Source organism: Solanum lycopersicum, chromosome 10 (assembly GCF_036512215.1).
Source record: "Solanum lycopersicum chromosome 10, SLM_r2.1".
Classification (NCBI taxonomy): domain Eukaryota; kingdom Viridiplantae; phylum Streptophyta; class Magnoliopsida; order Solanales; family Solanaceae; genus Solanum; species Solanum lycopersicum.
In genome coordinates, this window is record NC_090809.1 from 55470431 (window position 1) to 55542519 (window position 72089).

General features: G+C 31.3%; 3 protein-coding genes, 1 long non-coding RNA gene and 1 pseudogene across 6 annotated transcripts; 4 read left to right on the forward strand and 1 right to left on the reverse strand.

Annotated features, from left to right (window-relative positions):
- Positions 1–4959: 4959 nt before the first annotated feature.
- On the forward strand, positions 4960–6164 carry LOC138338939 (uncharacterized). The gene is made up of 2 exons (XM_069290028.1): positions 4960–5382; positions 6051–6164. Exons 1-2 carry the CDS (start codon positions 4960–4962, stop codon positions 6162–6164), a joined length of 537 nt encoding a protein of 178 aa, XP_069146129.1.
- Positions 6165–13505: 7341 nt separating this feature from the next.
- On the reverse strand, positions 13506–14402 carry LOC104649710 (uncharacterized). The gene is made up of 2 exons (XM_010329236.3): positions 13896–14402; positions 13506–13820 (listed from the first exon to the last, which is right to left on the reverse strand). The coding sequence occupies exons 1-2, from the start codon at positions 14400–14402 to the stop codon at positions 13506–13508; spliced, it is 822 nt and encodes a 273-aa protein (XP_010327538.3).
- A 4288-nt stretch (positions 14403–18690) lies between these two features.
- LOC104649610 (rac-like GTP-binding protein RAC1) lies at positions 18691–31264 on the forward strand (annotated as a pseudogene).
- A 4092-nt stretch (positions 31265–35356) lies between these two features.
- On the forward strand, positions 35357–37934 carry LOC104649609 (basic leucine zipper 23-like). Of its 2 annotated transcripts, none has more exons than XM_010329109.4 (3): positions 35357–35496; positions 36266–37027; positions 37695–37934. In XM_010329109.4, the coding sequence occupies exons 2-3, from the start codon at positions 36280–36282 to the stop codon at positions 37733–37735; spliced, it is 789 nt and encodes a 262-aa protein (XP_010327411.1). In that variant the 5' UTR covers positions 35357–35496; positions 36266–36279; the 3' UTR covers positions 37736–37934. The 2 variants fall into 2 exon arrangements, with proteins under 2 accessions (XP_010327411.1, XP_069146214.1); XM_069290113.1 differs by lacking the exon at positions 35357–35496 and adding an exon at positions 35665–35765.
- Positions 37935–63321: 25387 nt separating this feature from the next.
- Positions 63322–65671, forward strand: LOC109121316 (uncharacterized). Of its 2 annotated transcripts, none has more exons than XR_002028716.3 (4): positions 63322–63879; positions 64142–64194; positions 64637–64725; positions 65465–65671. It is a non-coding gene; the product is annotated as an uncharacterized lncRNA (long non-coding RNA). The 2 variants fall into 2 exon arrangements; XR_011212036.1 differs by having other exon boundaries at positions 63322–63870.
- Positions 65672–72089: the final 6418 nt, after the last annotated feature.

The following is a 72089-nucleotide window of genomic DNA, read 5'->3' on the forward strand; positions in this document are numbered from 1 at the left end:
TATTATTATACCACAAAAAAATCATATTTATTTTTCACAAAAACAGGATATGACACATAGGCCACATCTTTTAGTCACCATAATATATTTGTCACAGAAAGCGGGAAAGGGCTTGGTGACAGTAATTAATTACTTCCCATTAATTTGTTTTAATAAAGAATTGCAAAATTTTAGGGAAGTTAAGAAACTTGATTAAATGGTGTGTATATTTGTATGCTATATATTTAAAATCTTGTAGCAACATTCTTTTTAGGAAAAACTATTTAGTTGGACATACGTCACCACTATATATATTATTACTATTTATATTTTTAATATACTACGTATCTTATCACTAAGTAAGAGTTTCATATCATATATTAAGGAAGATATATTTGTGTTTGTTTGTATTTTTGCTATCAGATGCACTAAAATAGGGAGAGAAGCACGTGAGATGAGGAGGAAGGTAAACGAAATTCGTTATGTTTCTCAGATACATGTGAATCATGTATAGATGTATTTGGTGTGATTGGTAGGTACATGAGATATCAGATACATGCGAGAGTGTCGAGTGAGATGAGAGAGAGGCGTTTGAGATTTTGTCATGTATCCCTGAATATATGCGAATCCACTTGGATATAATGTATCGAAAATAAATTACACTGAATTTTAACTTCATACATCATGATCGATACAATTAACTAGACGTATCTGGACGCATCTAAAAGCATCAAAATTTGATAAGATACCTAATATTATAAATTAAAGTTTATCTAAAAAAGAAATTCTTAAGCTAGTGAGACTTATGTAAATTTTCCTTTTTTTAATACTTTGGTTACTGGACTTGGAATCCAAGAATGATACTGATTTATAGGTTTTGATGGCAATTTGTCCAATAATTTTCATTAAATAAATTAAGATTTTTTTGTAAGACTTTTCTTATAAGGGTAACTTAGGAACTTCTCCCCACTTATAATCATAAGGTCCAAAATCACAATGAAGCTCATTTTCATATGGCATGACAATACCCAGTGTTTTAATTTTTATAGTTTCAGTTTTAAAAATTTGTTTTACGTTCTAATTTTTCAATTCATAACATTTGTTTGAAAAAAAGAATAAAAAAGTTCCCTTTCCTTATTTCTAGTTAATCACAAAAGGTTAAAGTATTTTAATCGAAAAAATATATCAGTGTAAAAATTGAAAAACAATAAGGGAGGTGTGTGAGAAGGTCAAAGACCCTTTTACTAAATTTTGCAAATAGGATAAGCTCGTTATATTGAATTACTCTTTATTTTTAAAACCATATAAATTAAACTTCATATATGAGAGATACACACATATACACAAATCTATGGAACAAGCTAATCTAATAGTAGTATAAATTTATAAATAAATAAATAAAAGATGGATAAAATAAAACTATATCAGTCAAAAATATTTTAAGTCCACTTAGACAAAAAATGGAAACCTTGAGAATTCAAACTCGATTTTGATTATTTATACTAATCATTTGATCAAGTGAAAAATACTTTAAGAAGAACTTTAGAGCTAGGAATTTTTTACTTGAATCAAAGACAGCTCATTAAATTAGATGTTAAAATTTAAAAAAATGGAAAGCATTAAAGTGCTAAATTTAATTACTGTCTCACCTTTATACTAAATCGAAATTATATAAAGAATATTGATTAAGTAATATAGTAATCATATCATAATATACTAATAATATTACATTATTGTTTGATTCAATTGCCATCAAGATAATTGGAATATCATAACTAGATTTTTAATTTTCCTACAAAAATAATTTCATTGAGAGAATTTTCTTATGTTCGTTGATAATTGATAAATTCTTAGACAATATCAATGCAATTGATTTGATAGAGCTATGCTACAATAATACAATATACTTAATCAATATAATATGCGTTTGGAAGTATGTAACAAATTATTTAGATAAAAACCAACAAAAAGCTGAGAAAATCGAACAGTCAATTTGATGAAAAAGTAACTTTATTGATTTTATTCAATTCTAATATTTATAGAAAAACAGAATCAAATCAAATCAAATCATAAACATTCCAAGTAACAATTCATGAATGTGAGTTTGATTGTAATTCATGACGATAACGCATATAATTACTCGATAAATCAAAAGCTAAGACAATGTATTTAAGAAGAAGGAGGAGGTCCACAATAAAAAACACAGACACAACTAAGTGGTTCTAGACCAGCACAAACTCCAGTGAAACTATCAGCCCCATATTTTTTATTGCATTCATCCAAACAGCTTTTGGGATCACATTGATTACGATGTAACAAGAAACTGCATCTCTTTCTTTTTGGTTGTTGTTGAGCATCGACAAATACACCTGCAAGTTATACAAGTATTTTAGAAATCAATTAAATTGAACGTACAACTCAACGTATAAAGTATTCTACATTTTTGTAGAAAGAGTCAGAATTATAAAGAGTGTGATTTAGAGAGTCTACACTAATGTACATTAGTAACTACTTTCATAACGTGAATAAAAAACAATAGAAATGTAAATGTGACATATAATTATTAATACTAACCTGATAACAATAAAGCAACCAAACAAAGATGGAGGAAAGAAAACTTGGCCATGGTAATAAATAGCTAAATAATGTTTATGTAAAGATGTTTTTCAATTTCTTAAGTTCTCAAACAAACTTTGAGGCTATATAAATAGGAGAATGGAGGACTTGATTTATAAATATTTTTCAATAAAAGTTTTCCATGTATCAACAAAATTTAATTAATTATAAATATTTTTCCATAAAAGTACTTTCCTTTTAGCATAATAGACCGTATCATTTTTTTTTCCATAAAAGTTCTCCTTGTATCAACATAATATTATTAATCATACATATTATTCCATAAAGAGTACTTCCTTTAGCAAAATAGACTGTTTGATTTTTTTTCCACAAAAATTCTCCTTGAATCAACAAAATATTATTAATCATAAATGATTTTCCGTAAAAAGTACTTCTTTCTTAGCAAAATAGACAGTGTGATTATTTTTTTTCCATAAAAGTTCTCCTTGTATTAACACAAATAATATAATAAATTATAAATTTGCATTAAAATTAAAGTACTTCCTTTTTAGCATAATAAACCGTCTGATTCCTTTTTAACCTTCTTGCCTTTTATTCGAATAGACTTTAGTTCCTGTATCATTGTAAAATTTCAGTTTTAGTATTTTTATTATTTGACTATATACATTTTACCTTTAATTATTTGAAGTGAGCAGTTTTGGTCTTCAAAGTTTAACAAAAATTAACTATTTAATAAAATAATTATTTGAAAATTTATAAAATAAAGGGATTGGTGATTCTAAATGCTTGAATACGTTATTCCTCTCTTTTTCAATGGTTAATGATCAAAGTTAAATACAATTACAATTAAAAGAATAAATAGTAAGTGAGCATGCTCCTTAAGGTTACCAATAGTGTCCTAACAATTTTAAGTCTTAGAAAAAAATTAACGCATAACATCTCAAGCATTACAATCACCAATCCTTCAATCTATTTTATATTATATATTTCAAATAACCATCTGTTAATAGTTAACTTTAAGGACTAAAACACACACTTACAATAATTGAAAATTAAATATATTTTGTCTTTTAGTAATTATTGTCCGTGTTAATTGTTCAGAATTCGTCTCCAAGTTCCTTTGCATGTTTTGAGTATACTAGTTATAAAGGAGAAATTTTACTTTGAAGAGAAATTGAACAGCGAAAACACTTCTTAACTTGATGTTAAATTATTAGGTTTGTTCATAAATTATTGACAAATTTAGAACACTTTTTTATTTGATTGATTAAATTTAAATATATCTTCAATGTACTCCTAATTTGTCACATGACATAGCAAGCAGATTTCAAACTTTTATACAAAAATAAACTCTCAATAAAAAGTTGAGAGAAGTGTTAAAAATACTCCTCAATTTAACGAAAATTTAAAAATGTATTTTACTCATATTACAAGATCGAAATATTTAAATTCAGTTAATTAGTCAAGTAATGTAAATTTGGAGGTGTTTCTAATACTAATCTTTTATCTTTTGTGAATCCCATAACTAATATTTTCTATTGTTATTTTCTGTGACACCCTTTTCTTTTTAATCCATCTTACAAAAAATAATCATTTTGTATAATTAGAAATAATTTAACTTCAATTTTTTCTTGCTTTTTATGTTTATATTCACACAAATTTAAGGATTATTTTAAATCATAATTTTTTTAAATAATAAAATATTGTGTCAAATCAAACAATATCAGATATCACTTATATTAGATAGTTTACTAATTAACACGTAGACTTAAAAATCCCACAATTTTATTTATAAAAATAACACTACACACACATTTAAGATGTTAAATATCAAGTTATAAACAAACTTTTTAATAATAAACTACTTATAGCATATTATTATCAAGTTATAGCATATCAAGAAATAAAATATTATTCTCATTAATTTTTTAAAATAATAATTAACTTATTTAAATAATTCAATTACCATATTTAAACCAATGTAATTAATTACACTTATTATTTTAAGTTACATTTTTTAAACAAAACTCTTAAATAAAGTAATTTAAATTAAATATTATTTAGTTACCTTTTTTAAGATAACTACAAAATTATAGGGATTTTATCAAAATCTAAAACAATTACAGTTTTATGTTTAAAACTGTAAAACGTTATCTTAAAAAAAAATTTATATTCCCCAAATTTTTGTTCTTCCCCGTCTCTTTTCAAAATCATTACATCTGCACGCCTATCAAAACTTTTCACCATTTTCGCACGCCTAAACTTTTCTCCATTTTTGCACTACTAACTTTTCACCATTTTCATCTCTCTTAACAGTCTTCTTCAAGAATTCTCAAATATTTGCATTCAAATCTTCATTTTTAGCACTCAAATTTTCAAATCTTGCGATAAACAAACCGCACAATGTCTAAAAGAGGCAACGAAACCCCGAGAAAAAGTAGAAGATTGAATGAAGAAGCAAGTTCAGACGATTTTCATGCTCCATCTTTCAAAATTTTATCACAAACACAATCTCAACCTTCATCTGTTAAAGTTAAATCTAGATCAGTGAAATCAACAACAAGAAAAAAAACAAACAACCATCCAAAGGAAAATGAGAAGAAGAGAAAAGGGAAAGAAAAGAAAAAAGAAGATGAATCTGAGAAAACGACGAAAGAAAGAGGAATGAAAAGGAAAGGAAAAGAAATCGAGGAATCATCAGAGTCTGAATCTGATTTTGTGGAAGAATTGATAAAATCAAAATTCAAAAAACCAAGAGCATCTGAAATCGATACTTCACATTTACAAGAAGAAGAAGAAACAGTTAAACCCAAAAAAAGTTCAAAGGTTAGTAAAAGTTAATTTTTTAATTTTTTTTATGTTATGTTATTTTTATTTTCTGTTATTTGGGTATAAAATAGTTAAAATACAATTTTTGTGTAAAATAAATAATGTATAAATTGTGTATGATTCCATGTATGAAATTTCTGTTTAAATAAATAATGTATTTTTTATGTATGATTCACTGTATGAATTGTGTATGATAACTGTATGAATTGTGTATGATTCACTGTATGAATTTTGTATGACTCACTGTATGATTCACTATATATATAAAATGTGTATGAATTTTTTTTATCAAGTTTTTGGGTACTGTTTACTAGTAATATCCATAATTAGTTATACTTTATATTTTGATTTGTATTTTTTGGTGTTCAATATATTGTGTATGAAAGAATGTTGTAAGTTTGTTTGAAATGTGTATGATTATATTGTATTATGTTTTGTATACTATGTGTATGAATTATGTATTTTTCAACATTATGTTGTAAGTTTGTTTGAATTGTGTATCATACACAACATTATGTTTTGCATACAATGTGTATGAATTATGTATTTTTCAATATTATGTTGTAAGTTTATTTGAATTGTGTATGATTCACTGCATTAGTTTTGTATTACATGTGTATGAATATGTGTATGATTAATGTATTTAATTTTTACAATTTTTTTAGGAGAAGAAGACACAAACACATCTGTCTTCATGTATTAACATAAATGTGTTTGCGGATTTGTTGACATTTTTAGGTCAAGATAAGTCTCAACAATTCCTAGATGAAACACCTTAAGGATTTTTTGTTACGACCCAAAAATGGGCGTGATGACACTCGTCTTATCCCACCAAGACAAGTCAGCCTAAAACTCAATCATTACAATAAAGTGCGGAAGTAAAATATAAGTAACTTAATAAAAACCCCAAAACCTGGTAGTCACGTGTACAAGCCTCTAAAGTATTAGAATTGATTCAAAAGAAAACTCAAGTCTCAAATGAACTTGTTTCTAGAATAGAACAAGATCATAATTAAGGAGAAGAAAGTCTGCTGCGATGGAAACAGCTAGCTGACAAATCTCCAAGAAGCCTCGGAAAACAAGCGAATGACAAGTACAACAAAAATCCAGGCTCATAACCTACAAAAAAAAATTTGTAGTAGCAAGGGTTGAGTACCAAACCACACGGTACTCAGCAAGTAAACGTCTAAACACAAGCTAAGGGGATGAAATACGGGTACTCCTACCACTCCCAACCAAACCTCCACAACTACAACCTGCATTAAAATCAACCCAACCTAACAGCTCACTGTTTACATAGCACGTAGCTCAACAACAACACTTAGAAAAATTACATATCCTCAACAACAACACTTAGACAAATTACATATCCTCAACAACAACACTTCAACAAATTACGTATCCTCAACAAGAATACTTCAACAAATTACATATCCACAATAACAAGCTCAATATTAATCAATCACAAGTTCCGCAGAAAGGCAATCAGAAGATCAACAAAAAACGATATCAATTTCACTAATGATAAGTGTGTGCAATGCAATGGAATGCAATGTCAAGAATAATCATGCATGTCTGACCTAGTAATACACACCCGCTGTCTCTCAGTCCGGGACCCATGGGGGGACATATCTGTCCATGCATCTGTCGCGGCGCACGACACGACCCTCGATAATAGTAACCATCGCGGCGCGCGATACGTCCCTCGAAATATAGTATCTATCGCGGCGCGCGATACGTCCCTCGAAATGGTACATCCTCTTAAGTACCCATTCTTTCTCAATGCACATAACACTTGTCACAATCAATGCCTCAGAATAATGCAGATGACAAGTTCACACATATAATGAGAAGATGACCATTTTCATAACATCGCACAGTTCACAACCACACAAACATGAAGTTACATCAACGATGATTCAACAAGCCTTCAACCCTTTCTCAACACAACACCCATAAACAATTAATCACATTGCCTTTTGTTATCCCCATTCTTTTCATCATTAGAATTAATCAATGTGGACAAGTCAACCCATCACCTATCCCGTTACTCCCAACATATACCACAAGGACATACACACATTTCATACACTTAACAAGAGTTTAGAAATCCACTTGCCTTAAATAGTCGAACTATGACTCCAAAACTTGAGCCTTCCTCTTTTGGTTGACTTTCAAACCAATAAAATCTATTCAAATAAATAACCACGATATGATTTCGAAACTAACAACATTCATATTGCTATATCTCTAGCTTACACCCAAAACTCATCCAAATTTATAATAAAATTTCTAAATCTTTATTCCAACCAATTGATCAAATCTCATATTTTCTGAATTTCAAGTTTAGGGTTAAATCTTAATTCTCCGAATAACATAATTATAATGATTTTTATATATCATAATGCACCCACTATTTAAAACATATCTCAATATATCAAAACTTGAATCCTAATATGATGATCAAATGAAAATAATTAAAGCCGAAACTAACTGCCCAACACATCAATGGCGGACTACAAAACTATTGGCTGAAACCACTTATTTTCAATGTTCAAATTCATATTTATCGTTCCACTATTAATAATCCTAATCTTGGAATAATCATTGTTCAATGATTGAACCATAATACTTATACACATTTATAACCCCAAGTTCACAAGTTCATATATTAGTATAAATTATACACGTTTTAACCTAAAACTCTATTCCTAGTTACACAAAAATTTAATAGAAAGGATAAGAATAATTACCTTGATATCTCGAGATAAAAATATCGTTGTTTCTCCTCCTTTTTCCTTTTCTTTTCTCCCTTTCTTTTCTTTTCTTATCTGCGTTTTTTTTTTCCACAGATCGTTCCTTTGTTTCTTTCTCATAAGCCGTGTGCGGCTTTAATCTATTTAGGGCACTTTGCCCCTTTTTTAATTATTTTTTTATTTATTTTATTTATTTGATTTTCTTTCTTTTTTTTCATTATTCTTAGCAACAAAATAATCCTTTATTAAATCTAAAAATTATGTCACTCATTCTTATAAGTCATATAAGTTATTTACAAAATCTACTAAAAAAGTTAATATAATAATGCTGGTTAAAATTTCTAAAACGACTAAGAGGATCATTACATTTTTTTATAATTTGCATCACATTAAAATCCAATGTCAATTGTTGAGACACTTATTTATAATGGGGAATGAAAATGTTAGGGATGACATGTTTGTCATTAAAGTAAATGGTAAAGAGTTAAATTTTGGGCTAAAAGAGTTTGTTGCTATAACTTGTTTGAAATGTGGACCTGTTTTTGATTTTGTATCAGATCCACATGTTCAAAACACACTCATTGCTGAAAATTTTGGAGATTTTAATAAAGTATCCATGTCTGATTTTTATTACAAGTTTAAATTGCAAAATTTTTGGGAAGAAGATGATAAACTAAAAATCGGTATCCTGTACTTTATTTCTTCATTTCTGACTGCATCAGACCCTTCAAAGACAACAATTCCAAAATTGTATTTTGATTTGGTAGAATCTGGACAGTATGCCACTTTCCCTTGGGCAAGTGAGTGTTTTAATTTAACACTCAAAGTTTGCAATAAAAAATTCAAAAAAAATTCATCGTCATTCAAATTCAGCCAGTTCCACATAGCACTGCAGATATGGTTTTATGAGTGTTGTCATCCATTTGACAACACAATTGCTATACGTGTTTCAAATCGCACACCGAGAATCCTGAACTGGAAGACACCGAATGACGTTATTTTTTTGACGATTTGAAGAAAACAATTTTCAGAACACTTGGGAATCAGGTATTTTTCTTACAATGTTATTACATTCAATATAATTCATTATACATTATACATTTGTTTTTTATGCAGCATATATTCAGAAATATTGTCTTCTCGGAAGAAGAGTTAAATCTAATGGAAGAAACCATTATAAATCAGTCCAGCAGCCACCATGAATCAGAAAATCCAAGATCATCGAAAAATCGTGTTGTTGACAGTGAACATAAAGTTCAAGAATTGAGAGCTGATATTGTAGAGGTACAAGTAAAATATTCAAATAAACATAATTTTTTTTGAAATTACAGTACACATATCAAATACTTATTTTTTTAATTAACAGGTTAAGGCAGAGTTGAAAGAACTCAAAATCAGTGTAAGTTCCAACATATTTTTATATAATTAATATAATGACTTTAAAAACTATTAATGTATAAATTTTTTTATGTTCACCGATAAGGTTCACAAGCACATGGCTGATATAAAGATGTATGTTGATAACTCCACCAAAATGATAATCGATGAGTTTCGATTGTCAAGAGGAGAACAAATACCTGAATAACAACCAGAGGTATATATATCTGTGTATACTTTATGTATGAATTTTTTTTGAAAAATATATAAATTCTGTTATTTTTATTTTCTGTTATTTGAGTATAAAATATTTAATATATAAATTTTGTGTAATTAAATATTGTATGAATTGTGTTTGATTCACTGTATGAAATTACAGATTTCTTCATATTACAATATCAATTGCTAAAACATGTATTTTTTATGTATGATTCACTGTATGAATTGTGTATGATTAACTGTATGAAATGTGTATGATCCACTGTATGAATTGTGTATGATAAGTTGGCCCTTGCGAACAGCTTGATGCACTATCTCCTTTCAACCCTTTGAGCGAAATGCGGCAAAAGAAAAGGAAGGAAAATCCATGGACCGGTAGTATACTATCACTGTATATATAAAATATGTATGAAATGTGTATGCATTATGTATAAAAAATTTTGTATCAAGTTTTCTAATTCTGGTGAATAGTAATATCCATAATTAGTTATACTTTATGTTTTGATTTGTATATTTGGTATTGAATATATTGTGTATGAAAGATTGTTGTAAGTTTGTTTGAAATGTGTATGATTATATTGTATTATGTTTTGTATAATATCTGTATGTATTATGTATTTTTCAATAATATGTTGTAAGTTTATTAGAATTGTGTATGATTCACTGCATTAGTTTTGTATTACATGTGTATGAATACATGTTTCAGGAAAACGTCAACCATCATGCTGCACAATCTGATCCAACAGATATGCCTACAGAGACAATTCCACAACAAGTCCAAAGTTCAAACACAGCTGGTACGATATATTCATTTTTATCACATAAATTCAAATTTTAGAATTTTTTTTTATTTAACATTTTTTCATGTATATGCAGCTCAAAAATCAACGGATGATTGTTTAAATGTTGATGCATCTACAACGTCAAAATCAAAACCACTAACATTGGACGATTATCCTGATTTTACCATGACACAAATAATTGCCCTTGATCCGATTCTTAATGCCACCACGACTCCTAATCTAAGAACAAGAACCAAGAATGTGGGTAAATACGATTCTTCTCCTTATATCAGAATGTCGGAAGGAGAAAGCAGTTCAAATAGAGTACCTACATTCTTTCAAATCAAACATCCATTCCAAAATCACAATGGGTTTGATGTACCAGATGAAATGATTGAGGAGTTCAATAAATGGATTTTCAAAGATGTGTCGAGCAGACGTGGCAGGTAATTTGTACGATGATAAAAATTATTTTATTTAATTTCTAAACTACTAAATTAATATAACACTTTTTTAAACATATACAGAAAAGCAGCATATTCCAAGATTAAAAACACATTTCATCCTCAAATGGACTTTGGCGTTGTCAAAATCGGAGAGAAAGATTTTTTTCACATAATGAGTCAACTGGGCAGACCTTGGGAGGACGGGGTAAGACCTTTTTTCAACTAAATATTATGTTATTGAGTTGCAGTGATATATGTATGTTTTCTGTATGTATATTTTCTGTATGAAATATGTGTGAACAGTGAATGAATTAGATATGTATTTTTTTTTGTTAAAACAACATATTAATACAATAATGTATTATATCTGAAAGAAGGCAAAATACTCACAAACTTCTTACAGTACTGCTGCAGTGATATATGTATGTTTTCTGTATGTATATTTTTTGTATGAAATATGTGATATATGTATGTTTTCTGTATGTATGTTTTCTGTATGAAATATGTGATATATGTATGTTTTTTGTATGTATATTTTCTGTATGAAATATGTGTGATATCTGTATGTTTTCTGTATGCATATTTTCTGTATGAAATATGTGTGAATAGTGAATGAATCAGATATGTATTTTTTTTTGTTAAAACAACATATTAATATAATAATGTATTATCTCCGAAAGAAGGTAAAATACTCCCAAACAGTCACTTCTTACAGTATTGTTGATTGTTGGTTTATAGCATGAGTTGATAACATTGAGAAACAGTGGAGACAATCACAATGTGACATGAGATGCATATCACCGGACCATGATGTTGGACAATGCATTAGAGGATATAAGTTGCTTGCTAACATTCCGTGGGATAGGGTTGATGAAGTAATCATCCCAGTCAACATCAATGACAAATTGCATTGGTTTCTTGTTGTATTCCGAATCAAAAGTAGATGTCTATATATATGATTCGATGATGGGAGGATCTGTTCATTCAAGGAAAGTCAAAGAAGCCGTTGATAAGCTTGCAACCATGATTCCTTTATTTCTGACGAGCACAGTGTTTTATGGCAAAAGACTTGATTTGTATGCGAATAATCTCCCTGATTATCAACAGAAGTCTCACTCTGAACCTCTAAGCATCAAGAATGTTACACATGCTCCTCAACAAGAAGAAAGTTCAAAGTATGTATATTTCTTACATTATTTTTTATTCATTTTAAATTGAAATTGTTATATATTCATTACTATTTTTTTTTTCAATTTGATTACAGTGATTGTGGTTTATACACATCTCTATTTGTCGAATACATGAGCAATGGTGTTTTTGATATGTCACATATTGATATTGATTCAACATATCATCGTCAAAGATATGCTACATTACTTTGGCATTATGGAAAATCAAAGAATGATGAAGGCGCAATCAGTGAAAGTGAAGTTACAGGAACAATTGCTAGCAAGAAGGGTGGACCTCGAACTCATAAAGAACAAGTTATGGACACCACCAATTATCCTACTCCAAAATTTCGTATTAGGAAGTAGAAATCTTCATGGCACATAGTACATTTATTTGAAAGACTTTTTTTTAACTTATGAACAATTTATGTATTTTCTCAGTTTTTTTATTATGAATACTCTGATGGTTTTATATAAATTATTACTGATTATTACTAAATGTGTCTCAATTTAACATATATGAACACTGTATGAATCATGTATGAAAATCATATGAATTATGAATGTCATATGAAAATTTGATATATAGTACATAGTAATGTTGAAATTTGTTTTGCTTGAATACTATACACTTTCAAAATACAAACAGAAACATATATTAATTATATTACTGGTATGAATACTGTATGAAAAATGTATGAATTATATCATACAATTATACATTAATAAATGTGTATCACCATCTTGCATACATTATTCATACCAGTAATATACATACAATTTGTTTCTGTTTGTATTTTTATTATGACTACTGATGGTTTTATATAAATTATTACTGATTATTACTAAATGTGTATCAATTTAACATATATGAAACTGTATGAATCATGTATGAAAATCATATGAATTATGAATGTCATATTAAAATTTGATATATAGTACATATTAATGTTAAATTATTTCATAAATTTGTTTTGCATGAATACTATACACTTTCAAATACAAACAGAAACAGATATTAATTATATTACAGGTATGAATACTGTATTAAAAAATATATGAATTATGACAAATTATAAAATATATTTTTCAAAATACAAACAGAAACAAATTGTATGTATAATACTGGTATGAATAATGTATGAAAACTGTATGAATACTGTATGACATTTGTATGAATAGTAATATTATTCAATAAAAAAACATTTTATAACAATGTAATGCCTCAAAAACACAGATTTAACATTACGACATCATTGTTTTTGTACAGGATAATTTGAACAAGTCTTCCTATTGTGTCCAACCTGATGGCATTTACTGCATGTGCTTTTTGTCTTCTTGAATTTCACATCTGCGAATTCTTTCCACCGTTCAAGTTTGGGTCTTCCTGCTGCTCTTTTTGGACCAGGCGGGATCTGAAATATAACTTGGTATATCCCATGTACTCTCGCACGGGATAGGCTCGACAGGAATGGCATAAGCATCTTTGAAATTCTTGAGGCTATAAAAAGCAGAACAGAAATCTGCTTCATGTAACTTCCTGTACCGGAGAACAGCAATTGCATGACCACGTGGTATCTCATAATGTTGAAATCTTCCGCAACTACACATCCTTGTGTTCAAATTTACTATGTATTTCTTTGCTCCTTCAGCTACAGCATGCAGATCAACAGTTGAAGGTATCACCTGTGTAAAAAAAAATTATTTTGTACATGCTGAAGATTAGTATGAATTAAAAACACAATACAATGAAAAACATACCCTCATATTGCACGATAACGTAATACTTTTCTGTAGATAAACATCATATTTTTTTGTCAGATTAGATGTAGTCTTATCAACCTCCTCATTATGCTTGTGAATCCACCTCTGAATTGTCACCCTCATAAACTCAAGAAGTGAAATCACCGGTAACCTCCGTGCTAATCTGTTAACATTATTCAATGACTCCGCGATGTTTGAAGTCATGGTCCATGTGCTCTTACAATTCGAGTAAGCTCTTGACCATTTGCTATAACCAATATCAAACAAGTATGGTCGTATTCGTGTATCTATCTGATCTATTCTTTCCATAATTGTCTCAAACTGTTGTTTTGTATAAGCTTTTGCCAATGAAAAGAACAACATCCTCAAATCTTCAGTATTTCTATTGAAATTCTTCAAAACATTGACTGATAAATGACATATGCATGCATAATATTCTGATTCAGGATATACATTTGTTGTCCCTTTCCATATGCTTTCATTTTTGTCTGACATAAAACACATATTTTGTCTAACTCCATATGCTTCTCTAAATTGCTCAAAGAACCATGTCCATGAAGCATCATTTTCAGAATCTACTATCGCATATGCCAACGGAAGTATATGACCTGCTCATTAATTTTTTTTAAAAATATCACACAAATCAAAAATATAATTCATATATTTTTTCATTATATTATATAATTAGAAAATTATATAGGCTAATATTTTACCTCCCGGATCCAATGTGCTTGCAGTTAACATTGTACCACCATATGAACATGTTAATGCAGCACCATCAACAACTACAATTGGCCTACAATATTCCCAGCCCCTAATACATGCTTCTAAAGCAACAAATGCATATAAGAATGTATCATCTTCATTCCTTTTTATTTTCAAAACAGATCCTGGATATGTTTGCTCCAAAATGTAAAAATAACCTGAAAATAACATAACAGCCCAATTCATACATAAAAAATACATAGTTTATATATAAAAAATACACATAACTGTTACTGTATAAATTTATCATTATTTTCCAAATTACCTGAAAATAACAGTCCAATTCATACATAAAGAATACATATTTTATACATAAATAATATACGAAACTGTTAATACACAATAAAATAAACAAATGTTTAAATTTATCATTATATTCGAAATTACCAGGTAATCTTGCATAAGATTCTGTTGGATCTCCTCGCACCAACTTTACTGCTTTTTCTTTAGCTCTCCATGTCTGTATGTATGTCAACGAAACACCATGCAATTTCAACATATCATCAGCTACATCTTTTGGAGTATATACCTTAGATGGATCAATATAATTATCCATTATCAAGACAGCTACAACGTCAGTTATCCCTTGACGTCTGGCATAAACTCTTTCTCTAACACAACATGTATGCTGAGCAATATACTTCCGAACATTCAATAAACTAGATTTATTCAAACTAGATGCCCTCATCATCCAAGAACAACTCTTAGAAATATAATTCAGATGATAACTGTTACAAATTTAATAAAATATACATTACAATATATATACATTGTAACAAAACAAAAAAAATATAAAATAAATTTAAACTTACTTAGATTCATTACAACGTGCAACCCGAAAGCTGAACTTCTCAACAAGTCCAACATGCCTCATAACCTCCTTAAGGGTTTCTTTATTATTATAAATCTGATTTTCAGCTACAAATAAATTAGAATGATCACATATTATATCATTATCTACTTCACTATTATCATTGACAACTCCGTCTAAATCCATTCCGATCAAACGGATAGAATTGTTGGAGTATAGATCTATGTTATTCTGTGATAATCTAACATCAGAATTTATTATATCATTAACTATAACTCTATGACATTCGTTATACTTCCCACAATCTTTCAAAGTAATGCATAATGGATATTTTGTAAAAAAAATTCAAATTCACCCTCATCTGATCTAGATAAACCTTTACCCCAACATCATTATGAATTTTTATAGGTGGACACATTTCGCTAACTATATACTTTATCTCAACAGAATTTAGATTTTCTTCTATGTTTAGCTGAGTTACTATAGAATTAACTAAACCAGTATAAAGAGTAGAAGTATCGTATAGGATGCCCTCCATTTCAAAGTCGACGTATTTCCCTGTTTCACAACATTAAAATTACATTCAGTGCATCCCATTATAAAATTAAAAATTTATTCATACATAATTAACACACATTTCATACACAATTTATATACAAGTCACTGTTTACCACACAATTCATACACTTTGTACAACAATAATACACACTTCATACAAAATTAATACACAAATCATACACTTTTTACCACACATTTCATATAGTTTGTACAAAAAATAATACACACTTTTTACATATTTTAATACACAATTACCACACTGTTTATATACTATTATAATTAATACACAATTAATACATTGTTTACTACAAAAATCAATACACAAATCACACAAAATTATATACAAGTCACTTATATATATACAATAATAGAATTTTAAATTAATACAAAATTAAAACAATTTTTATACATACTGCATACTACACAACTAAATACTACATACAATCTAAAATACAATTTCATACTCAATTTATTCAATTTAATATAAAAAATAATATACAGTTAATTCAATTTTTATACAGAATTCATATATATATATATATATATATATATATATATATATATATATATATATATTACAAATCAATAATAGCTATGTACAACTATAAACATTGATTTTCATATATATTGTTCATACACTATTTATATACATTAAAATACATAATGTATACATTATTAATACAAAATATCAGATATTTGTTCTAATGTTTCAAAAATAAAAAATTTGCTAAATTTATCAAAAACTTTAAAATTTTAAATTTTAACCAGTAATCACATTTACCATCATTCTTCGTTTTAATTACACATAAAAATACATTTAATATTACGAAATTTTTATTAGTAGAAACACTGAATTAATGTTTCACAAAAAAAATTATATCAATTTAACATATGAAATATAACAAGGGAAAAAAAACATTACTAAAATATTAAAAAAAAACTAACCTGATGAATTTCATTTGCCACCATGTTTAATTAAAATTGACACAATTTTCTCCATCAAATCAAATATAAACCTTTTCAACCTTCAATTTTAATTGTTTTTTCAAAAAAAAAAACGATACAATATGACAAAATTCGAATATATGAATATAGTCCAATTTCTGGAAAAAAAATGAAACACGTTTATGGAAAGATAGATAACAGAATAGAATTTTTTTAGGATAAAAAATCAATAAAAATTACCATTAAAAACGGATTGAGATAATTAAGGAGCATATCTATAATTAATATATTTTAAATTCCCTTAAAAGGTGCACATTTGGTTATCAGTTAAAAACAGTAACTACATTCACGGATTATCCAATTTTAATTACTCATTTTTTAATTTTTTTTCTTCCTAATTTAACTGAATAAATATTTACAATATTTTTAATTTAAAGAAATGCTATAAGTTGATATATTATATGTTATAGAATGAAAATCAAAATCTTGTGCTATAACTTGAGAATATTACTACATAATATGTTATATACCTAATTTACACAATTTTATTTTAGAAAGGCAAAGAGGGTCATATTTGCTCATGTACTCTTAGGAAAAAGTTATATTTATTGCTCATCATGATTTCTTGATATTTTACCCTTGTCATCCTACTTTTGGGTTAAATCTGCAATTACTGCATATCTGTTGGTTGTGAAACTGAAGTATCGATCCCCACGACCATGCAGAATTAATCCAATTTGCAGATATAAAAGGTGTTGCGATTCAACATGAGAATGTAGACTGACAAAACAATACTCAATTACTCTTTGATACCATTACCGTCTCTCTCTCTCTCTCTCTCTCTCTCTATATATATATATATATATATATATATATATATTACCGCTTCATAGCATTATAGTTTATATATACTCTGATAGTATCAAAGAGGTAATAATTCAGTGAAAATTAGCTAAATTGATAGTGCATATCATCAAAGTATATGCATATATATTTTGATTGTATCAAAGAAGAAAAAATAGTATTTCAATGAAAACATTATTCAGTTACTCTTTGATATCATTAATACTCCGATTATATCAAAGGTAATTTGTATTTTAATGCGTCCAAAAAAGTAGATCGCAAATAATTTGGGTCATGGGTCCATACGTGTAAATAGTTTGGTTGAACCACTCAGAATAAATAATTGAGAAATTTGTATATAATAGTAAATTAATAATTAAAATTAAATGTTATAAATATAATTTGATTTAATTGTATCCTATAACAAACTATAACATTCTTTCATTCACTTTTAATTGTTATAATTTATATTTTTAAAGTCAACTATACGAATATTAACTAATAATTTAAGGTGCATTTTTTAATCATAGATATGCAAAAAATTGCATTTTATATTACTTCCACTTTTAATTGTTATGATTTATACTTTTATAATCAAATTATAAAAATTTTGACTTATAATTTAAGGTGCATTTTTTAATTATATTAATATATAAAAAATTATAATTTATATTACTTTTCATATAGTTTTAGTCAAACAAACTTTCAAAAAATGTAACATTAAAAATAAAAATAGACGAAGAAAATATATAATATCTATTTTACTCTTAATAAAATAATTTATAATATTTATTTTAGAAGTCTTCCTTTCTTATTAAACTGTGTACCTCAAACTTGTCTTGTAAAAATGAGGTGAAAGGGAAAATGAATTTAAAGTGGGTGTTGAGTTAGGTGGTCTCTGTATCTGCATTCTATCGATACTTTAGTAATATTTATTTTGTTGTCAGTAGTTGCAGATAGAGAAATTTCAAAGAAGAATTTGAAGGGGTTTGCCGGAAAACTCGAGAATGAGTGGTTCCCGGTTCATAAAGTGTGTGACCGTCGGCGACGGAGCATTTGGTAAAACTTGTTTACTCATTTGATATATCAGCAATACTTTCCCAACTGTAAGTTCTTCCTTTCTCAGACCAACGAACAATTGGGGTTTATGAGAAAAGTTCGACTTTGTACTTCACGAATGTGTAAGTTACCATAAATGAAATTCTTATTTTGGGTAGTGTAGTTGTAGTTCTGTACACCTTTATTTGTTTGATTACTGGGAATTTATTGATTTTTAGGGAGCGAGAGAATCATTGTAGCATAAGCCATTTCATAGACTAATGTTCCTGTCTTTCTTAGTCCCGTTGATGATTGAAACAAGATACTCCTTCTGTTGTATTTTTCCGTTGTCTTTTCCGATAGTGTTTGAAGTAGTATATGATTGTGAAGTTTTCTTACGATTATCTCATTGATGTTCTTTATTGACAGAAGGGCAGTGGCTTTGCCTATTTGTAATTGAATGGAAGTTTGAGTCATAGCTGTATTTGGTTCTTTATACGAGAGCCCAAGAACCTGCTCTATGTTATTTTTCATGTGTCCGTAGAATTCCTCACCGGAAAACACCTGCTTTTGTTATTGTTTTGCGTGTGTAGGTGGAGGAGGGAGATGAGGTGAAAGCTATTCTACATGTTGTTTTTTAGCATTTGGTGTTAATTAGTTGAAATGTGTTTAGCTGATGAAAAGATGATGCTTTGTTGATGATCCTGCCTCTGAACTAAAAAGTGTAGTTTCTAAGATAGAAGCATGAGTGTTCTCTTCAAAGTCATAAATGAGTGGAAAACATTGAGCTTTAAATATATGCACTTCCGTTTAGTAAGTTCATTTGTAACAGTGGTGGTTGTGAATCCCTCAAATGGAACTTTCTGGTTCATCACACTCTAAATTTGCTTGCTTTGTTGTAAACAGGATTATGTCCCAACTATGTTTGACAAATTTAGTGCAAATGTAGTTGTGGAATCTTGGTTTGTGGGATACTGCAGGTAAAATTGATATTAGTTACCATGTTCTTTACATCATTGTGGCACTCATGCTGACTCCTCCTCTTGTTTGATTGGATAGGTCAGGAGGATTACAACAGATTAAGACCCTTGAGCTATCGTGGGGCTGATGTTTTTATACTAGCATTTTCGCTCGTCAGCAAGGCCAGCCATGAAAATGTCTTTAAAAAGGTGTAATCTCCTTTCTAGAATTAGATCTCTAACTTTCAAATTAATTTTGCCTGCTCACATAAATGGCTGTGAGGTCAAAGAAACATGTGTTATGGCCATCTCCCCATTATCTTGATAGCACTCCATAGAAGACTTTGACTGGCTTAACTTTTACTTTAGTTCTTCGATTCAGTAAAGTTGATTATTTGGATCACTTTTCATCATCAAGGGCTGGGTAAATGATGCCTATAAGAGAAAGAAGATGAATGAGATGTATGGTTCGAGATATTCCACAATTTACATGAACTAATACATTTTGCTCTTGCTATTTAATTTCAGTGGCTTCCTGAATTGAGGCATTATGCCCAAGGAGTTCCAATCATTCTTGTTGGAACAAAGCTAGGTTAGTATGTCCTCAATTCAATTATTTGTGTCCTATAAATACCTCTACGTGGTTGGAAAGGTCTCTTCATTTGTCTCCCATTATTGCAAGTTTCTACTTTATTTTCATTAGAGACAATTTTCTTGAACGGTGGTTGCATCTGTTATGTTGGACATCTTGCCTTGAATGTATGGATGAGTTGTGAAATGTCAGACAATCCTGGCGGTGACTTTATTCATGAGTCCAGAATCATAAGAGCAAAAATATTGAGAGAAATTTCCAAAAGGGCAATAAAAATAAGTTTGAACCAAAATGATAACATTTAAACGGGAGGGAAACGATGTTTAGTACTGCATATGCTGCTACACATGACTTATTTGAGGCATATGTTGCTATAGATGACTCATCTTTTGCTACAAATCAACCTTATGTAACAACATTTGACCATATAGTGGGTATTTAAAGTTAAAAGAAAATTGGTTGAAACATCATAAAATATAACATCACAGATTAAATAAAACATTATCTTTAATTTACAAACACATTGTCAAGACACTAAGTTCTTATCTACTATCTCAGCAACCCAACTCCATTGCAATCGACCAATTGTATTGTCACACAAGGTGTTGAGGTTAAATTGGTGTGTTGGTAAATCAAATACTCAATAAATGTGAACGAATATGACCTGCACACAGCATCGGGTGTGATTTTTTACCATTGATTCCAGTCGACCTTCAAATTTCCATGATTCATTGAGCAGCTTATTTGTCAAATACTTCATTATTCCGCTTTGCCTCAACAAGATTGACAACAAGTCGAACATGGGTTGTATGAATATCAAAAACTTATCATGTTTCAAATTCGTCAATTTCAGATGCACTCTCCTCTGAATTACTGTCTACTGCTTTCCTCTTTCTTCCTCGTTGTACAATTTTAATGCTCTAGCTTTGGCATTGTTAAGAACTTTTTGAATTGCCTTAGGGACATATTTTTTCATTGATCTCAATTCTTCCATTGTTTGTTCATGTTGAACTTGTTTGGATTTTACCATAGACCCTACATCAATCCCAAAACCTTGAGTTAAACCCATTGAAAACGAGAGTAAGTTGTCAACAAAATTGACATGCAATGGAATAGCTCTGGTAATCCTCATAAATGAATATGATTCATTCATTCTGATTTTGAAAAAATTGTAATCTAATAAGAACACTCGATTATTTCACCAAAAAAACATGAAAAAAAGTAAGAAACACAATACATTACAATTGTTGAATAAGGAAAAAAATTGTACACGACTAAATTTTAGGATTACCTGCGAAAGTTGAATTCAATTTCAGGAGGGATAAATTGAATTTTTGCCAATTTGAAATTCAAAATCGAATAGAAGTATTGATTATAGGAGAAAAAGGTGGAATATGAATATGAGAGATAATATTAATTTGTATAAAATTAAATACAAAATTGAATAAAAGGTTTTTATACTATTGGTTTAGGAATAGATGGTGGACCTCATTAATTATAGCAAAAAAAACTATAATCATAGAAAGAAAATAAATTAAACTATACCCTTATTATACAATTACTTAGGGATGTTTCACTCCTAAGTAATTATATAATAAGGGTATAGTTTAATTTATTTACTTTTTATAATTATAGTTTCTTTTTTTTTTGCTATAATTAATGGGGTCCACCACCTATTCCTAAACCAATCGTATAATTTTTTTTTAATTTTATATATAATTTTTTACAAATCAATATTACGTCTCCTATTCATATTCCACTTTTTTCTCCTATAATCAATACTTTTATCCGATTTTGAATTCCAAATTGGCAAAAATTCAATTTATCTCTCCTGAAATTGAATTCAACTTTTGCAGGTAATCCTAAAATTTAGTCGTGTACAATTTTTTTCCTTATTCAACAATTGTATATGTATTGTGTTTCTTACTTTTTTTCATATTTTTTTGGTGAAATAATCGATTGTTCTTATTAGATTACAAATTCTTCAAAATTAGAATGAATGAATCATCTTCATCTATGAGGATTACCAGAGGTATTCCATTGCATGTCAATTTTGTTGACAATTTACCCTCGTTTTCAATGAGTTTAACTTAAGGTATTGGGATTGATGTAGGGTCTATGGTAAAATCCAAACAAGTTCAACATGAACAAACAACGGAAGAATTGAGATCAATGAAAAAATATGACGCTAAGGCAGTTCAAAAAGTTCTTAACAATGCCAAAGCTAGAGCATTAAAATTGTACGAGGAAGAAAACAGTAAACAATAATTCAGAGGAGAGTGCATCTGAAATTGACGAATCTGAAGAACATCATAATTATGAGGTAGTGGCTTAAAACACAACTTTAGATACAATATTTTTGTTGCTTAGGTGTCAATATACAAAAAAATGTTTATTTAAGTAATTTTTGTATTCACGTAATTGTATATAGTATATTGCCTGTTTAGTACACACATGTTTTAGCTATTTGTATATATCTTTCATTATTTATTTGTATATTACTTTAGTTATTGTACGTGTCTGTAGATTTGATTAGTTCATATATATTTTAAGTTATGTATAATGAATAATATACTAAGTTTTAATAGGGCGGTAGTGGATTGTATATTAAAGGCTCCATATTATTTTTGTTTTTGTATACATGTATAAAAAGTAATTGTATTTAGTTATAGAGATGGGAAAATTTCATATATGATTATAATTTGTATATTTTAGTAGTTATACGAGAGCCCAGGAACCTGCTCTATGTTATTTTTCATGTGTCCGTAGAATTCCTCACCGGAAAACACCTGCTTTTGTTATTGTTTTGCGTGTGTAGGTGGAGGAGGGAGATGAGGTGACAGCTATACTACATGTTATTTTTTGGCATCTGGTGTTAATTAGTTGAAATTTGTCTAGCTGATGAAAAGATGATGCTTTGTTGATGATCCTGCCTCTGAACTAAAAAGTGTAGTTTCTAAGATAGAAGCATGAGTGTTCTCGTCGAAGTCATAAATGAGTGGAAAACATTGAGCTTTAAATATATGCACTTTCGTTTAGTAAGTTCATTTGTAACAGTGGTGGTTGTGAATCCCTCAAATGGAACTTTCTGGTTCATCACACTCTAAATTTGCTTGCTTTGTTGTAAACAGGATTATGTCCCAACTATGTTTGACAAATTTAGTGCAAATGTAGTTGTGGAATCTTGGTTTGTGGGATACTGCAGGTAAAATTGATATTAGTTACCATGTTTCTTTACATCATTATGGCACTCATGCTGATCTATTCCTCCTGTTTGATTGGATAGGTCAGGAGGATTACAACAAATTAAGACCCTTGAGCTATCGTGGGGCTGATGTTTTTATACTAGCATTTTCCCTCATCAGCAAGGACAGCCATGAAAATGTCTCCAAAAAGGTGTAATCTCCTTTCTAGAATTAGATCTCTAACTTATAGTTTAATTTTGCCTGCTCACATAAGTGGCCGTGAGGTTAAAGAAACATGTGTGATGGCCATCTCCCCATTATCTTGATCTAAGTTGATCGGACTCGGGTGCGGGTATCCGAGACGGATGCGAACCCGAGAGTCGGATTCGGCGAAATCCAAATTTTAAGATTCGTGGGTGCGAATCCGAGTATGGATACGGGTGCGGGGATACGGCTAAAAATTTCAATATTATAAAAATATAGTTATGAAGATATTCTAAATTTGAGAGATATATTGTGATATACTTACATGTATTTTGTAGAATTCTATCTTTCGTTCTTCAAGATGAGATTACTCTTCTATTCTTCCTACAAAGACACAACAAAATAGAAACTAAACATTAAAAGCATTTACAAATCACAACAGAATAAATATAACTAAAAGAATCAATAAAAATTGGAAAGAAGAACTAACTATGTGTTTTATAAATATAACTAAAAGAATCAATCCATGTACCTTTTATTGGTTGCAACTCTCTATCAATATGTGTTTTTTCTTAAGCTAAAAGAGTTGACCTCAATCTATTATATGATGGGGGAATATAACCGGGAATGAAATTTTCGGCTAGAAACTTAGAATATTTTTAAAATAAGGAGAGTTGGCAAAGTTGAATGATAAACCTGATGCGTAGAACATCCTAGCGGCTAATTTGTCGGCCGTATTCCTCTCATAGATGCCGAATGATTTTCCGATAGCTCCACTGCTCGAACTCTTTCGTTTTTTTGTTGAATTAGATCAGTCCCCTCCGGAAGTGATATATAATCATCTTTTTTTCTTGCATCATATTGAACATTGGTTCGTTTTCTTTCCGCTTGTTCATGCTCCATCTTCAAAATTGCATATATATCACCATTATTTTCTTTACATATTTGAACACCATGACCCGATAATCTCAAAAGATGTGCTTTCACCCTATTATATGATCCCGTAACTATTTTATTAGAATAGTTACAAGACCATGTCCTATTCCCACCCCCATTTGGAGCCATCGAAATAACTTTAACATGATTCAATAGAAGTTTATCATCAAAATCTATTCTACACTTTTTGTAGGTCTCATAAATTTTTTTTTATTTTGACTACTTGATGTCATCTTGCTAAAGAAAGGATGATGCATTTTTTTTTTTGCTTACAATAAACTTGATGAAAAACAAAGAAGAAACAATGGTGTTTTTGGTTTTGGGAGGGAAAAGTAGGTGAGGATGACTTTTTTTTTACTAGATAATGACTGATGTGATATTTTTTTTACTCCTACTCTACTTACTCGGAAGACTTTTGAGGTTTCTTTTTTCATCATTCAAGAGGAGTGTATGTATATTGTATACATATAATTTTACTATTAATATTTGAATTGTATTTATAGTTCTAATAGAAAAATTTATGTTATTTAATTTTTATTTTTGTTGAGAACGTTTGGGTATTAAGTAATTTTAATATTTCTTATACTTATATTTTTAGTATTTCGATAGTTCGAAGCTTGTAGTGATAGAAAGAATAAAAAGATCTAATAAGACGAGATCGTTAAAGTGCTTGAATTGATAGGAAGAATTCAGTGATCTAGCAAGACATGATCCTTGATATATATATATATATATATATATATATATATATATATATAGTATTTTAGTAGTTCGAAGCTTATAATGATAGAAAGAAGCAAAAGATCTAATAAGACGTGATCCTTAAAGCACGTTTATTAATAGAAAGAATTCAGTGATCGCGCACCAAAGTCGTGTCGAGACGGGTTCGCCTGCAAAAATGAAGAGTCCGCCCAACTTAGGTACACACCCTTTAATTCCAATTCAGAGACCAGTTATGTAAATAGCTAGGAAAATTATGAACTTTCTTCAAATTTTAGTTGTGACGGTAGGGTACTAAGGTCTCCTCAATCTCTCAAGCAGTTTGATTTCACATCCATAAAGTTATTGAACACGATGTTCTTCCAATTAGTATAAATTCATGGCTGATACAATAAGTGGTTCTTAGAGATAATTCTGGTTTAACAAGGTTGACACCATAAGTAGTTCTCAGGTGTAATTCTGGTCAAACAGAAAGCATGAGAAACCCATCCATTGTTGCTGCTTTATGCAAGAGTTCATATGGAATCAGCACTCACAGAGGTTACATGATATTCTTTCAGGATTTCGAAAGTAGATAGTAGCATTTATGGATTGGCAGTTTCATTCAAAATTAACAACCGGTAAAGCTCAAAAATGTCTACAGAATGATATACTCCTAGTTATTGGATCACTTCTTATTAGATCTTTTGATTCTTTAATCATTATAAGCTTCGAACTACTAAAATACTATATATATATATATATATATATAGATCATCAAGGATCATCTCTCGCTAGATCACTGAATTCTTCCTATCAATTCAAGCACTTTAAACGATCTCGTCTTATTAGATCTTTTTATTCTTTCTATCACTACAAGCTTTGAACTATCGAAATACTAAAAATATAAGTGTAAGAAATATTAAAATTACTTAATTCTTAGATAAAAACATTATACCGAACGTTCTCAACAAAAATAAAAATTAGATAACATAAATTTTTCTATTAGAACTATAAAAACAATTCAAATATTAATAGTAAAATTATATGTATACATCCTTATCCCGACACCTTGTTGTGAGACAATACAGTTGATTGATTGCAATAGAATTGGGTTGCTGAGATAGTAGATAAGAATTTGGTGTTTTGACAATGTATTTGTAAATTAAAGATAATTTTTTATTTTATTTGTGATGTTATGTTGCTTCAACCAATTTCATTTTAACTTTAAATATCCACTACATGGTCAAATGCTGCTGCATAAGGGTGGTTTGTAGCAAAAAATGAGTCATTTGCAGAATTAAGCGTCGTCTCCCTCCCGTTTAAATGTTACCCTTTTGGTTTCAAACTTAATTTTGTTGTCCTTTTGGAAATCTCACTCAATTTTTTTTGCTCCGGACTCCTTTATTTATATACCCAATCATAGCTGGCTACATCAAAATCTGTTACGTTCTGCAGAAGAATTATTTGTCTTCTTACTCTGCTATGTAGAAATAAATTGTTTTTTTTTGTATCTCAAACTGTAGTTGGTGTCATCTGAATTACATTTACAAGTCAATCATCCTATTCTGCATCAGTTATTTGTCTATTCTCTGAGTTTTGGGCATCACATGTGTTCATATGTATCTTATTTTCTCCTCCTTTTCAAAGTTGAGTTGATTGTTACTACAAGTAGGAAAAGTAATATAGTGGTGAACAGAGATCCAATAACTAGGAGTATATCATTCTGTAGACATTTTTGAGCTTTACCAGTTGTTAATTTTGAATGAGACTGCCAATCCATAAATGTTGCTATCTACTTTCGAAATCATGAAAGAATATCATGTAACCTTTGTGAGTACTGATTCCATATGAACTCTTGCATAAAACAACAATAATGGATGGGTTTCTCATGCTTTCTGTTTGACCAGAATTACACCTGAGAACTACTTATGGTGTCAACCTTGTTAAACCAGAATTATCTCTAAGAACCACTTATCGTATCAGCCATGAATTTATACTAATTGGAAGAACATAGTGTTCAATAACTTTATGGATGTGAAATCAAACTGCTTGAGAGATTGAGGAGACCTTAGTACCCTACCGTCACAACTAAAATTTAAAGAAAATTCATAATTTTCCTAGCTATTTACATAATTGGTCTCTGAATTGGAATTAAAGTGTGTGTACCTAAGTTGCGCGGACTCTTCATTTTTGCAGGTGAACCTGTCTCGACACAACTCTGGTGCACGATCACTGAATTCTTTCTATTAATAAACGTGCTTTGAGGATCACGTCTTATTAGATCTTTTGATTCTTTCTATCATTATAAGTTTCGAACTATCGAAATACTAAAAATATAAGTATAAGAAATATTAAAATTACTTAATTCTTAAAAAAAAGCATTATACCCAAACGTTCTCAACAAAAATAAAAATTAGATAACATAAATTTTTCTATTAGAACTATAAAAACAATTCAAATATTAATAGTAAAATTATATGTATACAATATACATACACTCCTCTTGAATGATGAAAAAAGAAACCTCAAAAGTCTTCCGAGTAAGTAGAGTAGGAGTAAAAAAAATATCACATCAAGGATCATGTCTCGCTAGATCACTGAATTCTTCCTATCAATTCAAGCACTTTAACGATCTCGTCTTATTAGATCTTTTTATTCTTTCTATCACTACAAGTTTCGAACTATTGAAATATTAAAAATATAAGTATAAGAAATATTAAAATTACTTAATTCTTAAATAAAAGCATTATACCCAAACTTTCTCAACAAAAATAAAAATTAGATAATATAAATTTTTCTATTAGAACTATAAAAACAATTCAAATATTAATAGTAAAATTATATGTATACAATATACATACACTCCTCTTGAATGATGAAAAAAGAAACCTCAAAAGTCTTCCGAGTAAGTAGAGTAGGAGTAAAAAAAATATCACATCAAGGATCATGTCTCGCTAGATCACTGAATTCTTCCTATCAATTCAAGCACTTTAACGATCTCGTCTTATTAGATCTTTTTATTCTTTCTATCACTACAAGTTTCGAACTATTGAAATATTAAAAATATAAGTATAAGAAATATTAAAATTACTTAATTCTTAAATAAAAGCATTATACCCAAACTTTCTCAACAAAAATAAAAATTAGATAATATAAATTTTTCTATTAGAACTATAAAAACAATTCAAATATTAATAGTAAAATTATATGTATACAATATACATACACTCCTCTTGAATGATGAAAAAAGAAACCTCAAAAGTCTTCCGAGTAAGTAGAGTAGGAGTAAAAAAAATATCACATCAATCATTATCTAGTCAAAAAAAAATCATCCTCACCTACTTTTCCCTCCCAAAACCAAAAACACCATTGTTTCTTCTTTGTTTTTCATTCAAGTTTATTGTAAGCAAAAAAAAAAAAAAAAACTCATCATCCTTTCTTTAGCAAGATGACATCAAGTAGTCAAAAAATAAAAATTTAATAGACCTACAAAAAGTCTAGGAATAGATTTTGATGATAAACCTCATGGAATCATGTTAAAGTTATTTCGATGGCTCCAAATGGGGGTGGGAATAGGACATGGTCTTGTAACTATTCTAATAAAATAGTTACGGGATCATATAATAGGGTGAAAGCACATCTTTTGAGATTATCGGGTCATGGTGTTCAAATATGTAAAGAAAATAATGGTGATATATATGCAATTTTGAAGATGGAGCATGAACAAGCGGAAAGAAAACGAACCAATGTTCAATATGATGCAAGAAAAAAAGATGATTATATATCACTTCCGGAGGGGACTGATCTAATTCAACAAAAAAACGAAAGAGTTTCGAGTAGTGGAGCTATCGAAAAATCATTCGGCATCTATGAGAGGAATACGGTCGACAAATTAGCCGCTAGGATGTTCTATGCATCAGGTTTATCATTCAACTTTGCCAACTCTCCTTATTTTAAAAAATATTCTATGTTTGTAGCCGAAAATTTCATTCCCGGTTATATTCCCCCATCATATAATAGATTGAGGTCAACTCTTTTAGCTTAAGAAAAAACACATATTGATAGAAAGTTTGCAACCAATAAAAGGTACATGGAAAAAGAAAGGATTGACGATTTGTTCGGATGGATGGTCCGATACTAAAAAACGACCTTTGATCAATATAATGACATCATCTAGTGGAGACTCAATGTTTTTGAATTCAATCAATTCTAGTGGAATCGTAAAAGATGGTGAATATATTGCTAACTTATTTATTGAAGCAATAGAAAATGTAGGTTCAAACAATGTTGTTCAAGTTATTACGCATAATGCAAGTAATATGAAACTTGCCGGTACTATAGTGGAGCAAAAATATCCTCATATATTTTGGTCTCCTTGCGTTGTTCATTGTTTGAATCTAGCTTTGTAAAGTATGTGCCAACCTTCGGACAAATCACCTCACTTTACTAATTGTAAATGGATTTTAGAGTTACTTAGTGAAGTGAGCGATTTAAAAAATTTTGTTGTGAACCATGACATGACACATGCACTTTTTCAAAAACATTCGAATTTGTGTTTGTTGAAGGTTGGTGAAACAAGATTTGCCTCAAACATCATTATGACCACCCGAATTGGCAAAGTAAAATCTTCTTTGGAGAAAATGGTCATGGATGATGAATGGAAGAATTATAAGGGGGATAAGGGAAATGAAGCCAAGACACGTGAAATAAAATCGTATTGACTATTTCTTGAAATTTACGGAACCAATTGTTGATATGCTAAGAAGTGTCGATATTGATGGTCCAAAATTACATCTCATTTATGATATGTGGGACTCAATGATTGAGAAAGTCATCTTTGAGCATGAGGGAAAAGATCTCATTTCCGGTCAATCAAATTTTTTTGATACTATTCATGATATTCTTGTGGCTAGGTGGAACAAAAGTAACACACCTCTACATTGTATGGCACATTCTTTGGTTCCCAAATATTATCATGATCATGGCTTGAAGGAGAGAATGGAATTCGAAAGCTAGCTCCCAATGAAGATAGTGAAATTTCATATTCAAAGGTACTTTAAAAATTCTAATGAAATGAAACAAGCCTCATTGGAGTATGGATTCTTTTGTAGCGGAAATGGCTATTTTAGTGAGCCTTATGTGATTGACGCTATGATGTATGAAGATTCTCTTTCTTGGTGGGCAAATCATGGGGTCTCGGCTCCGCTTTTGCAACAATTAGCTTACAAGTTGCTTACTCAACCGGCTTCTTCCTCTTGTTGTGAAAGAAATTGGAGTACATTTTCTTTGATTCACAATATCAAGAGAAACAAGTTAGCAACTTCAAGAGCCGAAGATTTAGTGTTTGTACATTATAATCTCCGATTGTTGTCTCGCAAGAAAGAGAAATATATAAATGGGCCAAGCAAATATTGGGATGTTGGTATGTCTATATTTTCTTCAATTATTTAGTTTAAATGGTTTTCTTTTCTTTTTATACAAGATCTTCTAATATATTTATTCTTTTAAATTTATTTTAGGTGGAGATCGGTTTGATATTGATGAGACAACTAATGATCTAACCGAGCTTTCAATAGATGACCCTCAAATTGAAGGTCTAATATTTGAGGAAGAGTTTGAAGATTTGGAAGATGTTGAAGAAGATGTGGAAGAGATAGCTAACTTAACTAAATAACTTGATAATTGACAATATTTTGTTGTTATGTTAATTTTAAGTTATGAATTAAGTTGAGACAATCTCTTGTTTTTTGTTCAATAGTATGTTTTACACTTTTACTTGGTGTATTGAATATTGATTAGTAATTATGAATATCTAAATTGTGGATAAATATCTTTGTGTATCTCTTGAATTTTAATAATTGTAGTGTTTTCTTCACTTTTCACTTTGTTTCAACTTTCAAGAGTTATTACTATCCACGTTCTAAGGTTAGTTCTTCTTTCCAATTTTTATTGATCCTTTTAGTTATATTTATTCTGTTGTGATTTGTAAATGCTTTTAATGTTTAGTTTCTATTTTGTTGTGTCTTTGTAGGAAGAATAGAAGAGTAATCTCTTCTTGAAGAACGAAAGATAGAATTACAAAATACATGTAAGTTTATCACAATATATTTCTCAAATTTAGAATATCTTCATAACTATATTTTTATAAGGGAAAAAGGTCTGATATACTCCTCAACTTTGTCATTTAGAGCTGATATATCCCTTGTTATGAAAATGACTCATATATACCCCTAATTGTAAACAAATGGCTCACATATTTCCTTTTCCTCTTAACGGAAATGAAAAAAAATTATTTTAATCTAAATTTTTCTTATTTTTTTCTAAAAAATATAATCCTATGAGTAAATTTAATCCTCGTCAAACATATATTTTTTTGACTTTTTTTTGTTTCAATGACTAATTTATAATTATTATTTTGATAATCAAATTTATTTATGTTTCACTAATATTCTTGTAAAACTTATACTAGATGACCAAATTTTTTCTTCGAATACGAAATTAAATTACAATACACACAAAAAACTAGTTTAAAATAGTTTAATTTTTTTTTCTTTAAACTAAGGAATGTAAGAAAAAAACAAAATAAGAATAAGAAACTCAAATAATTATAATATAAGAAGTAAAAAATTAATTTATGTATGAAAAAAAATTAAATATACATTGAACATTGATAGAAGAATCATATATACCCCTAAATAACTTTTTTTAAAAAAAATTAGAAGTAATAAATATAAATTTAAAGCTAATTTTTTAACTTCTGTTATATGAAGGGTATATGTGAGCAGCCGTTTGTATAGCGGTAAGGGCATATATGAGCTACTTTTATAACGAGGGATATATCAGCTCTAAATGACAAAGTTGAGGGGTATATCAGACCCTTTTCCCTTTTTATAATATTGAAATTTTTAGCCGTATCTCCGCACCCGTATCCATACTCAGATTCACACCCACGAATCTTAAAATTTGGATTTCGCCGAATTCGACTCTCGGATTCGCATCCGTCTCGGATACCCGCACCCGAGTCCGAGCAACTTAGGTGTGTACCATAGCTCTACATAGTTCATAAACTATTCTGAAACACTTGTTCTCCGGACTTTGAAAACCAGTACTTAATGGCTTAAACTTTATCTCATCACTTACATTCAAGAATATCTAGGGTTGATGAGGAAGTACATAAACTATTTCAACAAAGTTCTGCAATATATTCTATGTGGATTTTGAAATAAAACATGTAATGAGCTTAATGGTTTTCTGCTGTCTACTTTGTGCTAAATAATATTATGTCTGGTCTCTTTCTGTCTTAACGTGTTTCTGGCTTACATGTTGATCATGTTTTCCTTCTGTTTAACTCCACTTTGTTTCTTCTTGTGGGCTAGTTCTATTCTATTACTGTCTTCTCTTGTGATTTCTCGTGCTTCTGTTTTGGCGTTAATTATGCTTCCACTAGATCTTCGAGAGGACACGCAATTCTTTTTAGACCATCCTGGTGCCGTACCTATTAGCACGGCTTAGGTATATCAACTTCTAACATATTTCAGCAGTAGCAGCGAATTTTCTTAGACCAGATTTATTAGGTTTGAGGGGGCTAGTCTTCTGTCTGTATATCATTTCCTCCATACTTGTAAAGGGTGAAGAGCTCAAAAAGTCTATTGGTGCTGCAGCTTACATTGAATGTAGTGAAAAATGCAGCAGGTAATATCCAATTGAAATAAAGATTACATGGTCACGCTATAAGTCACCTCGTTTCATACTTGTTTTGCAAAAGAAAACTGCAGAATGTGAAGGCTGTTTCTGATGCGACTATTAGGGTGGTTCTACAACCACCCAGAAAGCCTGCTCTATTTTGTGATTTCTCTAGAAGAGTGGCTATGTAAAGGAGATAAAGACTATTGTCAGGGTACTTCCTACTTCAAGTAGTGCAGCAAATTTGTTTACTGATTGGCAGTCCTGACCAAGTACACTAGAAAAGTGTCAACCTGGCTCGAGATCGAGACTTGGTCTGGGTTCAAAAGTGCTCTTGTTGTCTCTTCCTGAGTTAAATCTATATGATCTGTGTAACATTTGTAAGATGATTATTACTGTTCTGGTATCTGTTGTAAGCCATTCAACATACTAATTTAGATTTTGCAAGAGTTTGGATGTGCTATTGTCATTGTGTTGAATAATTAAGAAGTTGTAATGTATGTTTCATGTATATATTGAATAGTTTCTGGTTTCTTTATTGGGAGAAAGGCTTATGCAAGTGTTCCAAAACTTAATGCCTCAAGATGGGAGTTAAAATTTTTCTTAACTTTTGGCTTATTTTTATCGTTTTAGCTTAATTTTAACTTGCACATACTCGAAAAATATGTAAAAGCTATTGCATTTTGATTTAAGAACTCTTAAAATAATTCAATTCATATTGGCTCTTAGTATGTTGGGCTTAGTAACAATGTTTGACCTAGTTTCGAAGTGCATTTTTAAGTACAATAGAAAGTGTTTGAAAAAAAATAACCTACTTTGAGTTAGTAAACAAACGTAGTTTTTCTGCTATAAAGAGTCTGTTTGAATTAGAGGATTATAACCTCGTTTATTTTATTAAAGTTAAAATATTTGAATGTGAATGTGTAAAACATAGTTCTTAAATATCAACTCTAAATGATTAAAACTATTTCTTTTTTAACATTTGAAAATGAATAATTTATTTATTTGTAAACATGATAAATTAAGAAAATATAAATTTAATAAATAAAATATTTATGTTCACTAATTATGGTGAAGATGATTTGTAGTGGTGATAATGGTAATAGTTGGCGCTAGTGACTAGTTATGGTGGTGATGATTGTTGATGGATGGTATTGTAATGACAGACATGATGATGACGGTTGGTGACGGTGATGGTGAAGTTGGTTGTTACTAGTAGTTGGCGGTGTTAATGGTGATGACTGAAGATTGTATGGTGGTTGGCGATGTATCCTTTGTGATAGTAAAGGTGGTTGATAGTAGAGATTGACAACAATGGTTGATAGTAATTGTGATAATACTGAATAATAATATTAATGATGAAAGTGATAGGTGCGGTAGTAACTTACAAGATTGAAACGTCTTATTTATTTTTTAAAATTTTGTTTAAGTCAAACTAGGTCATATAAAATTTCACACTTAACAAAGATAATAGACATGATAAGGCTCAATAACTATAGTTTCGGTAATTGCGCTCCATACCTATACTTCTCTTTACTATGGAAGTTGCAGTTTGTATATTTTGCTTATCCGTTTTGAATATTTCGCTTACAAATATACAAACATGGTAAGTATATTCAAATAGAGGTCGCGTTTGTATATTTCGCTGGCAAATATACAAACAGGGTAAGCATATACAATGGATGATGAAGTTTGTATAGCTTGCTTGTCTAATTGCGAATTATAACCACAAAGTAAGTATATGTAAATTCTATATTTATAGTAAGATTTTCTTCAAAACTTTGTTTTTATATTTCACTTGCCAATATATAAGCATAGTAATTTATTATGAACTTTTTGTAAATTATATACAAATAGCTAGGGTTGTAGGCATGTAGAAATTTTGAATTTAAATAATTAGAAATCAAATTATACAAATTCTGAATTTATACAATAAAAAATTGAATTATACAAATTTTAAATTTTATTTGTCATTGTCACGTAATTTTTCCTTTAATAAATCCACACGTTAACTATGAGAGGTCTTAATTACCCTCTCACACCTGAGTAATATGGCACATGACGTTAAAAAATTACTCCATCTAATATAATATGACTCACTTTTTTTTTTTTTAATTCAATCAAAGAAATAACATATTTTGATATTTAATTTCTTTTTTTTTTTAAAAAAAAAAACAGAATATCAATTTCCTTAATTTTTCTTAGTATCAATTCGGACTCCATAAACATAGTAAGTACCGACTCCTGCCCTGTCCTGTGTGATTTTTGTAATCTCTGATATACTCTTTTTCCGCCATTGAAGTTGACGAACCATCCCCTTTTTTCTCACCCTAAAAAATCAGTCAGTACGATTTCTCCCAAGCACAAGTCCTCCATTGTAAGTATCTTTAAGTTTACTCTGTTTTCACTTTTTCTGATAAATTTAGCTCTTCCCATTTCATTTTTTCCCTTATCTGTAGAAAATTCTGTATTTTCTTCTACTGGTGCATTGCATACACATAGCGGAAACTTAGTGCACAGATAGCTTATACGGTGTGGGATTGTTGTTGATGCGAGGGGGGAGACTCTGTGTTTGTCAACTTTATTCGTAACGAGAATTATTCTAAATTTACGTTGAAGCAACGAAAGATCAGATACGTCATTGAAGTAAGTGAAATTGAGCAGATATATATGCCTGAATGATATTCAATTAAATCCGACGTAATAACAAAGTTGATTGCTATTATTTTGGAAAATTATTGAGCCAAAAGCAGTGGAATTAGCATGCTATTGCTAAGGATGGATCCTCCTTCGTAATGGAGGGAAGCTGTGTAGTTTAAGCTGTCTGAACTTGAACTCGGTAAAAATATTTGTTAGATTTTTGGTTATGAAAAACTCAATTTTGCTAGTAAAGGATATTTATCCTACTCTTTTGTTGTTAATGTTTCCAATTCTAGAAGTCGAAGGTCTATCTGAAACAAACTTTCTACCTCTGAGAGTTAGCTATAAAATCTGCATACATCCTATCCTCCTCAGACCCCACCTGTGGAATGATATGTTGTTGTTATTCTTGCTATTTGTTTATCTGACTTATTCTTCTCTTATAGACTGGATTGCCAAGTACCATCTCAATAGTAGTCTATTAAATGCTTGTTGTTTACCTGCAGGCTCGATTTCTACAATGGACGACATGGAGCTAGAATTCTCTAGCCAACAAGTGTTGTCAAGTTCTACTTTTGGTGAAATTCCAGAATCAAGCCCCATGAACAAGCGTTTCAATGAAATTCTCACTGACGTGCATGCTTGTATTCATGCCCACACTTGCAATCCACCTGGTCCTGATAACTCACACACACACACATGTTACCATGTTCACACCAAGGTTGTTACGCCCCCACGTGATGATACTACTGCAGAGTCGACAGCAGCAAATGTAGGAAAGAAACGCTCATTGAGTAATAAGGAAGCAGTTCGCAAGTACTGTGAGAAGAAAAAGGCTCGGGTTGCATCATTAGAGGAAGAGGTGGTCAGGCTAAGGGATATAAATCAGCAATTGTTGAACAGGCTGCAGGGTCAAGCTGTCTTGGAGGCTGAGGTTTCCAGGCTCAAGTGCTTGCTTGTGGACATCCGAGGAAGGATTGCAGGTGAAATTGGATCATTTCCGTATCACAAGCCAATGGAGGGTGCAGACGTATATCAGAACCTTCGTGGAACTTATGTTATGAACCCTTGCAACCTACAATGTGATGATCAGGTTTATTGCCTCCAACCGAACTCGGAGGAGTCAAATGGACAAGGCCTTAATAGTTGTGGATTTGAGACTCTTCAGTGTTCGAGTAGTCAGGGACTTAAGGAGGTTCCTGGATGTGCATTGGGCTTTGGTACTCCTACAGCCAACGCTTCTCGTGGGAATAAGAAAAAGAGAACAGGTAAAATTCACATTCATTTGAATTTCCTGTTTTTTGGCATATTATTCTGAAAATCGGTCAATATTAACTATCTATACCTGAACTCACTCTCTTAGTTTACAAGAACTCTAACATGAAAATAGGATCTCATCCTGCTCAATCATATCAGAACGTAGATTAGGCTGATTCCTATAGACTGAGTTTCATTGGCCCGTTAAAGGAAATGATAAACCCGTGAAGATCTCTTTGTAGGTTAGTTAAAATTCCTTATAAATTGTCATGCAAAAAAACTTCCTACTCTGTGAAAACTAGAATATACATGGTACATTATAGGTAACAAAGTCAACAACATACCCAGTGTAATCCCACGGTATTGTGTCTAGAGAGGCTAGAGTGCATGTACCTTACCCCTAGCTCATGGAGGTAGAGAGGTTGTTTCCGAGACCCTCGGCTTAAATAACATTATAAGTAACAAAGATCCACTGCTATACTAGCCGATGTCTCAAGGTTCTATATTTTACTTGTTTTGCTCAAGTAACGGTTGATACTAGGCATTGGACCGGTAGCAAAAAGAAAAAAAAAAGTATTAATTTGAGTTTACTTTCCTAACGAGTACTAATGTTTCAACTGTGCTTTCAGATCTTCCTATCCTTTCTTCACGTTGATCTTTGATTTGTATTCTCTCTAGGAGGGAAACGTGCACACAATGGCAAGCCGGTGAACTGCTAGCTTCAGAAGGTGTCGGGTACATTGTATTAGGTTTCTACTCCGTCTTTTGGGATTCTTTCCAGTATCGGTCTCATCATTGCTGAGATCAATTTTGCAATATTTCCCAGCTCTGCTTCAAGCTGGCAGCCTAAGTTGTGTTTTGGATTTTTCAGTTATTTATTATTTATAATATTCAATTTGGCTAGTGGATATGCTTAAATGGATCGACATCAACATAGACATAGTGAAATTATATAGCGAACCTCAACTTGCTTGATTGTGGTATAATTGTGTTGTTACAATGGATTTACCTCAACTTTCTTCTTGCCTGGTATTCTTTTTATTCTTTTGATGAATCTTTCCCTTGTTCTTGAATTATTATTCATTTGATGAAGTTCATGTCTATGTTTTGTGAACTTGCACATAGTCAAGGAAATAAGGTTTAGTTTGTCGATACGTTTAAAGATTGGAACAACTAGAATCTCGTGTTATTAACCAGAGGTGTCAAATTAGCGGGTTAAAATGAATTTGAACAGGTCAAAATACATTGAATTAGTGCCGCCCCTAGTAAGTAACTCGTTTCTTTAATTTTGAGTGGCTACTATAACAATTAAATAATGGGACAAAATCTGTGGTGTTGCTGAAGCACACAATTATTATTGCGACTTTTACACAAGAAATTTTCATTAATAGCAATCTCTTGGAGCTCATTAATCATATACAACGATACTTTATTTATCAAGCATTATCATATTTTCACTTGTGATATAATGTATCTGACACGTCAGGAGGTTGTATCTTCATTCCAAAAATAGATCACCCAATTGAATCCTTTCTATTTCATCGTTTTCCAGGAGAAAATCAAATGTTAAGCTATACGAAAAAGATAAAGACTATCAAATATCAATATATGTTTTTTTTGGATTCGATGCTAAAGTTATTCATTAGCCAAAATATGATAATAGGCCTCAAGTGTTGTTTTGGGTGTCAAAATGGGCCTTTTAGCCCAATACAGAATCTGTCCTGCCCTGTCCCGCCCCGCCTCATTTCAATTTCTGAAAATATGAGTTCAGATCCAAACTTGAAACAGAAGCTTGATCTAATATATTTTATAAAAAATGAATAACATATTTAATTGAATAAATTCAAAGGTCATTACACTTTTGACATGCCATATAACATCACATCAACAATCTTTGTGGTGTTTCTCCGTTTTTAGAGGCGTTTAATTTGAGCTTAAAAATTGGTTAAATTTACTTATTTTTTTTAAGTCAAATGTTGATTTCAGGAAGCTTTTGAAAAATAGAAAAATAATTTAAAATAAGTAAAAAAAATGACTTAAAATAAATTTTAAAATATTTAACAAAGTTTAAAATAACTTAACATAAATTTTAAATTATTTATAACTTAACATACATTTTAAATTACTTAAATAAGTTGAATACCAAAAGTAGGTGTCCACTATTGTGGATTTATAGCTTCAATTGAAATTTCTTATTCTAATGTCACCGATCTTCAGGATTTGCATCAATTGACGGAGATTTTTAATAGCATTTAGTGATAATAGTTTAATGGCAGACAAATATATATTTAATGGCAATCAATATTCTTTGTATATGTCCCTAAAATATTTAGAGTCGTTTGGTATAAGATTAATAATGCTGAGATTAATAATGTTGGGATTAGTAATGCAGGGATTAATAGTGCAGGAATTAGTACAACAAAGATTATTTTTACCAAGTATTTGATTTATTGTTTCCCACCTCACCTTGTGTTTGGATTAAACTTTATAGGAAACTTCTTTTCAACTTTATCCTTAAGTTTTTATGCAATTGAGTAAATGTAAATAATTTACGGACAAAATTATTATTTATGGTTTTCGAACTAGCTATGAAAAGAACAATTTTGTTGTCATGTTTGCCTTTTTTTTACTTAAATAATTTGAGGATATATATTGTCATCTTAGTAAATTGATCACTTACAAAATGTCAAATGTCAATTTAAAAAAGATAAACTATCAACTTTTAAAATTAAAAAGACGTTAAATAATAGTAAAATTGAATAAGCCATCTACATTTACACATAAAAATTGCAAGTTCTAATTTAATATATATTCAATCTTATAAATTATTTAAAATACAAATAATTAGAAAATCGTATATATAAAAAATTGAATAAGCCATCTACATTTACATATAAAAATTGCAAGTTGTAATTTAATATATATTCAATTTTATAAATTATTTAAAATATAAATAATTAGAAAATCGCATATACCGAAAAGGAACTGACTGAAAGGACTGATAAGAGAAGAGGCTCTAACTGTTTTATATATATATATATATATATATATATATATATATATATATATATATATATATATATATATATTTATATATATATATATATATATATATATATAGTTTTATTTAAATAAATTTATTAACACAATCATAAAACATAAATCAAGAAAATAAAAAATAATAATTAAAATGTTTTGAGGAATATTTTTGTCTCTAATAGACTTATCCCATGTATTCCTAATATCTCCAAATTGAAGGTTTGGAAGTATCAGTAATACATCATATAATACCATGTAGGAAGTATAACTAATTCATGGATTAGTTATATGGAAAAGGATCAAAATTACCCCTAAACTTTGTTTTATTGGTTGATTTTACCCCTGCCGTTAAAAACAAGTTATTTTTACTCATGCCGTCAACAATGTTAACAAATATACCCTCTTTGGATGAAAATTCCTAAATCAATTAAAATTATTCGATTTTACTTAAATTATCCAATTTAATCCGACCCAACCCACTTAATAATATAATCCATTTTTTTTATCCAAATCAACTTTATTTTCCCCACAACCACCACCAAAGTCACCACCCTCTCCGAGATCTCCTTTACTACCACCGCTAAAAACCCCACCTCTCCCACCATGGTACAACTTTTTTTGTCCTTTTCAATTTTTTGGTATGCTTGCTTTTTAGCTTCATTTTAACTACCTACTGCATGCTGATCGTAAGACTACTGCAAGAGTAAAAATTTCTGATTTTTAAAGTAGCAAACCACATCCAGTTTTTTTCTGAAAACTTTAGCTGATTACTGGTACAGAACATGTAGTTAAACATATTGAAAGGGCTAAGCTATAATTCTTCCATATACCAGTGATTCTAAAGGCTTGCTTGATATGTGTTTAAGTCTTGGAACTAGGTGAAGCTCAAGTTAATTGCATTGCGTCGCTGAGGATGCAACTTTGGTGCAGTTACCAAGGGATAAAAACGAGGAGGAGATGTACCATCATTGGTGGTGGTTTTGGCGGTGATGGTGAAGGAGATCTCGGAGAGGGTGGTGGCTTTGGTGGTGGTAGGAAAAATAAAGTTGATTTGGATAAAAGAAATGGGCTATATTATTAAGTGGGTCGGGTCGAATTAAATTGAGTAATTTAAGTAAAATTGAATAATTTTAATTGATTTGAGGGTTTCCATCCAAAGAGGGGATATATTCGTTAACTTTATTGACGCCAGGTGTAAAAATAACTTGTTTTTAACGGCAAGGGCAAAATCAACCAATAAAACAAAGTTGAGAGGTAATTTTGATCCTTTTCCCTTAGTTATACATAGACCCAATTTCCTAAATAATACCATACATAATAGGGATAAATGTATAGAATGACAAACTAATAATATAAAATAAATAAACTAGCTATCGTTTGATTTATTTGTGTTTCATAGCAAACTGTTTGTCAGTCCCTTTCTCCCTCATATTCTCGCTCGCCACTCTCCCTCTCTCTCTCGCTTCTCTCGCTTTATACAATAGAATTGTATAAATTGTGTTTCTAATTATATAAAACGATAGAAAATTGTATATACATATGCAAATACATATATTATTGTCCTATAGAGTTATAATTATACAATAAAAGTACTCCCTGCCCAAATCTCTTTTGCCTTTCTCTCTTTCTCGTTTTATACAATTCGATTCACTTGTATATTCCCTGCCCAAGTCTCTTTTACCTTTCTCTCTTTCTCATTTTATACAAATTTAAATTGTATATAATCGTCCTATACACTTATAATTATACAATTCATTTTATACACTTCCTTTTATACAATTCTCTGTCCAAGTCTCTTTCTCTTTCTCGTTTTATACAACTCGCTCAATTGTATATGTATAGCGAATTATACATATATATGTTTGCTATAGGACGCAATTATGCAAACTTTGCTATAGCATACAAATATGAATTTTATGTTTGCTATATGTAAAAGTTGTCCTACATAATACATGAATTAATGACACTTAATTAATATCAGTAATACTTTCACATTCTTAATTAATATTTGCCATTTGTTTTAATGCGGCCTATCAAATGACTCCTTAATTATATTAAATCTAGTGACACTTAATTAATATCAATAAATATTTTGATATACTTTATTAACGTGTATACTTATTATCATTAAAACTTTTTGTTAAGTAGGGTATCCGAAAGGTAGAGTGGAGAAAGATGCACTGGCCATTAAAGATCATGAAACGTAATTCAAGAAGCAAAACAACTTACATTAAAGTTAAATTAAAACTTTAATTTTATAAAATAATATTGAGTATAAAATTGCAACTACGATATTTATTGTGACATTATACATCTCAAATGTTTAGTACGTATCCATCATGACAAAATGCATAAAATAAGATTAATACAATCATATGTGATAAAGGCCGGTGATCAACGTAACCAACATTGAATTAGACCATATAATTAAGGTCAAATTAAAAATTATAGACCAATACAGAGTCTTTTGGGGTCTTTCTCTTTAGTCGACACGTGTTCACATGAGTCAATCATACACCAGACATTTCCAAAGAAATTAAAAACTTCAACCCAAATTAAACGACATAGTTACATACATATATTTAAAAAACTAGGGGGACCAATGATAATATTATTGTTGAACAGATGAGATGAATACTATATCGTACCGCCAGAAAATTCTTTAGCCTTTGCTCCATCAAAAATCATATCATGCAAATATATTTTTAAGAACACGACATATAAGGATCGGTCCACCTAATTAGGAGTCGAGCTAGGTAAAGTCGAAGGGTTCATTTAAATTTATGTTTGTAGATGTATTGAATTTGTTGCGTTTTGAAAGGTGTGAAAGAAAATGAAAAATTGTGATTTTTATGAGGTTTGATGAAAAGTTGTGATTTTTATGAAAAATTGTGACCTTTTCGAAAGATTGAGACTTTTCTAAAAGGTTTGTGACATTTTTGGTAAGGCGCAATAAGAATTTTTTTCACACTGACCTTTGTTTTCTATAAATTGAGGGATTTTTTCTCATTTTAAAAACAGAATTTTTTTTTGGGACTTATTCTTCTAGTACTAAATCTATTAGTTAAAGTATATTTTATTGTCATTAATTGGTTTGTTGTTACCATGGTTTTACATACCGATACATCGGTGAGTAAGATCGTTTTATATTGGGAGGATATATTTCGTTAATCTCAGGTACTTGAGAGGAATAGTTTTCTTAAGGGGACACTGTGCATTCAATGAGCTCGGTTTTCTTTCTTTGAGAAAAATATTTTTACATTGTTTCCTTCAGTTTGTGATTTTATTTTCTCTGCTAGTCTTAATTTTTTTGCTTTGAAAATGTTTTTTAAATTTTGTTGTTTCTAACGAAGTTCTTCAAAGATTTGTTTGAAGTATCTTAGGAATACAAAACAAAACTCTCTTTTAAGTAGTTTGTATATTTACTTCTTCATATTCAAAATTTTGATTCTGTCAACTTATCCAATTTGTTGGTGATTCATTATAAGTTAGATGAATTTGTAAAAAGACATCTTCGTTCAAATGTATATGTATGCGTCAAAATAATGCACTAATAGCACGTTACATTAATATATATCTCCCCACATGCCTCCATAATGCCATCTAAGTGGACCAAAATAAAAACGTACACATTTAAGAAAGTCTTATCTGGAAAAGTTGTATAATAGCAGTACGTACGTACTAACAACACAATTTGAAGTTCGATAGCTCATGAAAAATGTAGGCCTAAGTTATAAGAGACTTAGGTGGGCAGACCTGGTGTGTACATTATGGACTTCCTTTCTCTATATATATGTTAAGAAATTATGTAAATATGTACTACCCATTTAAAATAATTGATTTTTTAACCTCTAAAGATTGATCCAGAATAATTGATATTTCATGAAACCAAGAAAACCACATTCATCATCCTTATGATAATTATGTAAAAAGAAAGTCTTAAATTTTAGGAGCAAGTGAATTCCCAATTTCATGTGCCCAAACGCAAACAACAATTATTTTGGACAAAAGGAGTATAAATTAGGAAAAAACAACATAATTAGACATCTTTCACTATCATGTATGTATATATTATTATAATCTATACTTTTTAAACTATTACGTACTTATCTCATCACTAACTGGAAGTTTCTATCATATATAGAGTAAGATACACTTAGATCACTATAATAAAAATAACTTTTAGCGGCAATAAATAAACACATTAATAAACAGTGTTAAAGTTTTTGCCGGCATTAGTTAAGGGCATTAAATTCAATGTCGCTAAAGCCTTTAGGGACATATACAAAGAGTGTTAATTGCCGCTAAAAGTTAAATATTTAGTTGTAATTGATAATTAATTGTCGCTACAGCTTATTTTTGATGTAGTGGATACATGTATTTTTGCTTTTAGATACACTAAAATAGGAGAGAGGCGATTGAGATGCGAAGAGAGACAAACGAGATTTGGTACGTATCTCATATACATGCAAGTCACTCAAGATAAACTCTAGATACATGTATCCATGTGTGCCTAGTGTGATTCATATGCATGTATTTGAGATATCATATACATAAGAGAATGACAAGCGAGATTCTTTATGTAATCCAGATACACGTCGCTCATACTAGATAGACAGTAGAACATGTATCTATATGCATCTGGTTGTGATTGATATGTATTTGGATATCAAATACATTGGAGGATGGCAAGGTAGATGTAGAGAGAGATGAGCGAGATTTGCTATTATGTATCCCAGATATACATGTGAATCCACTTGGATGCAATGTAGGTAGAACAAATTACCACCTAATTTTGACCACATGTTTCTCGATATACATGTATCTAGATGCACCAAAATTCGATTAGGTACATAATACTGCAAATTAGAATATACCTAAGTAATTAGCTCCTAAGTTATTGATATTTATATAAGCTTTTCCGTCAATTATTAATTTAGAACTCAACAAAGTAAAAAGACTAGAATTCTTAATCCATAAATTTTAAATTCTGACTCCGTCTGTCTATGGTGATTGCCATGCAAGAATTGTGAAAGGGAGTACAATATATAACTATGCGACAAATGGAAATAATACACAAGTTGTGTATGTACTTCCATGGCAATACATATGCAGTGAATGCAGAAAAAATAAACAGGGAATGGATGGGAACTTGTGTACATGTTTGGTTTTATTGATAAAGATCAATTCACATGTATTGCACTCAATATCATGCAGAGATCCTTTATAGAATTAGTACATATAGGACCCCATCCCTCTCTTTTCTCCACTTATTTTCATGACTTGTTCCATTCAAGAGAATTAAACTGACAAGAACGTAACACTCATCTGCGTGCTATGTATGTACATTAAGTTAACTTTTTCACCAATGTTGTTATCATTGCATTAATGTTGTATCGTCGATTCGTAGAATTTTAGAGAGTGATATAAGGGTTGGATTCATGATTTGAAATCTAATTATAATGATATTATAACATGGTTCAGAATCAACTTCGTTGATCTAGGCAAACGTTATTGGATTCACCTGATACGGATTACCATGTATACACTACAACAAAAACAACTTTTAGCGGCATTAAATATTGACACTAGTAAAAAGTGTTAAAGTCTTCAACGGGATTAGTTAAGTGTCATTAGAATCAATGTCGCTAAAGGTTTTAGGGAGATATACAAAGAGTGACAATTGCCGCTGTCGCTAATGATCATTTTTATTGTAGTGATATTTGCCTCTAAGTGATATTTTGAACCACAAACACGCAATGGATAGCCATAGCCACCCCAGGGTGTCCAATTGGACATCCTTTATCGGAAAATTGCGATTGTTTATACATATCAAATTCTATATTTAAAAGACATATATTTAAAATTATGCTTTTGGCGTAGTAATAATGGACCTAAGTACTAATTAAAAAAGAGAAAATCCTTTGGCATTACACTATCAATAAATTTGTTTATGGCAAGAGTGAAAAGACAAGGAGAAAGTGTAAGCAGGGGAGGATACTCCATTTATAGCACTTGTATTGTTTTGTCAGGCAAAAGTTTGCATGGTAAATTGAAAAGTCACAATGAAACCAGTCCAAAATGGATGATGGGTCAACATAGTTACATACACATGATCCATTAATTCTGGTTTTGGTTTGGCAAAAAATTGTCATGTGCTAGGTGTAAAAGGAAGAAAAATATGTTTGTTGATTTTTGTGTAAAATCAAGGGTGGGACTTGGTGCGTAAACAAGGAAACAAACAAGTATAATGATGACTACGAGAAAACATCTATAGCATGACTACTATTTTCAATTGTAGTTCCTTACATGTGTGTGCCATACTCTTCTTTTTCCTTTCACAATAGTACATGTTGCAACGCTACCGGAGTCGTTCAATCAGATTGGTGGTCTAAAATCAAACTTTAATAGAGAGACGTAATATATATTCTTATTAAATATTTGTTATAAAAAATTGAGATATAAAATTGTTAACAATCTTCTTATTAATCATTTAATCTTTCTTGAACATTATTAATTTTAAATAATAGAATCTGACACAAAATATTGATAACTTGATATTAATCATGTAGCTCCTTTAATTTACCATAATCCTCCACACACACGCACGCACACGCGCGTGCGCGCACACACATTGTCCCTCGAAGAATCTTTTAGAGTTGATTACTTTTATTTTGTTAGTGAAAAACTTACAAGATAACAAAGAATTACAAGATTACAACTAAAAATGAAATGAAGAAACAAAATCTCTTCAGGCTGAGGCGCGGATATCTCGCTCTCTTTGAGGAGATTCAAGCCCACTACAACAAATGTTTTCACTGGTCCAGTAGTAGTCCTCTTTGACTTGTCCCCTCCAGGATACAACAGCCTTCACAAAGTATAACTCAACAACTTTGGACAAAAGTTGAGTCCAAAGCTCCATAAAAAAAAAAAACATCCCTTCAACTAATAAGAACTATTTTTTTTACTAAGTCTTTCACTTTATGTTTTTCTCTTGTGTTGTGTGTCCCAAACCAAATGAAGATCACCACTATTTATACTACAAGAAGTCTTCCTAGCAATGAATAGGAAGATAATGGATAGAGTAAATAGTGAAAATAATGACCTTAGGAGTTCCATAGCTTACAATAGAAGTTACATAGGTTACAATAGAAGTTACATAGGTTACAAAGAGTAATGGAGGAATTAAGAATGAAATAAAGTGATGGATAACAATGTTAATGGATGATGTAGAAGTTATCCATTCCAATGTTTATTGGAATGATTTTATCTCACAATGAATTCAGCCAATAAAGCCAAAAGTAATGACATTACATGACTACCAAGTCAAAGATGAATAACATGATTAAGTTGGTAGTTTAAGACACAAATGTCTACCAACAATCATTCTTCTAACTCCAAAATAAAGCAATTTAATATGTTAAATATTAATATTAAAATGTTGATAACCTAACATACATCTCTCTCTCTCTCTCTCTCACTCTATATATATATATATATACACACACACACACATTAGCTTTAATGATATCAATATAGTATATGATACAGATTTAGTACGAGCTAAACAAAATTATCAGCCTTAACGATATCAATACAATGTATGATATTGATTTAGTATCAATTACGCGAAATTAGTTGAAAGTATATAGTCTAATTACTTAGGTGGTATAAATATAAAAGGGTATATACTTGTAATTATTTTAGTTTTATGGAATATTTGCTTAGTTTTCCCTATTTGCCTTTACAATGTGAGAGGCCCATCCTAATATTTTCAGGCAAAGTGATGTTACAACAAGGTAGAGTACATACGACATACCTATGTTAACTTAATTAGATTTTCAATTAATTTTGTTTAACTAAACTTGAATAAGAAGAAATGCACACAACTTATAACTTGCACGGTTAGCGTAATACATTTTGAGTCAATTATTCTCTCCCGTTCATTTTTACTTGTCACTTATTTTTAAAATAGATTTTTATTTTAGTTATCACTTTTAATATATCAAGAAAATACAATTTTTATTTTATGTTTTACCTTCAGCATTAAATATTTATTTTCAAAATCATTTTTCAAGACATCATTTAAAAGGGAAATAGTTTGATAAAATACATATCAATAATTATTATTATAATGGTATGATAAGTAAGAGTCAATGGATGGATTAATTAACGAGAGCACCTAATTCCTAGAGATTTTGGCGAGATGTTTTGTTATTAAAAATTGTGAACATTAATATAAATAGAAAAAAAAAGGTAGACATATTGCCTTAATTATATCATAATTTCATACCTAACATAATTACAGAGATCCCTAAGCAATGTACTTATTAATTAAATATTAAAGATATAATTTCATACCTAACATAATTACAGAGATCCCTAAGCAATGTACTTATTAATTAAATAATAAAGAGGTCAGAAAAAAAAATCAGGGAAATCACAACATTATACAAATATAAACTCTTCCATAATAGCTAAATAAAAAAAATATTTGTAACTAAGCAAATACTTAAAGAGTTAAGCCATAATAATTTCTTTTAGCATATGTTGTATCAAGAAGTAGTGTAGCTAAAAGTAGAGGTAACAAATTGGTGAATTGAACGGCATTTAAACGAAACAAAATAGATTAAGTTAATAAATATATAGATTATTAATCTGTCCAAGTGTTACTTAGACTAATGGACTGAACAGCGAATCAAAAAGCACAAACCAACCAATTATATTTTTATTAAGTTCAGTTGTTTTATTTATTTATAATCTTCTAGTTCTAATAAAAATTACTAGTACTTATTTTTCATACTGTGGTTATATATATATATATATATAAGAGAGTAATTTAGTTAAAAGCCACTCGACAATTGTTAAATTTAAATATATTAGTCTTTCAAAACGAAAAAATGTTAACTTTTTCAAAATAAAAAAAATCGATTAAATTAAAAATAGAAATATACGACTGAAGAATTCTTAATAAACTCTACTATTTGATAAACTTATTATTTTCAAATATTGTGAAATAAATTTAACTATATTTAATTAAATATTAAATTAAAAGACGACAACAACAACAACAACAACAACAACAACAACAACAACAACAACAACAACAACAACAACAACAACAACAACAACAACAACAACAACAACAACAACAACAACAACAACAACAACAATAAAAATTGAAAATTTTCTGATGAACAGAAGAAGGGGAAAAAACTAGAAAAAGGGGGGAGGGGGTGGGAGGCAATGTAGGCTAAAAAATTAAAAATATCTCATTGATATTCTTTCAATTTAAATACAAATCGTATGAGAAAAATAAGCATTTCATTTTTTAAAAAATGAAGGACGACAAAAAAATAAATATAAAGGTCTTCTTTTAAAAAATGATGCAATATTTGAATTGAAATTTAAATAAAAATTGAGTTTGATATACACACTCTTTCAATATATATTTTATATATAAAGCTTACATCTCTTTTTGTTTTTATTGATTAGCTTATTGATGAATTTGTTTACTGCATTCTTTCACATTTTTTATTTTCTAGAAACTCCTTTTGTTTTGATATTTTCACTTTTTATATGCAGATAAGTGAAAATTGTGCTAGAGGCTATTTTTTTGCTACTACATACATATTTGAATTGAAATAACAATTACTTTTTGTTCTGACTTTATTTGTTGTTTTTAGTTAAAAAAAAATTAACAGTATACGTTGTAGATGAATTCTTATTATGATTTTTAATCTTTAAATGAAATGAAGATGAGAAGATAAAGCAAAATCTTGCCCAATAACTTTAATTTAGATGGAAAATGTTATTATTTAAAATGTTTTCTTTATAATAATTTACATAATTGATTTTCTAGCTTTTGCTAAGATGGAAAATAAGTGTTCATATTATTTTATGTAATTGTTTTTATGGTCTATCTATTTAATTTGACGTTGAAAGAATTTGGATGAGATAAGAATTTGAGCAAAGGTAACACAAGCTTATTTATAGATAAGAAGTATATTTTATTGAGGAACGATATGATAATTAAACTTTTGTAATATAGTATAATTTAACATGTTTATAACATGCTCGAACAAGATATTGCAATCTAGAATAATAAGTATAATTAATATTAGTTGCATATATACTAGTTTATATTTATAGCAAATGATCTATTGGCATAACTAATCAAATGTGAAATACTTTAACTATCTTATACTATAACCACAAGTTGATATATTATGGCAAAAATGTAGTTTAATTTCTCTGTCATATACCACAACAAAGAGACGTGCATGTTAGTAATCTCTTGAAATACTTATCGTTCTAATTTATGTGATATTAATTGAGTTAATATAAAATTTAGAAAAAAGTAAAAAAAATTATTTTGAAAATTTACAGTCAAATGATTATTTGTATAGCTTATGAATCATTTTATTAAGAATAAAAAAGAATTTTAAAATTAAATTTTTTATAATAAAGTAATGATATTCTTTTTGAGATAAATTTTAAAAAAAGTGTCACATAATTTAAATTAAAAGGACAAAAATTGATATGTTTGTTATAAAACCAAGCTCATAAGAATATAATCATAAAGAGAAAAAGACAAGAGAAGTAGATAGAAGAAGAGGAAGTTTCTTCTTATTCAAGTATATGTAAGTCTCATCTGTATATCATACCATAGTAAATGAACAACCCTATTTATAAGTTGAGAAATCACTCCAAAAGTCATCATATCAAGTATCATAATAAATAGATATATTCTTATCCAAAAAGGTTCATGAAACCTAGTGAATATGGATGATTGTTCATGTACTAACTCTATGGACTATCCACTCATTCAGTGGATTTATAACACTCCCCCTTGGATGTCCATAGATAATGTGCCTCGTTAAAACCTTACTAGGAAAAACCTTGTGGAAAAAAATTCTAGTGAAAGAAAAAGAGTACACATATCTTTTGATACGCATTATTTGTTGTCTCATTAAAAACCTTGCCAGGAAAACCCAGTGGAAAAAAACATCGGTCAAGGAAAAAAGAGTGCAACACGTATTATACTCCCCCTGATTAAAACATCACTTAACTTCTTGTGATAATATCTCTAATCTTCGTACATCGTGGTTGATATATTCTTTTTCAAAGAAAAACCACACATTTCCTGAATATGGTGTGTCATTTATCTCAACCAGACGCACTTTCGACTTGATTCATGGAAGGCTTTTATTTCTGCATAACAACATTTGTTTCATTGATCGCTAGGATATTATTGTGCCTCCACATGCAAACACATAGCGTGCTTGAGATAGAGCTTTATGCGGATCAGATAAATATTCCGTATCTGCGTAACCAATCAATTCTGTCTTGGATTCCTCGGAATAGAATAAACCCATAACTATGGTCCTTCCAGGATATTCAAGCATGTGCTCAACACCATTTCAATGTCCTTTTATCAGGGAGAAACTGAATCTTGCCAGTAAATTTACTGCAAAATAAATATCTAGTAATATTGTTAGTAAAATACACTAGTGCCTTGATTGCATCAAGATATGGAGTTTCATCACTAAGAAGCTCTTCATCCTTTTTTGGAGATCAAACTGAATAATCATTTATGTCAAGCGATGTCAATAATCATTTGTGTACTCAATGAATGTGATTTATCTTATACAAAAACATATCTGTGTATGTGTACTGATAGAAAAATATTTCATTTGTCAAATTATCAATCAGTAGGTCAAGACAAAATTCTGTCTTACCAAGACCTTTTCATAAAAATACAAAGACAATTAGGGTCATACTTTTGTATCATTTTCATCCTTAACTATTTCAATCCATATAAGGATTCTTGAAACTTTATTGAAAAAGTTTCTTTCAAATTTTTATATGCTTCAGACACCTCGATTGCTTCAAGGATTTTCATATAACCTTCATTGTCTAGCTAGACATGACAATTATTTATTATATTCATTCAAGTTTTTCATATATTGTTAGATCAAAACAAACCTCATTGCATCCACCATAGGAGAAAACATCTCTAATAATGTCAGGAATTTTGCGAAAAATTTTTATGCCCCAAGGCACAAATTGTACTTGATATTTTACGATTATACCATCGCATAAAAATTTATTGTATCCACTGACATTATACCTTGATTTATGGACTACTAGTTCAAAATGTCACTTTTCTAAGTGAACAAAATATACTTGAAATTGTGCATCTTACTTGGCCATCCATTTTTCTGTCCACACTATATGACAGATTTGAATTTAAGATCCTCGTCATAATTTATCTCATTGAGCGTTACCTCATATCAAAGATGACATCACGGTTATTTGATATCGATTCAACATGACATAACTTATCGAGATCTCTTCATTTTTCTTCATTTTTCAGGTTCCTGAACCTTTTCTGGGTTTTATGAAGTGTTATGTCAATGTGCTCTTTTATAGAACTTTCCTCATTATCATGACCATATTGATCATTTGCTCCTTCCTTCTTCAAGGAATTTTTTATTTGAAACCGATTGGTCTATTACGCTTTCGACGTATCATAGACTATGTCCTTTAAGGACTTCATATTGGAGCATTTGCAGCTGAATTATTTCATAGGGTCAGTACGTTCATCTGGCAATTGATTTACAACATTATGCAAATGAACTATCCCTTGAACTTTAAGTTCACATATTTATTTAGCGAGAATCTAGATAATTCATAATTAACCTGACAGATAACTTTCAGTTGTCAATCATCTCATCCCCTAATGTTGGCAAATCTAGCATTCATCTCACCCCCTAATGTTAGCAAATCTAACATTTTATTTGGGAATTCATCTTTGTTCATGGTGGAGCAATTAGATCATAATCGCATGTTCAACTTTTTAGATGAAAATTATTTGGTTTCTGACCCTAAACCAATTTTAATGGGGAAACCTTATTGACTTTATGCATACATGTGTTGATATTTTTTTTACTTATCTCATACCGAATCTTATTTGAGAAATTTGTTCTCATTATCATGATTTAGCTATAATTGGAGGCATACAATGTCTGCTAAATCAACCAGCATTATCAATATAATTTCATAGTTTGGAACGGTACTCTTAATTTTAACAATTCGAGCAAACAACACTTACAAAACACATGTGACCATCGCATAGATGCATCGATCATATAGTTGCAGATGATCCACATGGAATGTGAATGGATCCATATTCACCTTTTTATATGTTCCAAAAACTTCAGGGGATTACAATCTCAACCTTAACTGGTACAATGAAAATAAGTAATACAAGAGAATTCTTGAAAAATCTTTTATTTCTTCATCATATAAGCCACATGAGTTCTCAATTAAATTTGCATCACATTTAAATCAGAATGGTCAACTAACCATTCCAACTGATCTTTATTTCAGTACACTTATAATTTACTTTTGCATGTGACTCTATCAGCATGTCCATGTTTGTGTGCAACAAATACGAGAAAAAAATGGATAATATGTATAACCATCTTCGATTGTAGTAATTTATAGATATTAAATCTTTTCATAATTTATAGTCTCAATATTTCTTTTCAATTCATCTGAAACTTAAAAAGTTTTTTTGAGACTTACTACAACCCAATATATTCCTTTGATAATAGCACAATGATACGCTCAAACTTACTTCTCAAATAAGAAGTAAAGCGGTCGTGTCAAGTAAATAACCCAACTAGTGAGGTTGGGATCGTTCCCACGAGGAAAATAGTCTAGACTTAACTTCAACCTATTATTACTATTGTTTGGTTAATGACTTACTTGGAAAGTAAAAACAATAAAGGGGGCTCTCTATTTCTAAATGAGTGAAAATAAATAACGAATTTGAAAGAGTCACTTAACAGCTTTGAATGTTGGATTTTAATCAATTAATCAAAGTAACTAGGGTTTACGTGTTCCTCACAGGTTCATAGCTTGATAACTCCAACTATAACAATTCTTTCCTAGTATCTTGCATGCAAAGTGATAAGTAATGTATTTCTAAATCCTTGGTCCGACATCTAGAAAATTTCACTCCGCACCTTGGTCCGGCTACGTGTTGCCATCCTAACCCTTATTCTTACCTCATATTAAGCATCGTATTCGATATTTGACTAAGTTATTACCTCGTACCAATCAATACTAGCCTATTAGATAGTATACACTAAATCTATGTTAATAATTCTTTTCCTATTATGTACCTCCTTGGTCCGGCAAGAAGCATTAAGGCGAGTTCTAACGTTGGCCATTCGTTAAAAAGACTTTTAAGCGAAAGAATTATTAATACATGCAAGACACTAATCTAGAATTGTTATTTTAGTTAGGGTTTATCTCATTATTTGCCTATAGTTTCCACAACCCTAGTTATGGAGTTTAGTTACTCATAGCCATAAACACAATATTCAAATATATTAAATACGAATTCATGTACTTACTTCAATGAGAAAGAATAAAATCCAAAGTTTGCTTGATTAATCTCTAAAAATCACTTGCAAGAATCTCAAAATCTAACACTAATACACAAAGTCTAATAATATTGAGTCTAACTATCTGGTGTCTAACCTCAAAAACGAGGTTTTTCGAACTATTTATAAAAACAAAAACCTAATTAAACAAGGATTCTAATTGCTGGAAATCTGTCAAAACGCGGTTGGGTCGACGGACCTCGCGACGGACCGTCGTGGTTACAACGGACCGTCATGGACTCCGTCATCCCATACTTGTGCAATTTCCTCTGCTGCTCTCTTCATTCCCCTCGACGGCAAGTATTACGGACCGTCATAGGCATAACGGTCCGTCGAGGGTCTTCGTTCTAAAACACTTCAACTCTTGGAATCTGGGTACTGGATCACTTCTCTGAACTTAACGACGAACCTGCAGGACGGACCGTCAGAGACACGACGGACCGTCACAATCTTCGTAATACCACACTTAGTCAGACTTCCCCATCTTCCTTTAGCAGCTGCACTACGCTTCTACCTACAGACCGTCACAAGCACGAGGGACCGTCATAAGCTCCGTAGGTGGTCTCTTCTGCAGTTCTTCGCTTAAAGTCTCCGCATTCAGCTTTGGACAGATTTCCTGCAAAACAAAGAGAAACTTATATAAAAATTAGCACAAAAAGGCTTTTGGACATACTAAACTTAAGGAAAAAGTATTAATACTACTGTGAAACCACGGTATATCAACACCCTCAACTTAAATTCGTTGTTTGTCCTCAAGTGACGCACTATGACTCACTACACAATCTTTGTACAATAGTATCCATGTTTTATCCTTTGCAATCATTTGGCTATCAATCCCGATTAATCTCATCAAATCTATGCATGCTATCACTATTAGGCTTGAATTTTGTGGGATCAGAACATGACACAGACTCACCACGCACGAACACCTATCCTCTTCAATTTCTCACCGGGGTGCTAACAATTCTGGTATTGCAACTAGTGTCCTCACTTTAAAACAAAATCCTCCTTTTTCACACAATGATTTTAGTTTGAGTATAAGGATTACTTTTCAACACTCACTCTTAGAACAAAGTTGCACTCATTCATACCTTTTGCCATAAGCTTGCCCTTATTTTCACTGCCTTAAGTTCTCTATACAACCCTTAGGATCACGATAGGACTTTTTTAGCTAGTAACATAGGCTCGGGGTCAGGTAGGGTATATTTTGGTATACTTTAGTGACTTTTTACCCTCCTTGACATATCGGCTAAACCTTCCACTGTCTCTCATTTTATCTCGCCCATTTTCTCATATTCTTTCACCTTGTTATTTTCTCTTCTTTCTTCATTTGTGTAAGTGACTCTCTTCTTTTCTTGCTTGTATTTCTTGTGTATTTTTCTTTTTCTTTACTTTTCTTTTCAACTAATTCTTGAGTCACTGTACTTTTGTTCTTTCTTTCTCTTTGCTATTTCAACCCCACTTTCTAGAGCATTCCTCATAGTAGCCACCCTCAACTCATGGCTTTGCCATGAGTCAAGGTACACAATACCCAAAGTTGGGTCAGGGCCATAATGAAGGCTGTTTATGCATTAGCCACCCTCATCTTATATTTTGGCATAAGCTGAGGTGCACATGTCCAAGGAGAGACCAGGGCCAACACATTGTTCCCAGAAAAGATCAGTTGGGGTGAAAAAGAAAGGTCTAATTTTAAGCTCAGATTATTTGGATCAAAGAAGGATAAATTTCATTTGGTTTCTTTTATTTGGGCTAGAAATGGGCTAATATTGAATAAGGGCCTATGATCCTTTCCTAATTGTCTATTACATCTTACTTTTAGCAGGACTAACCAGGCAAGTTCTAGCTCAGTACCAATAGTGGACTATTCAAATTTTCTCACACTCACTGACATCTCATCACTATACCAGATTATCAGACACCTACTTCAAATTTAAGACTTAGGGTAATGCAATGGTGTAATTCTATTTCATGCTTAGAGCCACACAATTATCAGTTACTATGCCTAGTCATGCATTATTTTCCAGTTTATCAGGATATCATTTTAGTCATCATGCTCCAGAATTAAACTATGTAAAAAAGATATAAACATGTCGGTTCAACAGAAAAAGTAATCAGCCTTTTGGGGAAAAAGAACACAAGAAAGAAAACCCCAAAAGAGGATAGTGAGTTCAGCTACTCAGACTTCACCCTAAAAATCACTTCCATTTACCCCACCCCAACAAAAAAACATGCAATTGTCCCCAATGCATAAAAAAAATTAAAATACAAAAGTGGTAGGTGAAGCAAACCTGGGGTGCAAAGCACCGACAATCAGCACGGACCGTTGTTATTATGACGGTCCGTCGTCAATGTCTGTCGTGGGACACTTAGAAAAAAAATTGGAGACCCTTAAGAGTGGGGTCTCTGACCGCCATGACAGTTATGCAGGATGAACCGTCGAGAGTATGACGGTCTGTCGTAGATGTCCGTTGGAGGACACTTAGAAAATGTGAGAGACCTTTAGGAATAGGGTCTCTGACAACCAGCACGGTTGTGCAGGACGGACAGTCGAGAGCACGACGGTCCGTCGCATGTGTCCGTTGGTGACTGTTTCAGAGTGATCTTCTGCAGAATTTTCTGGTGATGTGCCTACAAATTTAAAACCCATTAGTAGAAAATGCTATCATTACTAAAAAGACTATAAGTATTGGATTGCCTCCCAACAAGTGCCTGATTTAATGTCGCGGCACGACTGGGGAACCTTGATTACTCAGACTTCATCAAGATGGTATGCCTCTATCACTTCATTCCTCGATGCTTTATGCCCAAAATAGAGTTTTATTCTATCTCTATTCCTCTTAAACCGCACTCCCTCCTTGGCTTTTAACTCAACTGCTCCATGAGGGAATACTTGGGTAATCAGGTAAGGGCCAGTCCATTTGGACTTGAACTTGCCCAGAAGACAAGGCACCCTAGAACTATCTACAAGCACCAAATCCCCAACCATAAACTCTTGTTTTGCATTTTTCTGTTCAGTCTCCTTCTTCATCTTTTCTTTGTGGGATATGGCAGATACCGATTGGAGCTCACCACTCTGCCTCATGGTCCTACAAATGTTGAAGGTTGCTTCTTCATTATTCAACCAAAATGTCATCTGTCCCTTCCCATATCAACTAATTCTCTACCTGCAGCAAGGAATGGCCTCCCAAAAATAATAGGCACTTCAAAATCGACCTCGCAATCAAGAATAACAAAATCAGCCGGAAAGATGAATGACTCCACTTTTACTAGCACATCATGGAGTATCCCTATGGGCCGTTTCACTGTCCGATCAGCCATCAGTAGCCGCATCCCAATGGGTTTTGGATCCCCCAAACCCAATTTCTTGTAAATCGAGAGGGGCATGGGATTTATGCTTGCCCCCAGATCACATAATGCTTTTGCAAAATGTAATAGTGAACGCACCAGGATCTTCTTTATTTTGTACGAGGGATCTTGTAGCAATAGCACTACAATGTTGCAGTCTATCATCATCCTTGAAAGTGAATGATCTTTTCTTGGTGACCAGATCTTTCATAAATTTGGCATAACCAGACATTTGTTCTAGAGCTTCTACAAAAGGGACATTGATAGAAAGTTGCTTCAACATTGTTATGAATTGCCGGTATTTACCATCCTCGGTATTTTTCACTAATCTCTGAGGGAAGGGTGGTGGTGTCCTAGCCATGGGAATTACCTTGATAGGTACTTCTGCATCTTTTCCATTACTTTCCTCTGCTTCACCACTACCCTTTACCACATTATCATTATCCTTTCTCACATTTACCTCAGTAGATGACATAGATGGGTCAATGGTTTGCTTACCACCCCGAGTAGTGATTGTCATACAGTGCGCATCATTCTTTGGGTTTTGGACATTGTTGCTAGGAAGAGTGCCCGGTTGCCTTGTGTTCACTGTCGCACATAATTGGGCCACTTGCAATTCGATCTGTTTAATCAAAATTGCATGTGTATCAACTTTTTTCTCAATACTAGCTAAATCACACCTCAACTCTTTAATGTGTTCCTCACTAGTGTCGAACCTCCTCATCATTTTGGTGCAACATATCCTCAACTCGCTCCATACTATCTCCACCATCCCTAGGAGTTACTTCACGATTTTGAGGAGGGACATAGGGCCCATTCCTGTCATTTCTATTAGCATAGTTACCCCTGTTAAAGTTGTTGTCGCGGTTGTAGTTTCCATCTTGGACATAATGACCCTCACGGTTGTATTTACCATAGTTCCGACCTTGGTTCCCTTGACCTTGGAGCCAATTATCCTGATTTGAGCCTTGGGCGCTTGGTCGGAAACCCCCCGTCTGCTCATTTACTTCATAAGTGTCCTCTGCATAATAACACTCATCATTTTGTGGCGGTGGTTTCGACAAGTAGTTGACTGCATTTATCTTTTCTGCACCCCCAGTGACATGTTTTAGTACCAACCCAAGCTCGGTTCTCATCTGAGCCATTTCTTCCCGAATCTCATCTGTGGCTGGGTTGTGAGTGGACTGCACTGCGAAGGTGTTTCTCCCTGTATCAGACTTCCTAGTACTCCAAGCTTTGTTATTCTGGTAGATTTTCTCTGATTTTTCAGCGATCTCAGCATAAGGGCATTCTTCAAAAGATCCACCTGCTATATTGTCCAACACCGCTTTGTTGTTATCATCCTGTCCCCGATAGAAGTATTCTTTCAGTGACTCATCATCTATACGGTGATTTGGAACACTTTTCAAGAATGAGGTAAATCTATCCCCAGAACTACTAACTGACTCTCCTGGTAGTGCCACAAAGTTGTTCACTCTGTCTTTGGGGTTTAGTTTCTTGGAGACCGGATAGTAGCGTGCAAAGAAAATATCTCTTAATTGGTTCCAAGTGAAGATTGAGTTGTATGGGAGCTCAGTGAACCATATAGCAACCTCTCCCGTTAGTGAGAGAGGAAACACTCTGAGCCCTATTACATCTAGATCGAAATCAGGCCTCCCCATACAACTATTACACACTACCCTTACCTTAGCTATATGGGCATGTGGATCCTCAGAAGGTAGCCCTGAAAATAAACCTCTGGCAGTGAGCATTTGCATCAGGCTACTAGTTACCACAAAGGTGTGGCCTGTGGGTAGAGGGGGCAAGACAAGTGGCCTATCCGAGTCTGCTATGTTATCATACCCTCTGTAGTATGCTTGGGGCCGTGGAACGAGATTTTGTCCCCTCTGTTGATGATCACCCGGAGCATCGGGTAACATCTGACCATGAACATCAACTGGAGCTGGGATGTTCTGGTTCGGATCCTCATCATTTATTCCCAAGTTTCAATTCATATTGCGCAGTGTACGCTCTAACTCGTGATCGTAGGGAAACAACGGTTCTCTTCCTCTCTGTGTATTTAGCATACAAGGAGGATAGTTTTGAAAAGAAATCAAAACCAATAAAACAAAGTAAAATCAAGAAAAAATCAACTAAACTGTAGTAATAGGTTCAAGTTAATCTAAAAGCTATAATTCCCCGGCAGCGGCGTCAAAATTTGATACGCTCAAACTTACTTCTCAAAAAAGAAGTAAAGCGGTCGTGTCAAGTAAATAACCCAACTAGTGAGGATGGGATCGTTCCCACGAGGAAAATAGTCTAGACTTAACTTCAACCTATTATTACTATTGTTTGGTTAATGACTTCCTTGGAAAGTGAAAAAACAATAAAGGGGGGTCTCTATTTCTAAATGAGTGAAAATAAATAACGAACTTGAAAGAGACACTTAACAGCTTTGAATGTTGGGTTTTAATCAATTAATCAAAGTAACTAGGGTTTACGTGTTCCCTACAGGCTCATAGCTTGATAACTCCAACTATAACAATTCTTTCCTAGTATCTTGCATGCAAAGTGATAAGTTATGTATTTCTAAATCCTTGGTCCTGCATCTAGAAAATCTCACTCCGCACCTTGGTCCGGCTACGTGTGTTGCTATCCTAACCCTTATCCTTACCTCATATTAAGCATTGTATTCGATATTTGACTAAGTTATTACCTCTTACCAATCAATACTAGCCTATTAGATTGTATACACTAAATCTATGTTAATAATTCTTTTCTTACTATCTACCTCCTTGGTCCGGCAAGTAGCATTAAGGCGGGTTCTAACGTTGGCCATTCGTTAAAAAGACTTTTAAGCGAAAGAATTATTAATACATGCAAGACACTAATCTAGAATGTTATTTTTGTTAGGGTTTATCTCATTATTTGCCTATGGTTCCCACAACCCTAGTTATGGAGTTTAGTTACTCATAGACATAAACACAATATTCAAATATATTAAATACGAATTCATGTACTTACTTCAATGAGAAAGAATAAAATCCAAAGTTTGCTTGATTAATCTCCAAAAATCACTTGCATGAATCGCAAAATCTAACACTATACACAAAGTCTAATAATACGGAGTCTAACTATCTGATGTCTAACCTCAAAAATGAGGTTTTTCGAACTATTTATAAAAAAACAAAAACCTAATTAAACTAGGATTCTAATTGTTGGAAATCTGCCAAAACGCGGTTGGGTCGACGGACCTCGCGACGGACCGTCGTGGTTACAACAGACCGTCATGGACTCCGTCGTCCCATAGTTGTGCAATTTCCTCTGCTGCTCTCTTCATTCCCCTTGACGGCAAGTATGACGGACCGTCATAGGCACAACGGTCCGTGGAGAGTCTTCGTTTTAAAACACTTCAACTCTTAGAATCTGGGTACTGGGATCACTTCTCTGAACTTCACGACGAACCTGCAGGACGGACCGTCAGAGATACGACGGACCATCACAAGCTTCGTAATCCCACACTTGGTCAGACTTCCCCATCTTCCTTCAACAGCTGCACTACGCTGCCACCTACGGACCGTCACAAGCACGACGGATCGTCATAAGCTCAGTAGGTGGTCTCTTCTGCAGTTCTTTGCTCAAAATCTCCGCATTCAGCTTTAGATAGATTTCCTGCAAAACAAAGAGAAACTTATATAAAAATTAGCACAAAAAGGCTTTTGGACACACTAAACTTAAGAAAAAAGTAATAATACTACCGTGAAACCACGGTATATCACACAACTCATTAGAACTTGTAATTTAATTTTGTGTACTATCACATATTCCATGACACCATCCCTATGGTGAGCATATCCTTCAAGGAAGAAATTATATTATCATTGTCATGGTCAAAATTTTTACGAGCAAGACATGTTTCTTGTTTTACTTTTGTTGTACCATAGGTACGCAATAAATAACAAATTTGTATTGCCACACAATAATGATTACAACCCTTATAGGCAAGAACTTTTCTTTCTTTTGCCCTTTCGATAGTTCATAACAAACATATCATAATATTCATGACATATAAATGCAAACGACCATTGACCGTTCATGTCAAATAAAATTTATATATTTCTCTCATACCTCCCGTAGAGATGAGATGTGACATATATCATTTTTTTCTTCAAACCTTCCATAGAGGTGAGTTGCGCATATATCCAACCTATAATGATTTTATCACATCTTGACTCATTCTCTTATAGAATGGTCGAGCATTCACGATACTCATCACAAGTCACCTTCTCTTCAAGGAATGAACTAATCATTTATATCTACTTCATTAATTTGCTTTGTAAGCACATTGTCATGGTTTTAAAATTCATCATATTTTCATGACACACCTCGACATCACTTTGAAAGTTCAAGTGTACCATCACTTTATCTTTTTGTCTTTTGATGGAGGATTTATAAACTTGTCAAATTAATGGATTGATAATATTCACAAGTCCAATGACCTTTAATACCATTTTGATAATAAAAATTATCTTCGCATTTTGAAGGACTATTTGGAGAACTCATAATGTTCTTCCTTTTATAATTACCACAATGATGACTATTATAATTTCGTCCCTTCACATCCTTTTTTATATTGTTAGTCATTTGTCATCTTTCTGACTAATTATTTACTACTACCATCGGATTTCAAAGTTATCATATGTTGCTACAACATTCTGTTCAAGGAATGGAGCAAATTCAATAAGACGAATTTCAAGGCTTTTCATCAAAGCCTTAGTCATCATTCTATCATCACTATGGTGCATTGACTCAAACTCAATGTCTTATCCATATAAGGTGTGTTAGGCCAAATTATATGGGACTTGAACCCAATCCTTATCATCATGGTGAATCAAAACTCAAATTGATGTCTTACCCCCTTGGTGCGATATAACTTGAATTTATCGTCTTATCCTTAAATATTTTTCATTATGTGCATCTGGGACTTTAACCAGATGTCTTACCCTTTTAGTGCGATGAGACTTAAATCCATCCTCTTCCCTTCAATCAATGTCATATAAGTCAATACCGATGGAACTCAATCATGAGCCTTTAAATGAAATCAAGAATTATAGAAGCAAATTTAGTCAAAATAAGATTGAGAGTTTTCTCACCTCTAACAATTATAAATATTAATAAGTTTCTCATAACTAACACTTAGAGAATCAACATAAAAAATTACTTCTTTATCCTTCACTTCTTTTCTGAAACGAAGAACTGTTAGTATAATCATAAATCAATGTATAAAATTGTTAAAGTAAAACAAATCAATATGTTTTACATTTTCATATATCACATATATACTAAAATAAATTATTAGTATAAGAGGAATTTTTGAAAATATAAATATATAACAAGAAAAAATAAATACAACATGTTCCTGCTCACAAGTATTTCAGCTATGTTCCTACACCATTTTAGGTCTACGGCAACAGTAAATCTTGACAACGCTTATAAAGTGTTGCCTAAAATACTTTTGGGAACACTTTTAAAGTGTAGCCAATGATTTTGACTTTTAGCTACATTAATTTTAGCAACACTTCTAAAGTGTACTCTTTAATGGGATAAACTACACTTTATAAGTGTTGTTATAGTTGGCAACAACTATTTACATGAATGGCCACACTTCTAAAGTGTGTTATTTTTATAATTGAAAGTACAACACATTAAAAATGTGACCTTAGTGTTTTCACCAAAATTTTATATTCCCTCCAACATTTTAACATTAAAATTTCATCTCCCTCCCATTTTTATTTGCCCAAAAAAATAACACATTAAAGAAAAATTAAAAAGAATAAAACATTAAAGAAATAAAAAAAGGCCATGTTTCCTAAAACTTCAGCTGAAGCTTCCATTTTCAGCTGAAGAACCTGTCATCTTCGGTGGCTTCATCTTCATCATCGGTGGTCGTTCGGAGATCTCGATCTACTCGGAGTAAATTTTTTCAGTCCGCGTGTCTCGGATATCGTGATTCTGAAAATGAAGCAGCACAGGTTTATTTTGTATGTTTTTTGTTGCATTCTTCAGCTTTGATCAAAGCAGTTTGAGTTCTTCATCTTTTAGAAATTACTTGTTCTATTTTGTTGATCACCTTTGCTTTATTTAAAATTGTTTGATGAATGATTCTTGACATTCATGTTGAAAAGTCGGTTAAGGTTTTCAACCTTGAGTTATTGAACTAGTAAAGCCACAAATATTCTTTATTTGTAAATCTACATTTTCAGGACATAATGCTTCAATAATTTCCTACTTTCATTTGTACAGAAGTAGAGCCAGGACTCAACTTCCAGTTTCTGCAGCGCTCATCGCAGCAGTTGGTTAGTGATAACGTTTTTGATTCATAAACTTGTACTTCAACTAATTTAGTCGTTTTGGCCATAAGTATAGATAGTAACTCTATTTGCTGGAAATATGTCAAAACGCGACTGGGTCGACAGACCTCGCGATGGGACGTCGTGGTCACAACGATCCGTCGTGGACCTCGCAACGGGCCGTCGTAGTCATGAGAGGCCATCGGGTCATGACGGGCCGTGGTCATGACGGGCTGTCGTAGTCATCTGTCGTGGTCATGACGGGCCGTCGTGGACTCCGTCGTCCCATACTTGCAAGTTTCTTCTGCTACTTCTCTGATCTTCATGAAGAACATGCAGGACGGACCGTCATGGCTACGACGGTCCGTCACGCTTTCCGTTACAGCTGAAATTTTAAATTGATTAATTGTTAAATTTCTTGATTTTGTGTTCTTTCTTGATGGAACAGATTTGTTTACTAGAAGAATTGATATTCAAGCAGTTAACGTTGTTATCAATTCTGATTTTCCTAAGAACTCAGAAACGTATTTGCACAGGGTATGTATAACAGATCTTTGATCTTGCTTATTAACTTATATATTGTTTTTGCTATTTCGTCATCATTGCTAATTTATTGTTAGTGGCTTTGGTTTGAATTGAGCTAAGGTTTTGTTTCTCTTAAACACTATTCATCTTGCTTGTTTGGTATGGTTGAAGTGTAATTTTTCTATGTCAGATTTAGTTTCCTTGTTTGATCGTGTGGAACATATTAACTACACAAGGAAACTAATCTAATTTTCTTTAATTTTTGCTGCTGCTATAATCTACAATCTGGACTTGTCTCTCTATTTTCTTTCTTATTATATAGAATATCCATGTTATAACCATAACTTTTGACATCCTAGTAGAAGGCATGCTTCCATAACTACAAACAAATAAACAAATAATTATTAGGAGAATCTAATTGTTTGTGTCTCCTCGTTAATTCCTTTTTTCTTTAGTGTTCGTGTTAGTTTGCGTGCATCATGGTTATTGTATAACACCAAATATTTTATATTGTTTCTTATGAAGTTTGAACTCTAATGCAATTATTCATTGTTGTTGAACTCATTTGGAATTCTAGACACCTAAGGGAAGATCATCTACTTTGAACATCAAAAGACAAGTAGGCATCTACTTTGAACATCAAAAGATGCAATCTAGTTTTCTGTAATTGCTGGATTTCTTGTCTCTCTATATTGTTGCAATCTGAACTTCTTACCTCTTCTATATAACTGCCAATATCTTATTTGTGTAGGGAAATGGAGGTGATCAAATTTGAAGTGGATGATGAAGAGTTTTTGAACTATTGTAAAAGTTTAAATACATATTTGATTTATTATGTACACATTTAGAATATTGATGTATAAGTATGGGTATGTACACAACACATACTATCTTTTGGTTGTACATGAAATATTTCTCGAAGTTTATTTGAAATATATAGCTTCAATTTAATGATTAATTAGTTCATTTTGTGTTTTTGGTCACTTGTATGTATGTAAATATATTATAAATATTTGTGCTACATGTAGGCTTATAAATGTGGAAGTTACACTTTGTAAGTGTTGCTCTAGGTAGATAAAAAGTTACACTTTGAAAGTGTTGCAATAGATGACCAATAAAAGGCAACACTTTTTAAGTGTGACCAATAAATCTTAAAAGGCAACGCTTTTAAGTGTAGTCTAACAAAAAATAGGTGTTGCTAATGCACGTATTCAAAGCGTGCTCTTATGCCTATTTGGCTACGCTTTATAAGTGTAGCCAAAGATGGCAACATTTAAAAAGTGTTTCCTAATGTAAAAGGTTACGCTTCTTTTGGGCAGCCTCTAAAAAGTGCTGCTGAATGTCCAAAAGTGTAGCCTTTTATCAAAGGCCACACTTTTTGCTAGTTTAGGCTACACTTACGTGGTGTTGTTGTAGGCCGAAAATGGTGTAGTGAACACTTTTGCGAAGTGCTATAACCTTTAGAGCATACTCGTGCTGATAACTTGTTATACAATCAAGCTCATAAGCATATAATTATAAAGAGAAGAAGACAAGAGAAGTAGATAGAAGAAGAGGAAATTTCTTCTTATTCAAGTATATGTAAGTCTCATCTGTATATCATACAATAGTGAATGAACAACTCTATTGATATGTTGAGAAATCACTCCAAAAGTTAGCATATTAAGTATCATAATAAACAGATACATTCTTATCAAAAAAAAGGTTCATGAAACCTAGTGAATATGGATGATTGTTCATGTACTAACTTTATGGACTATCCACTCATTCAATGGATTTAAAATAATATTTAATTAATAAAAGAATTGTCTACAAAAATTGTGCCCCTTCGATTATTTTTTTTCTTTGTAAAATCTGTTCCCCGACTCCTTGATCTGCCAATTTCTCAAATGTGTGTGAACATGAAAAAAAATAGAAAAAAGAAAGTAATCTTGTTAGAGTAAAAAAGCTTAAGTTATATATGTAAATAATGTAATCAATATAAAAAAAAATCACAAAAATAAACTTATTTATCATTGGATTGATAAAGACAAAAAAAAAACTCAGAAACATTTGATTAAACAAATAAAGTATAAAATAATAAAATATAGGTAAGCCAGCAAGACTGTCTGATGGGCCTAGAGTCGTCAAAAGGGGCATAACTCATAGGGTCATATCAATTCAATTCGTTATTGGAGTTCGATTGTGATAGAATTTTGTAAGCTTATTTAAATGGGAAACTTTTTAAAATGTCAATACTTTAACATTTAATAGGAATCATTTTCAATACTTTTAATATTTAGTAAAAATGTCAAAAGTTTAGTTTATTATGCATCTTATTTAAGTTTTTAATTATTTAATTTAATTTAAAGAACGGAAAAGGGCCTAAAATAACCTCAAAGTATTGAAAATGGTATAAAATTACCCTTCATCCACCTATTGGCTCCAAAATACCCTTCCCACCCACCTATTGGGTCAAAAATACCCTTATCATCCACCTTTTGGTTCAAAATTGACCACTTATTTAACGGTTTTATATTTAAAGTGTTTAAATATTTTTTGAAATACGTGGCACTCAACTATTTGTTATTATTTAACTTATTAGTATAATTTATAAATCAATCCACTACCCACTCATTACTAATTAAACCCTTCTAAATTAATAAACTCGTCACATTATTACTGCAAGCTAGTGCCAATCGAGTGTTTTTAAAAATTTGAGGCGAAAATATCTATAGAAGTAAATTATCATACATTCAAGTGTCTAAATAAAAATCACCGATAAACTTAAAAGTCTAACTATGTTCATCTTAATTATTGTTACGTTTCAATTATGTGATGTTATTTTAAAAATAATATATTAAAGGTTTAAAAACAAATCATAAATATTTATAAAATCATATCTAAAAAAAGTGCGTGAATTAATCCGGGATGTATTACTTCTTTACCTTTAATCATAAATTTCTAATCAATTTTGAAAGAAAGTGTCCTTCTAAGTAAGCGGCTCAACCTAAATTTAATTGGGGCTTCGATTCGGACTCGAATAATTTTGGATGTCATTTTCATGAATCTATAATTTCATCGTATTTTAGTAGTGTTTATGACGATTTTGATATCATAATTGGATTATTAATTGGGTGAGGTTTAGTTAGTAATGAGTGGGTAGTGGGTTGGTTTATAAATTATATTAATAAATTAAAATCATTACCAATAGTTGAACGCCAAATATTTTAAAAAATATTTAAAGAGTTAAATTTTAATACAATTAAAAAAGTGATCAATTTTGAACCCAAAGGTGGATGACAAGGGTACTTTGGAGCCAATAGGTGGATGAAAAGGCATTTTGGAGCAAATAGGTGGATGAAAAGGACATTTTGGAGTCAATAGGTGGATGAAGGGTAATTTTGTACCATTTTGAACACTTTAAGGATATTTTAGGCCATTTTCCGTTTAAAGAATATAATTGTTAACTAACAAAAAGAAGAAATTTAGGGAAGAGAATTTTTTTAAAAAGTAACAATTGCTTAAAAATCTCATCAGTTACATAAATTCAAAAGTAAATACAAATTCAAAAAAAAAAAAACACAAAGAATTCATCCCACTTGTTTATCAAAATTCTAGTATCGTTTTTTATATTTTTATTGAAAATACTCATTTATGTTGAAATGAATTCGATTAAATTGCGTTTTTTAAATTTGTATTTTTAGAATATTGTATCAACATCAATAGATATTTTTTAATTATATATGCTTTTTTTTCTAGAATCATGTATCTTTCTTTAATTGTATTCATATGTAATGATTATATTTTATTGGAATACAATCCGTACAATTTTTGTACTCTAAATAAAAGAAAAATATATTTAGCAGTTATGTAATATAATTTTGATCAATATGATACAATTTTAGTTTCACTATGAAAGTAAAATACAAATTTTAATTTAAATGGTAAAGTGAACACATAAAATATAAAATTTATTGATATACAATTATGATGAAAACATAATAAAAAGAAATGCAGACTTGTTGTCATTAAAATTGAGACTAAAATACGAAATGAGCACAATAAATACTCATATCAGTTTGAATACAAAATTGACTTTGTTGATATATCATTATGATGAACACAAAAAAATACAAACTTTTTTTAATACAATGTGAGAGTCAAATACAAAATGATCACAATAAAATACTCATCACAATACGATATTCAATTTTAATTTGAATTGTAAAGTGAATACATAAAATATAAAAGTTGTTGGTATACAATTATGATGAAAACATAATAAAAAGAAATACAAACTTTTTGCATTGAAAATTAAGATTGAAATACAAAATGAGCACAATAAATACGCACTTCAATTGAAATACAAATGTAACTTTGTTGGTATACCACTATGATGAATGCAAAATTAAAAAAAAGAACTTGTTTGTATATAAAGTGATATTGAAATACAAAATAAACAAATTAAAATATAAATTATCGTCATTTGTGTTAGAAGTAGAAAATTGTGATATTTGGAAAATAAAACATTGTTGATTAAGCTGGATACCTCTAGTAATTCTCTTTGATTGTGTCATTGGAGAGTAATTTAGAGTCTATCAAACTCAAAACGTGATTTCAAGTGCAAACAACAATTTGAACGATTTAAACAAAAATATAATCATGAAAAAAAATATTTAAAATGGATAAAGACTCATATTTTAATAAAAGGGATTGTGTGAATATATTTATAAATATATTTTTCAATTTATGGAAAAAAAAAAGAAGAAGAAGAGAGAGGCAGATTTTGAAATAGAGAAGAATTGGAATATGAAAATATGAGAGAGAGAAAATATTTCATTCTTTAAAAAACATATGAGAGAGGATTAATTGAAAATTTTGTAATTAAAATGAGAAAAAATAGGAAGTAAATTAGAATACACAATTCTTTCAAAAATAATGACATTTTGACATTTTGTCACGACCCAAACGGGTCGCGAGTGGCACCCACATTTATCCTCATATGTGAGCGAATCAACAAATCTAACCCCATCATTTCAAACATTATGAACTAAATACATTGCGGAAGACTTAAAACTCATTAACAAAATAAATCAAATAACTTCTAAAAACTCAAACACTTATTATTATCCCCAAAATCTGGAAGTCATCATCACAAGAACATCTATCTCAAATTACTAACCTACGAGTATCTAAGAAGCTAGAATAAGTAAAAAGCTAGTCCATGCCAGAACTTTAAGGCATCAAGACATGAAGAAGAAGATCCAGTCCAAGCTAGAAGCTTTAGCTCACCCCTGAAATCTGGTGTGACGAAGACTGGCTAGAGTTGCGATTGAGTTGAAGATGACAGTACGTTTGCTGCACTCCACAATGAACAAAAAGAAAACATACAAGTAGGGGTCAATACAAAACACAGGTACTTAGTAGATATCATCGGCCAACTCAAAATAGAAAACAGTATATATATCAGATAACATCATAAAATCAACTACAATACTCAACATGCGGCATTTACAATTACCATAATCCTTTGTCACAACACCAAGCACATCAATGAGGACTCACGCCTCCCCATCATACTTATTTGGGAATTAGGTTCATTAAATTAAGTATATTGACATATTTCAAGATTCATTCTCTTTGCTAATCCTGGTGCCGGAATGTGACACTTCGATCCTCATATACTATCCTGGTACCGGAACGTGGAACCCGATCCATATACTATCCTGGTGTCGGAACGTGACACTCCGATCCTCATATACTATCTTGGTACCGGAACGTGGCACCCGATCCATATACTATCCTGGTGTCGGAACGTGACACTCCGATCCCCTAATATACTATCCTGGTACCGGAACGTGGCACCCGATCCATATACTATCCTGGTGTCGGAACATGACACTCCGATCCTCATATACTATCCTTGTACTGGAACGTGGCACCTGATCCCCTAATCTCACTACTTTCGTTCATCAAGCCTTCTTTTATACCAAGGCATCATCATTAACAAAGTTGATTAGGGTTTCTTTTTCAAGATTTAGGATTCAATAGCTTCATCATGCTTATTTTATCACAATTATATAATCACAACATGCAAACACATAATTAAGCATATAGAAGGGTTTACAACACTACCCAATACATATCATTCACTATTAAGAGTTTACTACGAATAGTATAAAAACCATAACCTACCTCCATCGAAGATTCGTGATCCAGCAAGCAATTTCCCCAAAGCTTTGTTATCCTCTTCGTTCCTCTCTCTCTTGATCGATTCTCCCTCTCTTGTTCTTTCAATTTTTCTTATTCAAACCCTCTTTCTTTTACCCTAATTAACATATAATTAAGTATAAAAGATGATAAAATAACCCACTAATTAATTTAAGGTTATCTCCTTTAACCCTCAAGAAATTGGATTATTAATATTCAACCACCACCTTTATAATTATAAGTAGGAATAGTCCAAAACGTCCCTTAAAACATTTAAAGAAATCCGATCCACCCTGGGATTACGCAGACTGTGACGGGCCGTCGTGCCTGCGACGGGCCGTCCTGCTGAGTCGTCACAGAGTTCAGAGATTGAAATTTACTGAAGGATCTGTGACGGCCCGTCGTGGGATCAGTCAACTTTGCCAGTTTTTCCAGAAATAAAATCTGTTGCTCAAAACGACTAAACAGGTCGTTACAATAGATACCAATTTACCCATCGTTCGCCCCCGAACGATCACAAGAAGAAAAACAAGGGCGAAAAGGAGTACCTGAATCTGTAAACAGGTGTGGATATCTTTCTCGCATATCAGCCTCCTTCTCCTACGTGGACTCTTCAACTGGTCGATTCTTCCATTGAACTTTGATGGATGCAATCTCCCTTGATCTCAACTTGCGAATTTCTCTATCTAGAATGGCAGCAGGCTCCTCCTCATAAGTCAAATTCTCATCGAGAAGAACCGAATCCCAACGAATGATGTAGTTTCCATCCCCATGGTATCTTTTCAACATAGACACATGAAATACCGGATGCACTCCTCACAGTCCTGGGGGCAAGGCTAAGTCATAAGCCACCTCCCCTACTCGCTTAAGTACTTCAAATGGTCCAATATACCTTGGACTTAGCTTGCCTCTTTTTCCAAACCGCATCACCCCTTTCATGGGCAAAACCTTCAGCAAGACTTGCTCACCCTCCATAAACTCCAAGTCTCTAACCTTTCGATCTGCATATTCTTTTTGCCTACTTTGCGCCGCCAAAAGATTTTCTTGAATAGATTTCACCATCTCCAATGAATCCTTCAAAAGGTCAGTACCCCAAGGTCTAACCTCAAATGCCTCAAACCAACCAATGGGAGACCTACATCTCCTCCCATACAATGCTTCGAATGGAGCCATATCAATATTTG

Bases quoted from the DNA above. Each gene is read 5' to 3' on its own strand.
- LOC138338939 (XM_069290028.1), top strand. From the start codon at position 4,960: ATGTCTAAAAGAGGCAACGAAACCCCGAGAAAAAGTAGAAGATTGAAT. The intron at 5,383-6,050 runs GTTAGTAAAAGT...CAATTTTTTTAG, and splicing joins AACCCAAAAAAAGTTCAAAG to GAGAAGAAGACACAAACACA.
- LOC104649710 (XM_010329236.3), bottom strand. From the start codon at position 14,402: ATGTGTTTTATGTCAGACAAAAATGAAAGCATATGGAAAGGGACAACA. The intron at 13,821-13,895 runs GTATGTTTTTCA...TTTTTTACACAG, and splicing joins CGTTATCGTGCAATATGAGG to GTGATACCTTCAACTGTTGA.
- LOC104649609 (XM_010329109.4), top strand. From the start codon at position 36,280: ATGGACGACATGGAGCTAGAATTCTCTAGCCAACAAGTGTTGTCAAGT. The intron at 37,028-37,694 runs GTAAAATTCACA...TATTCTCTCTAG, and splicing joins GAATAAGAAAAAGAGAACAG to GAGGGAAACGTGCACACAAT.